Source organism: Panthera onca, chromosome A1 (genome assembly GCF_046562875.1).
Source record: "Panthera onca isolate mPanOnc1 chromosome A1, mPanOnc1 haplotype 2, whole genome shotgun sequence".
In the NCBI taxonomy this organism is placed as follows: Eukaryota; Metazoa; Chordata; class Mammalia; order Carnivora; family Felidae; genus Panthera; species Panthera onca.
In genome coordinates, this window is record NC_138339.1 from 84,319,957 (window position 1) to 84,387,343 (window position 67,387).

Consider the following 67,387-nt stretch of genomic DNA (forward strand, 5'->3'; position numbering starts at 1 on the left):
CAAAATTTGTTGAGCCTCTTACAATCTTTTTCCCTTTTTTCTGCTTGGCTCTTAGCCTAAGCTACATTCCTTTACCACAGCAGCACACATAATCTATTGTAATTGTGGATTTTCTTTTTTTTTTTTTTAATTTTTTTTTTAACGTTTATTTATTTTTGAGACAGAGAGAGACAGAGCATGAACGGGGGAGGGTCAGAGAGAGGGAGACACAGAATTGGAAGCAGGCTCCAGGCTCTGAGCCATCAGCCCAGAGCCCGACGCGGGGCTCGAACTTGCGGACCGCGAGATCCTGACCTGAGCTGAAGTCGGACGCTTAACCGACTGAGCCACCCAGGCGCCCCTAATTGTGGATTTTCTATCTTCCTTTGTAAACTGAGTTTCATTAAAACAGAGAGACTGTATTTCCTTTAATATTCCCGGTAATGAAAACACTCCCTTACACATAAAAAATGCAGTAAAAGTGAATACAAGGTAGAAAAAATGAGTGTTGTAATGAGAGGGCAAAGGGATAAATGATTTCCAGATAGAGAGAAAGAGGGGAGAATGCACACAGAATCTGAAGTTTTAATTGATCTTGTGGTATGTATAGGATTTGCACATGCAGAGATGGAGAGAAAACAATTGCAGGCAAAAAGTACAGCTGAAGAATATAAAAAGAATCTTGGACACAGTGAGAATTTGGTGTGGGTAGAGTGAATTAGAACAGGAAGTTGAGTGGTGAGGGATATTTGCAAGGTCCGGATCTAGATTTCCGATGTCAGTCTAAAGTTCAGGCTTTATTCTCTTAAGAATGGAAAATACTCTGAGTGTTTGAATAGGAATCATGCATCTATAGCTACACGTCGTCTGAAAACTATATGTGAGAAGGCTTCACAGAAGGAAAAGAAAACTAGTTAGGAAATCATTGCATAGGCTAGATGAACCATAAGTAGTGCTATTCTGGAGCCAGCTTGTATCTGCTAGTGAGGGCCAGTTGCTGTTTTCAGGAATTTTGTGAGGCAGTTTTTATATACAATCATTATATTCAAGGTTAAATTATGTAAACTTACAATTAAAATAATTTATATTAAAAGTAAAGTACTAAATACTCAAAATTATTCATTTCATGCTTAGTTTACTATTATCTATGCATTTGAGGTTTACACATATCTACATCGTGCACATGAGATAAAATTATGTACTATTGCATATCTCTTCCCAACTTAATTTTAGTGACATTACGGTAGTAGCTTGAAATTAGTCATGACAGAGCATTTACACTACAGTGATTGGCAAATGCTGCAATCATGACTTGAGTGTTTGGCGTGTTTATTGTCTAGATTTAAGAAAGTAATGAAGACGATTATCATAATGCAGATTAAACTTAAAATTATGTCTATAGTAGTTCCATTGTGAATACCACAAAAATTCATAGAACATTTTTTTCTTTTTTTTAAAGATTTATTTATTTTGAGAGAGAGAAAGCACAAGTGGGTGAGGGGCAGAGAGAGAGGGAGAGAGAGAGAATCCCAAGTAGGCTCCGCACTGTCAGTGCAGAACCCGATGGAGGACCTCATTCCATGAACCATGAGATCATGACCTGAGCCAAAATCAAGAGTCAGACACCTAAACAACCCAGGCACCCCCGTGGAATATTTTTTCCAATAAAATAGAATTATCCAAAGGTGCCCATGTGATTACTGAATGAGTAAAGTTTCAACTTACGCCTTTATTTTTTGTAGGATCTTTACATCAGAACTTCATGCGTTCATCAATTGCAACCATGGGTTGATTGACTGTAGGTATGAGAGTTTGGTGAAGATCAACAAATGCATCATGTGAGAATGAATTGGATCTGTGAAATTTACAGCAAAGAATAATATAGATTTTATGATAATTTTTAAATTGTGTGCTACACACCTTTTATATTAATAACATTTATATTAAATTTATGTATTTTTTCTTGCATCTGTCTAACTATATCTATATCTATATTTCTATCTATCTATATATACACACATTTTTCGGACGGGGTGAATGACATATTGTATACTGCTGGCAATATGACCTTAGCAGTAAAAATGAGGAGAAAAGAATGCTTTCAAAAAGTATTTGGAGGATACGTTACACAATGTGAAAGCTATAGGGAAGGGAATGAGCAGTGGTAAAGAGATGTATGAGGTTTTGAGGCTTGTTGAAATATATACTTAGGAGAAATATGAAGCACAAGTAGAAAAGATTTATGAGGAAGAACAGTTGAGTTTTTGACTGTTGTATAGATTTGAGAGTCATCTGCATTGAGGTGTCCCCAAAGTCACTGTAAAAACTATAAAAGGGAGAAAATAGCCTAGAGAGATCTATGAGAGGAAACCTAATCTTAGAGAAAAGGGAAAAAAAGGAAATGCAAAGAAAGAATCAAGAGTAATCAAAGAAGTGGGAAGAGATCAGGAGACTACGGATGGGGTGATAGGAACCTGGGAAAGAGAAAATGTCAAATAGGACATTGTCAATAGAGATGGAGAATTTGCAATCAAAATCTGTATTGTGTTTGAAACAAGTAACCTAAAGGGGAAAAATTAGTATTTAGATTAGAACAAATCGCCACAGAACACAGTAAAAGATAGAGCATATGACGTACATGTTCTCATAGAAGAATTGGGAACACACAAGTAATTTATCTTCCAGAATATCTGTAGGTTTGTTTAGAACCCTGATTAAACTCTAGGGGATTGCATTTAGACTGTCTTGACAAAAACCACAAATACAGGCTGTAGATTCTGAGTCCTTGAAAGAATTTTCCCAATACCTCAAAATCAAGTCCAGGAATGGTGATTGTAGTTGGCAAGTTCTGGTATTAGGAGATCTCAATTACTCACATGAGAGCAAAATCCAAGAGTTAATCCGAGTGATTACAAAGTGAAAGACATGTGGACGACATACCTAACACAGACACATACTCATAACTGAAGTGTGAGCTTTATTTGATAAGGGTTGTGACAGAAAATGGATTTGGAAGGAAACTGGACGGCAGGCTTCGTCAGCTTTCTCATCATTCAGGAGGTTATGCCATGCTGAGCAGCTAGAATCCACACTGCAGCAGCGGCATTAATAGGGCAACTCTGGCCTTTCTGTTTCCCACTAGGTGCAATGAAAAATTGACAAGGCAAAGTTATATTGAGAAGGTTGCTATGTCCCTTAATTACACATGAAAAACCAGAATTTACTAGAAACTGGAGAATTGGGCCAGGTGATTCTCCTGAGATTTGGGAACTTGTGTTCTACATATTCTGGATATATTACCTTGATAATCTACTTTGAAGAGATTTCCCCTACAAAATTGGGAGATCCCTAGAAGTGACTTGCATTTTATTAGTATTGTTGTCAATATTACAGTTTTATGATTTCTCTCTTACATGTAGCAAGGTCACTTGACATTTAATATACTTCTTTGGCCAAACTTAAAGTGGAATTACTATCAGAGTATGAACACACTGCATAGTAGTATTTTTTTTTAAATTCATAAAAATATTTCTCTGCGTGAGCTTAAAGGCAAGAAGAATGTTATGTAAGGGGGGAGGGAAAAACCAGGTATATATATGCCCCCTTTCCAAAGAAGGTCACATTCTGAGGCTCTGAATGGATATGAATTTGGGGGGTGGGTACTAGTCAACCCACAGAAGCTCATAATTGAGTTACAAATTTTAGAGAATATTAAAATAACTATAAAAATTACAGATTGAAGCTTTCTAAGTAATGAAGATTTTATTTGGATTTATTTTGTATCATATTCTCACTCATTTTTCATTTAGTTTAATTTCTCCTTCTCTAGTGGCTCCTGTCTCAGAAGGCTATGTCTTAACCAATGAGAAAGGATAAATTCGCCCCTGTGGTTGATATTTATGGGAATGCAAGGTGACAGGTAAGCTGATGCACTCTTTCTAAATATCTGACCCACAAATGTAGCCAGACGCTTAAAAATAAAATCTGTGTTTCCTAGCTGTGTGGTTATATTAATATCAGACTAAGTGACTTCAAGAGAAGGAGTATTGCCAGAAATAAAGAGGGCATTTCATAATGATAAAAGGGTCAGTTTATCAAGAAGACATCTTAAATGTGTATTCGTCTAATAAAAGAGTCTCAAAATCTGTGAAGCAAAGAAGATGCACTTAAATCCACAATCACAGCTGGACATTTTTAATACTCCACTCTCAGTAACTGATAGAACATATAGACAAAATATATCAGTAAAGATATAGAAAATTCGGACAGTTCTGTCAAAACTCTTGGCCCAAACAGTATTTTATAGAACATTCCACCCAACACGGCAGAATACACATTCTTTTCAAGTACATATGGGAAGTTGACCAAGAGAGACAATGGCACAGGTGAAAAAAATAAATGATTTATTTTTACAAAAAGGGAAATTGCACAGAGTATATTCTCTAACCACAACAGATTTATATTAGAAGTCAATAATATAGAGAAAAATCTCCAAATATTTGGAAATTTATAAAAGGGTATGCTTTATGAATATGATCTCAACCCTTAAAATGAGTGCCGGGAAAACATCTTATCCAACTCTCTGAATTCCAGGTAGGTAAAGAAAAGTATCCACTAAATTGATCAAGAAAATGACCACTCAAAAGCAAATAATCCTTTTTAAATGTGTAAGTAATAGGGCTCAGTAAGGTTGCCTTTGCCATTAACCCTAGGCTGGCTGCATCAAAAAAGATGTATTCAGCATTATGAACGAGCCTTTTAGCTATCTTAAGATTATTGAGATAGATGCTGTATGTTACTTTTCATGGTTCCATCTTCTTTTAAAACCTCTAGAATCTCAAAGACTTCCTGGAGCTGCAGAGGGTGTTGCCAATCATCGTGGAAATTTAAAGTAAATGCTTTTTCTACAGATGTTAATGTCATTGTTTATTGACTGTTTACTCAGCTCAGATGTAATTGGGGTCATTAGGGATCCGGTCAATACCTGACCTTTTCCAATAAAGAGTGCACGCTGTGTTACTGGGCCTCACACCAGCCAGCCCTTACGTGGCGCGCAGCTGTTCCCACAGCGCAAAGCAGAAGCAGAGGCGCCATCCATCGCTGAAACTTTTTTGGGAAAAAAAAAAAATCTTCTGCTGTAGACATGGTGTTTCAAAAATCAGACAAAATATATTTCATGGAAAATCTATTTTGAGATCGACATTCATTTGAAAAGCTAAAACTAGCATCCGGATAAAAAAAGGAAGGGATGAAACATCAAACTGAAAATATCTTTCTATATTGTGACATTTTCGCAAATGTAAATGAGACCACCTTTAAGGCTGTCACAAGCAAAGAAATTCAACTGGGGTCTTGATGACTGAAGGGATGTTAAAGAATCTCTCATCAACGGACCACAAAGAATAAAGCAAAAACTATCCGTAATGTGCAGATGTTATCAGGATGTGACTTCAGCACAACCCCACATCCTGATAAGGAGACAAAACTGCAGATGTTTAATATATTACAGGAACTAACCACAAATTCTGTTTTGCTTCTCCAACTTTATAATGTTTAATTTTTTTACGACGTGAATTGCACTTTAGAAGAACTTCCTCTCAACTTAATTACTTCGTAAGTCTAAATGCCCACTGCTAGGACGAGGCGAGTTCTGGGTGAAGTGGTCCAGAGATTCCCCCTCCCTGGGTGCGGGGCAGTGTGAAGGATGCCTGGAGGGATTTGTGTAAGTCCTCATATGCAGGCATGAGGAGAGAGTTCTCATTGTTGTGTGATAGTGGAACCCTAGGTGTGAGATAGAGACCTCGCACTGATTTCACAACAAACCTGCTTTAAATCTGCTGGAGTCCTGGCAAACCAAAAGAATTCATAGAAACTCACATTTGTTAAACAGAGCAGAAAATATTTGGAGATGCGTAGCAAATAGTTCTGCCCAGATGACTTCTTCTTCTGAAGTTAAAAATGATAGAGTAATGATTTAATAGATTATTTTACACTATTTTGAAAGAAATTATTTGCCTTGGTGTGAATTCTGTTTGGGGGAATGCTGGGTATTCTTTTTTTATATTCTCGAAACTAGCCAAATGTCAAGTCATGAAAAAGTTGTACCAAGACCTATATTTCTTTCATTTTGATTAGTTTAGATGTAGTCATTTTCCAGGAAAGTTTAAAAAAAAAAACCAGTCCATTTATTCTGTTCAGATGCTGTTTTTGACCCCATCTCTAAGTGAGTGTGGGCGGTTGGGGTGGAGTAGGGCAGGTTGGTACCCTGTTCTGCCACCCACTGGCAGTTTTTCTTCTCTTCCTCAGGGAGCCAACCTTGCCCTTCAGGGCCTTTATGCCAAACAAGCCTACATTGTCTGGATCAAAAGGACGGAAGATTACAGAATAAAAACACAGAAAAAGGAGAAAAAGGTAATTTTTTGAAAAAACAGGATGACATCTTTGAGATTAAAAACATAAACCATGCTTATTAGTTTTTTTGGGGATGGGCTTGCACTTAAAAAAAAAGTAATTTATAATCAAAAGAGTAAATGTAAGAAGCATACCCAAGATTTTATTTTTACTTTTAGTGGGAGTGATTAAGTCTGGTGTTTATAAAGATGAAAAATCAGGGACAGCTATCACCCAGAATCAGAACTGGCTTAAGAAATATTCTTGAAAAGAATTTTCTTTGAGATTCAGGAAGGACTAAAGGGGGTTAACGTATATACCGTACTTGATTCCAGAGGGTAGTGATAGAGGAGGAAAATAAAAAGTAGAGCCCTGCTTTACCTTAGAAGTTTCAAGAGAGCAAACTAATGGTATTCTGGTGATTAGAAACAAACCAAACCAAAGACAAAGCCATTCCTGGTTTTAAACCAAAGACAAAGCCACCCCTGGGTTTACAGCACATTTACATATTTATGTCCACATGGAACGGATGCAGCAGAAAGTGAACACGATTCATCTGTAAAGGTTGGCTTATTGTCGGTCTGTGTTCTCTGTATGTTTCTAGTCCCAGTGCTCGGCCCAGTGTTGGGCACATTAACACTGGCCGATGATGTGAGTTGAATTAAATCATTGAACAAGAGAAAAGAACCCCATTCTGGATATCAGACAAAGTAAAGGATTCAAATACTTGAAGACTTCCACACTCTCTGTCTAAAGGACCATCTCTACTTGTAAGAGAATTTCATGGAATTTTTCTGCCAGGGTAGGCGACTACAGAGGGGAATGAAAGAAATTCTTCAGTGTAAGGTGGTTCCACCTTCTGCTAAGATGTGACCGCCAAAAAAACTCAAAAATATTTTGAGATGCTATCTGCCAAAGGGATTACCACAATACATGTAGGATCAAAGAAAATTCCACATTTTACCCTGGTGATTAGCTGTAATTAAATAAAGTAAGTCTTTTTAAACTTCATTAGCAGCAAGACGTTTGCTACAGCAGAGTGGGCACAAATCATCCATTCTTAATTAAAAGATAATCCACAGGATGGCCATAATCTTCTTCTAAAAATACACCATTTCCCCCTGAAAGACTTTCTCATCAAATAAGGATAAATAACAGTTTCTATGAGTTTAAGCCATGAAGGAATGGATGCTCCTCCCGTTTGCTTGAGTGAGTGCTGAATGTGGCTGATAACATCACTTTGGCATGCTATTATCTAAAATGGTAGAATACCTCACTTCAGCAAAGTCTGACATAAATCTTTGAAAACAAAGACATTGCATATGTATGAGCTGAAATAGATATGACAGTGTTGGCACATTAATATTCCTGTCACTAGGGGGTTTCAAACTTTTAAGGAGAGAATGGGAATGAATTCAGTCTGTAGCTGGTAAAATAAGGCAGCATACAGTAGGACAATTAGGCATCACTAACCATAGTAAAATATGTACAGAAAAAGGGTTCCCCTGCTCCCTGACTTTGGTAAAAAATGACCATGGGATTATCTCTTGGGAATGCCAAGAATAATTAATTTGGTTTAGAGATTTGCATGGTTGTTCTAAGCATACTAATAAGAATGTTCCGTGAAGACCAGTCCCAATCAATAGAAAAGAGAACTGTTTTTCTCTTGTGTAGCCACTGTGGTGGTTCATGGTAACAGATGTTTCCACTTATTCCACAACAACCCTCATTAAAAGTAACCGTGAGGCCTAATTGAATAGTTCTCCTCCTAGTTGGATTTGTGCAGAAAATAGTCCTATTATTGTATATTCTACAATTATTTCGTTTCCTGTTTTTGCTTGCTGATATGAAAAGCTTTACCATAGCGTTGTTTTTTTGCTGAACTCCCCAGGATGAAGTAAATGGGTGAAAAAGAAACTTCTTTTTACTCCATCTGACTCTGTATGGACTTACTATGTGTTGGGAAGTATCTACTTACAAATGCGAAGTATTTTTAGAAAAGCCTTATAAATCATCAAATTCTCGAAAATCACCACTTACCAGGGAAGATGACATAACAGTTGCATTCGATTGCGTTCCTTCAGTAGGGGGGTGAGCAAGTTATTATTCAACACTAGGTCTTAATGAAAATTCAACACTACGTTACACTTACGGTGTTTGAAGCCGATGTGGAAATGTTAGAAGTTTTCTTTTGGTAAAACATATGCATTGGCCTGGTGAGTGGAAATGAGGGGCTGCTTAAAAGATTTTTTTACCCAAAGCTTTTTGGACACATTGCTGTAACCCTGGGAGGCTTGGTCTGAGCCCTGAACAGCAGTTGCCCAGATGCAGAAAAAAGGCTTCAAAACCTCTCCTTTGACAAAGAAACATGAAATAATATCTGACAAAGGCATCGCAAGCAAACATGATGGCAAATCAGCAATTATACAGGCGACAAAGGAGAGCACATCTCACTTCCAAATGTCTTTTTTCTTCTTCTTCACATTTTACTAATAACATCTCATAGAGGTGCTTAGGTCAGTATTTTTAAAAACAATTTAATATATGACCGTGCTTTGGGTTTGGTTTAACTCCTTTATTACACTAATGCTATTTGTCATTTCATGCATGTGTCAGCATTGTTTTTGAATGGCAAAAAAAGGTTGGGAAGAAACCAAGCACAAAGAAAGACACTTGCAGCTCACTATAGGTAACTTTGTTTTAGAAAGGAATAAATACTCCACCAAGATAGGCTAAACAGCACTTGCTGTCTCTTAAATGGAGTCGTATGTGGAAGGAAGAGGACCTACCATGAATCAAATAATATTGGTGAAGAAAAAATGGCAGCAAAATTGACCAGATCCAAACTGCATAGCTTCACTCTTTAATCTCGAACTCTCTTGCTCTTGAATTTGGAAAATAGGTAAGAGAAAGGCTTTTAAAAAGGAGTTATAAAGTTAAATTTAAATATGAAAATATTTACCTTTTTTACCAAATAACATACCATGAAAAATTTACATTTGCAAAATTAATTTTGAGCCCATCGTATAATAAATCATCATTAAAACCATATGTGCCCAACGAATTCAAGCCCAGGCTTCAACCGGGATGGATATGAAGGAAAACAATAATGATAATAAAAGTAATAATGATATCAATAATAATAAATGAGATGGAACATGTACTTCACAAATAACTGCAATACACAGTTCCTCAAAATCTCTGCCTTTTTATTGCATAATGATCAATCTGCTACTGATCAAAGGTATGCTGTACCTCAAATAAGCAAAATGCTCATGGTGTGAAATTAATGACATGAACTGTAAATGAAAACAAAGCTACTTAGGCCTTTAAAATTATTTTCTTTCATGTGGATTCATTGCAGAAAAATAATGAATTGCAGCCTCTTCTTTCCTGACATATTTGGGATAGTTCACATGACTTTGAAATGGCTTAAATATTTTACCACCCACTATAGAATGTTCTGAAGAGGGGAAGGAAAACGTGTATTTGTTTTGCCGGTGGTCATTTCTTACTGTCTCATTCAGTATGTAGGAGTACAAAAGGTATACTGTTAAAAGGAAATGAAGAGAAAACTTAGTCAAATGTATTTAAATGCAAGAATATAAGGGATATATTAGAAGATGATTGATAACTAGAAATCAATCCATTTACCACATGGTCTGTTAGTATAAAGATTCTGCAAGATCTCAGAGAATCTCGTGTACTAATCAAGTTAATTAGCTGTAGATAAGGATACTCTTAAAATTAGGTCTGTAAACACCAGATTTTATTTTATTTTTTTATTATTTATTTATTTTTAAAATTTTTATTACATTTATTTTTTAAATTTTTTTTAGCGTTTTATTTATTTTTGAGTCAGGGAGAGACAGAGCATGAACAGGGGAGGGTCAGAGAGAGGGAGACACAGAATCTGAAGCAGGCTCCAGGCTCTGAGCTGACAGCACAGAGCCCTTCTTGGGGCTCGAACTCACAAACCATGAGATCATGACCTGAGCCGAAGTTGGATGCTCAACCAACTGAGCCACTCAGGCACCCCAGTAAACACCAGACTTTTAAAAAGCACTAACAAGGTGTAGTTTTTTTCCCAATCCCATTCACATAAAGAAATTTTTTTTTCAATTTACACCCTCACAATTTGTTTAGGATAATCTCTTTTGTTCTATCAGATCACATAGATTGAATATTTTGTGGTATTATGTTTTCTGATAACAATGCGAGTCAGAATTTCAGCATACCACGGATAAAGCTATCATATTCTTTTATTCATTACTTATAACATACCTATTGTGATTTAGACCTTTGAAAAGCCAGCGTTCTATTAAAACATTTCAGACATATAAAGATATTTGACTTTAAAGATATAATATACCATGTCTTGCTTATTTGAATTAAACATTTGTCTCACATATTAGTACACCACACACTTTTCCTTGTTTGGATCGAACAAGAATGACCATGTGCTTGATTCTAAATGCGGTTGAAACGCAAGATCATACGATGATCATTTAACACGAAATGTAGTAAAGAAATATCTACACACAAGTATGCATTTGGTATTACCAATGAAGAATACACCTGAAGTCAATGGTACCGTTTAATCTTCCATGCTATGGCATTTCATTTTCTAGCAAAACAAGTCTTCTGTCTTCTGCTACCATTTTATATAAAATAAATAAAACACCAACTTCTTTCCTTATCCTTGCATTGCTTACTCCTCCAAAAAAGATATGTTTTATAAAAGAAGTCGTTATATTAAGATGTATGTCTGCTTTCCTTCAGAAGACAGATTAGAGCATTTCAGCTGCCACTAAAGTTGTCGCTCTTTGTAACAAAATGTAATGCTGCATATATAAAAATGCAAAGTGTAATGTAGAGTCAAATGTCTCTCAGCACAAGAGTTGTTCGTTTTAGCACCCATTTTGTTGGTATTTATCAACTTACTAATTATAGGCAAATTGCTTCCAACACGAAAACTGTGATGATTAGCAGTTTTTTCTGCTAACTCTAGTCTACTGTAGTTCCGGTAAAGAATGTCAATAATCCAGATTCCTTTCTTTTTCCTGGCTTAGAAAATGTAAAAATAAATTCATCAGGCTAGCATTTCTCAACTTTCGGGAAATGTGGCTTGGAAGGATGAGGGAGGAAAAAGGAAAAAGAGATGGATTAAATATATCAAATCAGGAAGGTCTACTTGCTACCTCCCATCATTTGGACAATCGTGAAGGCTCACTGGAGATTGGTCTATCACAAAATGGAATTAGGCAATCCCAATGTAATTAACAGAGTAGCTGCATTTGAGCATTTGCACAGGAAATGCATCAATCGCTAGAACCCAGCATGCAATCTCTATATTAAAGGGAGGAAGAAGATTCTTAAGCACTACCTCATATGCTAGCATGGATACCTAGCAAAAGGCTGGCATATATTGTTTTAAACCTCTCATCTAACTCTTCAGCAGAGATCTATGATATTACTCGGTTAGACATAAAACAGTTTGTAACCTTCAGACCTCCATTACAGTCCTTTAAAGTGTGCTCAAATGAAAATGGGAGTAACATGCCAATCTAGAAAATGTTTTCATAACACGCAATACTATAAAAGGTTGAATTTTCTATCACCATTGCTAATTTCAACCATTTGTTTCTCATTACAATAAGTAAACAAGATTAAATGGAAAACCTTACAGTTCACAGAGTACATTACACAGCAGAAATGTCTGTAGCGAATACGGACTTAGTGTCTTAACCAACTTATGTGCCTCTAAGTGACTATTTCTCCTTGCCATGAAGTTTTTACAATTTTAAAGTTATATTGGCAGGTTCCAGTCAACAATGATGTCTGCGATGGCCTTCTTTCTCTAATACATTGCTTTTAGTCTAATTGCTTATTTGCAGTCTCAGCAAGCAGAGAGAAGAATTTTATCCTCTTTGCCTTGTCTCTGAATACTAACTAGCTGGCCCAGCCGAGGCTCTCTAAAGAGAGAAAGAGCATGTGGGACACACTGCATTTGACACAGTCAAGAGGTAAAAGAAAGAGCAAAACAAAAGTCTATTCAGGACTGAATCCTCTGATATTTTCCCCCATCCCCCAACTCCTTTAAAAATAAAGCAAAAGGGGGCAAAACCCATAAATCCATGCCTGAATGCCTGAGGTTGTCAGAATAAAGGACAATGAATGACAGGTGACTGTCAGTATAATTCTCAGTCTCCAAGTTAACACTTTTTGGCATTGTTGAACAAAAAAAAGTGTATACATAACAAGGAAATATGTCATGTGTTCTCTGTGAATGTGCACAGTTCAGTATAGGAGAAGCAGCTAAGTATTTCCACATGGGCACATGGGTTTCTCTTCAGTTCCGTGTATTTCTTGCTGGAAAATGTTCTGAAATTATGAGATGTTTTTCTAGTGACAATAGTGCTAAGTAACTTTGGGGAAACTGCTGAAGGGTTATGAACCTGGCTTTCACTTAAATTTTTTTTTTTTTTATTTAAAGAATGGGAGATCTGACTTGATAAATAAAACCCCTTGCACATGTTGCTAAAATTCTAAAAAAGGAGCAGGAGCCCACTGATGAGAGTTTTTCTGTTTGATTTTTAAAAGGCTTCTCTCAAGCGATTTTCCCCCAAGATCTCTTTACACTTTCATCTTCAGAGACTGCCTTAATCCTCCGGTCTTTGTTGTTCCAATGTCTGATCAGTTTGTTTTAAAGTCGCATCTACCCCACATTTCCTAGAACTGAAACTTGACTTCAGGCACTTGCAGTTATAAATCCCTACAAACGTGCAGGCTTTCCAGAGAAAGGTGGAAAGTGCCGAAACAGAGAAGGTTTTGATGATTATTTAAATAATGTGTATTAAGTTGTCTGCTGCATGAACTACAGGTACAGAGAGATAACAAACGTGAAGTGACGGGGTAATTTGTAATTAAAATAAGCTTGGCCTCCTTCTCAGATTACTGGCACACTCCAGTCGGTTGACCATCTGTGGTGGAAGGACAAAGATTCTATTCTCAGTTCCGCTGGGCTACGGAAGGGACACCACTGCCCAGAGCCCCAAGTTTCGAGGTCTTGCCATGGTGGGCATGAAGACAGTTCATTGTGGCCAACCTTCTGATGCCAGGTGTAACCATGTGATGAGCGGAAGGAGTATGGAGACAGTGATCTGTGTCCCTCTAAGCACTCACAGAGCATTATTCAGGCAAAGCTCAACTGCTGTTACCGCCCCAGCAGGTGTTACTACACATTTCCAATCTTTAGAGAGAGATGAAGAGAGAAGGAAGAGAGTGCAAGTGAAATAAAACAAGAAAAACAGGAGAAAGTTAATTTCCTTGTTGCATCTTTTATCTTTTGCCTGCTATGAAGGAAAAAAAATCTTAAAAGGTTGAACATGAAAGAATGCTGTATATTTCACAATGAAATATGAACCATCTTTTGTTTTACTTTTAAGTTCAGAAATGCACAATACTTGACAGGAAACACTCGTCTTATGTAGACTTCAAGTCAGTCTTCAAGAAATCTATGTGTAGGCTATTTAACAAACTGATCATATGAGAGTTTTCCCCAGTTGCATATGAAATCTATTGCACAAATAAGTGAACAAGATTGTGGAATTCTGTTTTCATTTTTTACTTATAGCAGGTATACCTTAAACTGCAGCATTTGCATATTTATTTTGGAAGGTCGAGCAGAAATGATTATATCCAACACCTGAAGAGTATTTTTGTATGGTCTTTATTTATAGTGGCTATATTTCTACTGCCTTTGATAATGGTCTTCATGAAAAATCTCCTAAGGTAAACAATACATTTAAAAATCTTCCTGTCATAATTGATACCAATAGGTTTATAGCTATGAAACTTGAAAGTCACAGATAAGATTGTTTTAGAATACAAGATTAATCTAATATTGCTTTTGGTTATTAGGGCATGGAAGTTATGTGGGACACTGATATGAGCCAAAGATTGAATGTGAGAGGAAACAAGAGGCCAACTGTTAACTTTTAACACATGAAATTAAATATGTGCATGTTAAAAGAACAGATCTCTATCTTATTTGTTTATTATTTATTTATTTATTTAGTTAGTTAGTTAGTTAGTTTTTTCTCGGGGAGAGCTCAAATGACCCAAAATTAAAGATTACTCTTCAGTAACTGTGTGAAAAGTTTTTCTTAATGATAGTCAGAAAGTAGAAAGAATTATGTAGTGAATAGTAACTACTTCATACTAAAGCCTTTTCAAAATGAAGATATTTAATTCTTCATTTCATTTATATTTAATAAGGTACCCACTATACAGTTGAGGAATTCCAATTATTTTGAAAAATAGTGACCCATAGGTCAGCCCTATCTTGACAATTTCTGGTTAAGAGTTCAAGGAAAAAACTCAGGGTCTTGAAAATATAAAAATCTATGTAGATTATCATCATCATGAAAGAATGGTTCACTTATTTTATGAATATGATGATTATTTTCTGTGCTATTTATTCTTATGAAAACTGTTAGTTTCTTTGATGATGAAGAGAAAGGTGTTCAAGTGATAAAATACCCAGCTGACAGTCATTCTTAAATATTAGGTGATAAATGCTTTCCTTCTGAAATCTATTCAGCCTAAATGCATTACTCACTGTATTTTAGCCAATATTCATCCTGTAGCTTATAATGATGTAGTGTCAGGGCTGAGAATTTGAGCAAATAATTACTGAGAGCCAGGTGCCAGGGAAGTGGCATGGCAGACAAGGGGACTTGTACTCTGAAGGAAAGGAAGTTTAGAATAGGTCTGGGAAAGGAGAAAGGGCCTTTTCTGGAAGAGGAATGAAATGAGCAGACACAGATGTGAGGATGAGTATAGGTGGGAAATATCCAAACTCTGAATTTCCCTTTGCATAAATAGAAAAATGATGATGATGATAGATAAATAGATAGATAGATAGATAGATAGATAGTTGAATAGGTAGGTGTTGAATGGAGAAACTCACACTGGGAAGCGAAACTCTGTGGTGATATTTTAGTGAAGCTTATTAAATAGAAAAATGAAATAAAATATAAATCGAAAATTTATATCATTTAAAACTTATGAAGGAGATGTTTATCTTAATATAACAAATATTGAGAAATAAGGAAAGAGGGATTTGAAAACCTAGCAATTTAAACTTTATCACTTTTCTGTCTGAGGATGGAAACTCAGGTTAGATATTCATGCAACAACTGGAATGACGCAACCGTGTTCTTCCTCCACCTGTGCTCCAGGACTGCAGTTCGGAAGACAATGGAGCAGTGACTCGCACAGGGCTGGTTGAGTATAAATCGGTATAATTTCTCTGAAGGAAAAAAATTAAATGCCCTATAGGTCAAAAACCTTGACAATGTGTATATACTAACGATTCTACTGCTTGGAATTTATCCAAAATAAATGGTCAGATAATCCAGGTCATTAAAATAGAATCAACCTAAATGCGAACTGTACAAGATTGACTCAATAAATTATATTATATCCAGATGGCCATCACTGTGTAATTCCAGCCATGAAAAAACATCACTCTTGACAATTGTTTCAAGTTCGGGTGAAGTGGAGAAGTTTTCTTCATCAGCAACCCTTGGAATTATGCACAGGTAGTCTATGGTGGGTATTCCTACTTCGCACTAGATGAGATGATTAATCACGTGTATCTCCTCAACTGTGCCCTATAGGGAAGCTGTTCCACTACGGTACATATGGCTGTTTGCCACCCATGTTCCTCCAGTGGGAAGGTTCAGTTTGATTACCAAGTAGGAAGTTGCTCTTTACATTTAACGAAATTGTAAACACTGATTATTAGAGCAAAATATAGAAAGAAGGTATAAACTGTGTTCACAGTAGGATGGTCCATAGAAATCCCTTTTGCTTTACCTGGGTCCTGAAGGGAAAAAAAAATAATAAAAACTGGCTAATATCTGTCAGAAAGAAGCAGATGTATGAGTAAGGATTTTTCAGAAAACTATATAAAGCTATCACAATGGTAAAATTAAATTTTTCTTCACATATAGGTTATATATCTTTTTTATGAATGCTTTTACACTTACTTCAAGTGTTAAAGTGAAAACCAATTGAAGCTAGAAATTCTCACAATTTTCATGGAGTGCTACCCTTGAAGGTTGCAAACGTCTGCTCTTTACAGTTTTAAATGCATTTATTTAAATCTAGCATTTATTTCCCTTTTCCACCTGTAAATAATGCTTTGGTGACATCAAAGATTTACTTTGGAGAAGACACTACTTCCTCAGAGAACAGCTTTGGGACAGCAGTCAAAAATCTTTTATTAGCCCACTCCAAGAGTGTCCCTCTCTACTTGAAGAGAGACTGGACTTTGTGTAACTCAGGGGCAGGTACCTGACGTTAACACTGGGTTCCAGCAGCACCCACACTAGAAAATACTAAAGAAATGTTTGTGGCAGGAAGAATACTCTGAGATAATCCCCATTTCATGGAAGTTATCTATTGATTGTGCCTTAGGCACATTTTGCCGCTTCCCCCTGCCCACTGGTTATCATCCACCTGACCACACCTGCTGAAACCTTGCGTCACTATCTCTACTATCCGTTCCTGATTAGCTGATGCCACTGCCACTTTCCTGTCTTAAAACACATTGGGATTTTTGTCTATGCCATTCCCGAATATCACGTCTATTATCTTACTTTATAAACCGTCTTTCATGATTACATGCATTATATGTCAGTAATGGTTCTTCCTTGTAAGTAACAGACACCAACTCTGGTTAACAAAAGTGAAAGGGAACTAATTGGAAGAATATGAAGGTGAGGCTGGAGGCTCACACAATTAACAGGACACTTGCAGACCAGGCTTCAGCCCGTGATCCAAAAGAACTCAGGAAGGACAGGATTACCAAAGTAACTTTCCAACAGCTGAGATAAAGTGGTCACAGTGTCATCACGGGGACAGTTGTTCTTGAGTCATGCAAGTTCCTCCCAATGTCTTAGCAGTGAAGATCTAATTGACAGAATTAAGGTGTTAGATAGAACTTCCTGGTCTACTGGTGTTCCAGGAAAAAGAATGATTGGACTCCCCTCACTTTTGTAGAAGGGAGGGAGTGGCATGGAATTCACACACAAAGAAAGGGAGGAGACTTCCAAAACTGAGGGGTCACTAGGGAGCAGCCATCTCTTTACTAACCTCTGATTCAATGATTAGTTTTGGAAGCACAGGGGATTGCCTTTATACTGCATCATCTGTTAAAAGGACCACTAAAGCCTTGGCCAGTAGATGGCCAGGTATTTGCTTATAGGAAGGAAGAGACAGATGGAAGAAGAGATAATTTAATATTTATTAAAATTGTATGCCTGGGTTACATGTACGCATGAATGCAGTCATTATTCCGTAGATGAAACAAGTCAGAGCCAGGTAAGCAGGCCCATCCAGAAGGCTACCTTGTAAGACCTGTGTTCCATGTGCACTGAGGTTATACAAAAGCGGGAAAACCCACAGGTTAACAGAAAATTGATATAAGAATGCTATCAGTGCAGGATCTATTAAAGGTATTTATTAGTTGTTGTTGGTATTATTTTTAATAGTGGTTTATTATCAGAGTTAAGGCTTCTCCGCTAGTATAAGAGTTCCTACATTTACCTTTTTAAAATTACCCTTTACTGATTATCCAGCTTGTCCAAAAATTCCACTGAGGAAAGACAAAGCCCTATATTTATTTATTTATTTATCATTATTTTTTTTAATGTTTATTTATTTTTGAAGGAGAGAGAGAGACAGAGTGTGAGTGGGGGAGGGGCAGAGAGATAGAGGGAGACACAGAATCGGAAGCAGGCTCCGGGCTCCGGGCTCTGACCTGTCAGTGCAGAGCCCAATGCGGGGCTCAAACCCACGAACTGTGAGATCATGACCTGAGCCGAAGTCGACGCTCAACCAACTGAGCCACCCAGGCGCCCCACAAAGCTCTGTATTTAAATCTCTTTCCATTGGTATGGTGAGCCTCTGTGGTGATTTTTGGATGATCTAGCTGTCAAGTATTGTATTAGTATTAGTAACCATTCTTTTGAACAATTATACAATGAATAATCTTTCCCAGTGATAAGCTGATACAGTAAGTTATAAAAGAAACTAATAAGATGAGTTAACTGCAAAAACCCCCTGTCCTCCCCAATCTAGAAAATGTGATGGGAAGTAAGTGCATTCACCAGACTCATCTTGCGAAAGGGATATTTGCAGTGTGCTGGCTTTACTTAGTTACCTCCTCATTTCAGAGTTCAGCCACACAAGGGAAGATGAAAATGAGAATGCCAGGAAACTTGCATCCATCCCCCTTTTCTATGACTATGCCGGCTGCCAAAGTGCTGACCAAAGTTGAAAGGTCAGCAGTCATCTGTGGCAGATGTGCTTCATCCTGATAAACACTTGGTTGCTGGAAACAGTTCTGTTCGCAGATAGCTTATAATTCAGTTGAGGAATGGAAGTGTGAGGGAGCTTTACTGCTGGGAATCTTATTTCATATCTGAGAGCAATTAACCAGCTGATAAACAGGCTTTTGTTTTCCATCTGAATGGCCAATGTCCATTCATTTGGGACAGTATCTTGTCAAATGGGCAACAATAACAATAAAGTTTATGTATCTTGGCTCTTTTCTCCTCTAAAACCTGTAGTAACCTGCTGCGTTGGAATTAAGAACCTGAACTGAGCATGCAAAATAATTATCTTCCAGAATCCACCTGATGGTATGGAAGGTTACCTTCTTGTTTTGAACTGGAAATAGGGATGAAAAGTATCCTTTCATTTCAGTGGCTCTTTATTTTTGTATAATCAGAACGTGCCTCACAAGCTGTAGCATTCTATATTCCACATGTTTATATAGCTTAAACACAAAGTAAGATATACGCTACCACATTTCAGAAGATGTTCTAAATTTTAAGAAGCATATGACAGTGTCTTACTCTCTGAACTACCTTATAGCCATTTTCTAACCACTTACTGTTGGTTATGCTGAGTATTTTTGTAATGACTTAATATTTTACCACAAACTATAAATTTTGCATGTTCCTTTTTTTTTTTTAGTTTTGACCCACACATTTTCTAGTGTGTCACAGTCATCTCTTCTTTTTCTAAGTAATAAGGTCATTTGTTCCAGTTGGGCTTGATGTAATATTTTCATAAACGAAGGTGACTCATGATTGCATTGTTTTATCTTTTCCACAGCAGTGATTGAAAAGAAAAGCCACCTATATCCTCTTGCTAAATTTCCCTTGAGAAGAATGAGTAAAGTGAGCTGTGTAGCCTCAGAACCATGGAAGAGATTTCCTGTGTAATGTTCACAGCTTTGGCAAGGTAATTATTATGACCCCACAACTTCTGATAAAATTTCTGGAAAAATGGAAATTACAATGCTAGCTCTGATGTGCTGACTCAGATACAGCCAGATCAGTTTAAGAGGGCAAAACAATATAGATTTTCATTTATTCCTCAACTGATATTTCTTGAGCACTACTATGTGCTCTTTGCTCAAGGATGGAGATATGATTAATATGTGGCCTCAGTGCCCAAAGACTTAATAATCGAGCATCTTTGGTTGTGCTGGTTACAGTAGTGATAGGTAGTGGGTGATGACTGGTGATAATTTTGGTTTGTGCTGGGGAAGAATTATTGGGAAGAAAATATATCACCTGGGACCTGGATCCCAGGAAAATATATCACCTGGAAAATCTACACTAGTTCAATTTCTCACTCCATTTATTACCACAGATTTGCTTAAATGTGATATTGATAATTATTGATTCCTATCACTCTTAAATCTCATGTGCATTTTAATAAGCAGCAAAGTTCTCAAAAGATTTCAAAAGCCAGATATAGAACGGTGAAATCAAAGTTTAATCAAATGTAGGAGACTTTTCTCAGCTCCTACTCTTTCTGGGAAAGTGCTTCATGCTTTATAAGCAATGTGCTCATTAGCATAAATCATATAATTTTCTTGTGGGGATGGCACATGCATATATATATATATATATATATATATGCATGTATCTAAATAATATGCAATATACATATATACCCACAATGCTCTTGCATATTCCTAGACATATCGGTGTGAATCAATGTGGTATAGACCATACATAAAAGGTGATACTTCAATTCTAAAAGGTCACTGTGGAGTAGGGTTAGTCATAGAGAAAGGTCAGTATTAAATTGAACATAAAAGGAAGTATTGTACCTGTTGTAGTAAAAAAGGAAGAAGAAGATGTGCATGCTCTCAATAATGAAAATAGAGAAAGGGAAGAGAAATAATAGAGGACTTCATTTGGTGAATAATTTTAGGAAATGTAGTATCAGCCCAGCCCTTTCATTTCAGTCAGAGAATTGGTGTATGGCACTATTTTCTTTAGGCTGAAATCTCTATGATGAAGAATGACTGCTCTGACTATGAATTTATTTTCCAGTAACAATTACCTTTATAGTATCAGTGACTCTTGACTTCTTGTTTAGCAGTTCTACAGTTTTCCTGTTAACTGTATTTGTTGTATTTGGTAAATAGCTGTTATGTACCAAGAAGTATTTGTGGACTTTTATGTGACTAGCCCTGGGCCAGGTTTTACAGAGCAGAGCAGAAATATAAGACATGACTGTTTCCAGGAAGGCTATTCTAATGTTATCGGGTAGCCTACTCTCTGGCAATATGTTTGAAAATACAATGATTAGTAAGATGAAAAGGGATATGCTATCGGAAGACCCAGCTTGTATCTAAGGGTTTTTTTAAAAACTGGAGGAAAATATAGTACCAGCAAGTATGAGCCCCTGCTTTTCTAACCTGTGTCTTTGGTTGCTCTGCACTTTAAAATGCCTTCTACCAAATTTTAAAGATCATCTCTAGAGGGGCGCCTGGGTGGCTCAGTTGGTCAAGCGGCCAACTTTGGCTCAGGTCATGATCTCATGGTTCATGAATTTGAGTTCCCCATTGGGTTCGTTGTCAGTGCAGAGCCACTTTGGATCCTCTATCCGCCCCCCTCTCTGTCCCTCCCCTGCTCAAAATCTGTCTCTCTCCCTCTTAAAAATAAATAAACATTAAAAAAAAAGGTAGAATAGAGGCTAGGACCTACAGGATCCAGGAGTGTCATTCAGGCCAGGTACCCTGAGTTCAGATCACAATATTTCTTTCATGGGATCACATGAGATTGAACAACAGAACAGTGCTGACCTATAGGTTTTGGGTGAATCTTACTCACTTTGGACATAGGATGAGTTCAGGGCTCTAGGCTCCTGATAGTCCATCTGTGACCCTTAGATCTGAGCTGTATATGTGGGCCACAGAGTCAGTTCTCACCTGTCCACGTTTAGAACAGGTGTCTCCTCTGATCTGCAGCACCAGATGGTGTCTGGGTGGCAGCAAGCACCCTTTACTTTGTTGTAGTCCAGGAAAGTTACCCTACTCCTTTTGCCTCAGGCTTTGTACTGGGTGTCAGACACATCTCTGGGACTGGCTGTGCCTGTCTCCTTGGAGAGTTTTCCAGAACATTGTTTCTCACTGCCAAATAGCCCTTCTGATCAAAGTTCACTCTTGCCTGTGATTGATGCGGTGACATATTTCCTGGGTTAGCCGTAAGCCTTGTTGGAAACGGGGGGGACACTTCTTAGATGAATAGGACCATTCTTCTTGCTCAGCTCATGGGGCTCTTACCAATTCTCCCCACTGGTGGCAGCATGTGGAGGGCAACAATGGAAGGTATTACATTCTACAAATGCAATGATTTTGGTTAGAGATTTTGAAGGAAGACACATTTAGAAGATGTGTTATCCTATGTTTAAAGTATAAAATTCTGTCTGGTAAGATTAAAATGATAGACGAATGATAACTCATGCTTTGCTGCATACGAGGGATAAGACTTGCATTTATGTGTGGTCATCGTTAATGAAGTGCAGCTAAAACCTTTGATGGCACAGTGAAGCCATTAGGTGATGCAGTGTCATGAGTGATGATATAACCAAATAAATGCAGCGAGGGAACTTCAGTAGCAGAAAGATCTATCTTGTTTCGATACAAGTACATTCTGAAGAGCTATGGCTTTATGTATAATAATGGCATTACTACTTTTTTCATGTAGTGTGAGGCATGAAATTATTTAAAAAATGACCTATTAGACGATAAATAACATGAAGAGATCGTTCCTTAACGTGCATAGGAAGAAATGATACCTGGAAACTAAGATGAATCTTCATATCTATTGATTGGACAACAAATGTGTAACTACTTCTTCTTTACCCATTATTCTAAGTCTTTATTTCTACCTCATACAGACCCATACATTTGGTAACACTTTTTAAATCTAATTGTTTATATAGACAGAGACCCTACAAAAGTATTTGTCCAGAGCACCTCACAACTAGGAATGGACTTGGATACACATATCAAAGGAAAACATAGACTTTGTCAAAAATAGTGTTTTTTTCTTAAGTTTTTGATTTATTTTGAGAGAGAGAGAGAGAGGGAGGGAGAGAGCAAGTGAGGTAGGGGCAGAGAGAAGGAGAGAGAGAGAGTCTGAAGCAGGACAGCACTGACAGTGCAGAGCCCTATGCAGAGCTCAAACTCACAAACTGTGAGATCAGAACCTGAGCCTAAATCAAGAGTCAGATGTCTAACTGCGCCCAGGTGCCCCAAGAATAGTTTTGAAGAAGTTCTCAACTTCGTCGTTCTTAGTTTCCTCAGAAGAGAGTCACTGTTTTCCTAACACTGCACTTTTGTTTCTTATACCAACTGACTCTTGGCTTAGAATGGCATTTTCTGCCAGATGAACACCCATACTAATAGTCTTCTTTTAAAAAACAACAAACACGCAAAAGTCAGTGTTTTACCATACCATCTACAATGAATACAAAGTCAGCCCTGTTGAACAACCCAAATTTATGGGGAAGTTAGTGAGGCCTGTTCTGGTTCAGTCTCCATTGTTTATTTCATATTTAGGATCCCATAAAATCCACATCCTGCAAAGAAAAATTTGGGTGAACTAGAGCATTCCAGTAAGCATATTTGGTATAATTTTCCCCAGTTTATGAGTAAAAAAAGAGATAGGAAAATAGATGCCATATACCTCAAATTCTCAGCATGATTTTAATTCAGTAGTATATATTGCACAACTACATCTGTAGCATAGTCAGTGATAAATGTTGTTAACGGTGCTCTGGACTGTTGGGCCACGAAACATCAAGGAATAATGATATTGTTTATATTATATGTTTAATATAAGAGAGCATATGAATAGAGTTTTAAAAAATTTAGAAAGAGACTTAAACTTCAAGGGAGTCATTCAAACCTTGAATACCTATACCATTGTTCTTTGGCTAATCAAAGTTGTCCTTAGGGGAGGAGCTACTGTTGCCAACATAGGGTAACCTGCAAACATATCCATATAACCACAAGGTAGAAGACATATTTCAGAAATTCAGAATAGTCCTTGGTAACTCACTGGGTGCTCCCTGCTATATATTTAGATATATTTTTAAATTGTTCACACTTGTGGAGTATACACATTGATCGTGTCCCTGTGACAGAATTTACTGTAGAAAGTGCAACTTTTCTTTGACTATCACATCTATTGCTTTAATTAATGCTTTATTTCTTACAAACATTAGGTTTTAATTTTTTATTATGGAAATATAATTGACATACAATGTTATATTAGTTTTAGGTGCACAACAGACTGATTTGACAGTGAATACATTACTTAGTGCTCACCATTGTAAGAGTAGTCACAGTCTGCTATCAAACAGTATGTTAGAATGTTTTTGACTATATTCTCTATGTTGTACTTTTTGTCTCCCTGACTTATTTGTTTTATAACTGGAAGTTTGTACCTCTTAATCCCCTTTCATCTATTCTGTCCACCCCTCTCCACCTCCTCTCTGGCAACCACCAGTTTCTTCTCTGTATTCAAGAGTATGTTTTTTGATTGTTTTTTAAGATTTCACATATAAGTGAAATCATATGATATTGGTCTTTCTCTGTCTTACTTATTTCACTTAGCACAATACCCTCTAGGTCCATGATGTTGTTGCAAATGGCAAGATTTCATTCTTTTTGTGGCTGAGTAATATTTCATGGTGTGTATATGTATATATACATACATATATGTACACACATGTACATATATATATATATATATATATGTATCTTCTTTATTCATTCATCTATCGATGGACATTTAGGTTACTTTCTTATCTTGGCTATTATAAATAATGCTGCAATAAATATAGGAGTGCATATATCTTTTCGAATTACTGTTTTTAGATTCTTCGGGTAAATAACCAGGAATGGAATTACTGGATCACACGGTATTTCTGTTTTTAGTTTCTTGAGGAACTTCCATAGTGTTTTCCACTGTGATTACTCCAATTTACATTCTCACCAACAGTGAGCAAGAGTTTCCTTTTCTCCATCTCCTCATCAACACTCATTATTTCTTGCCTGTTTGATATTAGCCATTCTGACTGGTGTGAGGTGGTATCTTACTGTGGTTTTGATTTACATTTGCCTGATGATGAGTGATGCTGAGCATCTTTTCATGTTTCTGTTGGCTATCTGTATGTTTTCTTTGGAAAAATGTCTATTCATGTCTTCTGCCCATTTTTCAATCAGATTGTTTATTTTTTGGTGTTGAGTTGTGTAAGTTCTTTATATATTTTGGATATTAATCCCTTATCAGATATATCATTCACAAATATCCTCTTCCACTCACTAGGTTGCCTTTTTGTTTTGTTGATGGATCCCCTTGTTGTGTATAAGCTTTTATTTTGTTACAGTCTCAGTAGTTCATTTTTATTTTTATTTCCCTTGCCTGAAGAGACATATCTATAAATATGTTGCTAAGGCTAATGTCCAAGGGATTACTATTTTCTCTTTTAGGAGTTTTACAGTTTCAGGTCTCATATTGAGGTCTTTAATCCATTTTGCGTTTGTGTATGTGTATGGTGTAAGAAAGTGGTCCAGTTTCATTCTTTTGCCTATAGCTGTCCAATTTTCCCAGCACCATTTATTGGAAAGACTGTCTTTTCCTTATTGTATATTTTTGCCTCTTTTTCATGGATTAATTGACCATGTAGGCATGGGTTGATTTCTTGGCTCTCCATCTTGTTTCATTCATCTACATGTGTCTATTTTGGTGCCAGTACCATACCGTTGTTGTGTTGTGTTTGTTTGCTATAGCTTTCTAGTATATTTTGAAATTTGGGATTGTGATGCTTCCAGCTTTGCTATTTTTTCTCAAGATTGCTTTGACTATTTGGGGTCTGGTGGTTCCATACAAATTTTAGTATTATGTGTTCCAATTCTGTGAAAAATGCTATTGGTATTTTGATAGGGATTGCATTGAATGTGTAGATTGCATTGAATCTGGAGGGGGTAGGGACTCCAGCCCTACCCAGACAAGGTTGGGGACAGACGAGACCCAGGAATGCCAACTGATTGTCCTTCAGGCTGTCCTCTGCCCTGGGAACCACCGGGACGAGGCTGCTTGGGGGTGCTGCTGCCCTTCTTGGAGGTGGTGGGCTTCTTGCTCTGCCAGAGGTGGCCCTGGATGGTGAAGGCGTCTACACTCATGGACATGGTCTTGGCAGAGATCTGGGTAAAGCGCTTGCGGTCCGAGTTGTACTTGTAGATGCCCTCGACCATGGCGGGCGTGACTGTGCGGGGGCCATAGCCGGCCAGCCTCGTCAGCTCCTCTGTCTCCCCGGACAGCGTGTAGAGGGCCCGGAACTGGCAGTTCGAGTCACGGAAGAGGATCAGGAAGTGATTGGCCTTGCTCTTCTCAGGAACAAGGGGCTACAGATTTGGGGAGTATGGGCATTTTAATAATATTAAAATCTACAGATTTGGGGAGTATGGGCATTTTAATAATATTATTTCTTCCAATGACATGACCTAAGTATATCTTTCCAGGGTTTGCTGTGTCATCTTCATTTCTTTCATCAGTGTCTTATAACTTTTAGAGTATAGGTTTTTCACCTCCTTGGTTAAATTTATTCCTAGGTATTTTATTCTTTTTGGTACAACTGTCAATGGGATTTTCTTAATTTTTCTTTCTGCTATTTTGGTAAGTACACGAAATACAACAAATTTCTGAATATTAATTTTGTATTCTGCAACTTAACTGAATTTATTTATTAGTTCTAGTAGTTTTTGGTGGAGTCTTTTGGGTTTTCTATATATAGTGTCAGGTCATCTGCAAATAGTGACAGTTTTCCTACTTCCTTACCAATTTTGGTGACTTTGTTTCTTTTTCTTAATGATTACTGCAGCTAGGACTTTTAATACTGTAGTGAAAAAAAAATCCTTATCATTTTTCCTGACCTTAGAGGAAAAGCTTTTAGTCTTTCACCATTGTGTATGATATTAACTGTGGTATTTCATATATAGCCCTTATTATGTTGAGGTATGTTCCCACTTACTTTGTTGAGAGTTTTTATCATGAATGGATGTTATGTTTTGTCAAATACTTTTTGTGCATATGTTGAGATGATCATATGATTTTTATTCTTTCTCTTGTTAATGTGATGCATCAGATCGATTGATTTGCCAGAGGCAACTACCCTTGCATCCTTGCAATCAATCCCCGTTGATTGTAGTAAATGATCCTTTTAATGTTTTTAATGTATTGTTGAATGTGGTTTACTAGTATTTTGTTGATGATTTTTGCTGATTTTTGCATCTATCTTTATCAAGGATTATTGGCCTGTAGTTTTCTTTTCTTTTCTTTTCTTTTCTTTTCTTTTCTTTTCTTTCTTTGTGTGTGTGTGTGTGTGTGTGTGTGTGTGTGTCTTTGTAAGTTTGGTTTCATGATGATGAATTCTTTTAACTTTTGTCTGTCAGGGAAATTTTATATTTGCTTCAATTCTGAATAATAACCTTGTCAGGTAAAGTATTCTTTGTTGTAAGTTTTTTCTATTTAATGCTTTGAACATGTCATGCCACTCCCTTCTGGCCTGCGAAGTTTCTGCTGAAAAATCCGCTGATAGCCTCAGGGGTTTCCCTTGTATGTAACTATTTTATTTTCCCTTGCTGCTTTTAAAATTCTCTTTTTATTGGGGCCTCTGGGTGGCTCAGTTGGTTAAGTATCTGACTTCGGCTCAGGTCATGATCTCGTGGTTTGTGAGTTCAAGCCCTGTGTCGGGCTCTGTGCTGACAGCCTAGAGCCTGGAACTTACTTTGGATTCTGTGTTTCCCTCTCCCTCTGTTCCTCCCCTGCTCGCAATCTGTCTCTCTCTCTCTCAAAAATAAAGATTTAAAAAATTAAAATTCTCTTTTTATCATTGCATTTTACCATTTTAGTTATTATATTTATTGATATGGACCTCCTTGGATTCTTGTTAGAGGCTCTTTGTACTTCCTGGACCTGGATGTGTGTTCCTTTCCAAAGATTAGGGAAGTTTTCAGCTACTATTTCTTCAAATACACTTTCTGTCCCTTATCTCTCTTTTCTATGTCCAGGATCCCTAAAATGTGAATGTTATTATGGTTGATAATGTCACAGAGTTCCCTTAACCTATTCCTGTTTTTGTTTTTTTTTTAATTCTTTTTTCTTTGCGCTGCTCAGCTTTTGCTTTTTATTTTTCTGTCTTCTAGCTCACTGATCTATTCTGCCCCCTCAAATATGTTGTTTATTCCCTTTGGTATATTTTTCATTTCAGATGACTTCTTAAGCTCTGATTTTTTTTTTAAGTAGGCTCCATGCCCAGTGCAGAGCCCAAAGTGGGGCCTGAACTCACAACACTGAGATCATGACCTGAACTGAGATCAAAAGTCAGATGCTAAACTGACTAAGCCACCCAGGCACCCCTGACTTGTTCTTTTTTATATTTCTGTTTCTTTTTGAAGTTCTTACTGAGTTCATCCATTCTTTTCTAAAATCAAGTGAATATCTTTATGACCATTACTTTGAATTTTTTTATCAAGCATATTATTTATGTTTGCTTCATTTAACTCTTTCTCTTCTTTCATTTTTAACTCTTGGCTTCCACAAGTGTCTGGCTATCTAGGCTGGGGGAAGACAAGAGAAATGGTGCCCCACCAGCACTTTCATTCCTGGAGGAATCTCCTGTATATCCTTGCCCCTTTGGCACATTTTCTAAGATTAGTTAATAAATCTTCGGGTATACCCCAGGTGCTTTCCACACTGTTGCTTCTGTGCTATGTCTCAGGCCATTATTTAGTATTCTGGCTCTTTAAGGGCAGGGATTTGGTATCCTATCACCCTCTGACTCTCTGAGTTTAGCTTCCTGCTTCTTAAATGATTTTCTTCTTTTTTTAAAAAAAAGTATTTATTTTTGAGAGAGAGAGTACAAGTGGGGAGGGGTAGAGAGAGAGAGAGAAGGAAACACAGAATCTGAAGCAGGCTCCAGGCTCTCATCAGCACCGAGTTCGATGCGGGGCTCAAATCCATGAACTGTGAGATCATGACCTAAGCCGAAGTTAGAGGTTTAATTGACTGAGACACCCAGGCGCCCCTAAATGATTTTCAATGCCAAATGTTATGGGAACTTGTTTTCCCAAGGTGGGTCCCTAGTGCCAGTGTTGCCCTGTCAGGTCTGATCCTCTCACTTCTTCATGCTTGTGATGTCCCTCCCATTTGTAGTTAATCATGCTGGGGTTTGGTTCCCAATGGTGTTTCTGCACATCCTTTCCTTTTCAGTGTGGTCTTCTCTCTATTATTGGCTGTGAAGGATCTGTTCTGCCAGTCTTCAGGTTGTTTTCAGAGTTAGTTATATACATGTAATTGTTTCTCTGTGTCCAGGGGGCAAGGTGAGCTCAGGATATTCCCACTGCATCATCTTCCTGCTTTGCCCAGATTTTAAATTTTATTGTCCTAAGTATTTAAAAGAGTCTTTTCCCCCAAATTATTTAGACACAATTAAAACTCTGCCACGAGGAGCAATCATAATCTAGGATATTACTGACCTACACATTTAAAACTGTATGTTTTCTCCATGTTTTATGATCATGGCTTAATAGTCAACAAATGAACACCATAATAGTGGGAAGAAACCAAAAACTTCCTAGTAATAACTCTAAATTTAAGATTAATTTCTTATGATAATTATTTTTTCAATTTGCTCAGGAAATCTTATAAAGCTTCCTTTATAAATCTTATAAAGCTTCCTTGCTTTCCTTTACTTCCTATTTGTAACTTTTCTTATTTGAAAAATAAAACTATAAATTATTTGTGATGATTTCAGTTGAGTACATTTCACATGTCTTAATGGTAATTTAAATAATTTAAAATAAAACCGTGGATAAAATAAATGTTTCAGTCTAATGTATCTTCCATCATAATGTAAAGAATTTTATAGGCACCCAACTGTCCCACTGATTATTTATAATTTTTAAAGGACCACTTTATACATTTTAATTTTTGTGTCATAAGCTACATAAAGATGGGTAGACTATTGTAATATGAACAAGAAAAATTCTCCAATTATACTTGATTCTTACAGTCATCAAAAAGTGTTTGCTTTCAAAAGAATTCTACTTCCAGCTTGCTTGCCTTGGGGAATGTCAATTAAATCCAAATTATTTTATGATAGAGATTTTGCCATTTTTAGAGACAGGGTAAGTGAACTAGAAATGACAAAAATCAAATGAGAAATGAAAAAATACAGTTTGATATTTACCTGTAAATTGCTTATCTTACAATTAAGCATTGGTTTACCCTTGCCAAATGTCCCCATTTGCGGGTGCCTATTAAAAAATAAGCTATTTTCGGGAGAGTGCCGGAAGATGGCGGCGTAGGAGGACGCTGGGCTCACAGCGCGTCCTGCCGATCACTTAGATTCCACCTACACCTGCCTAAAGAACCCAGAAAACCGCCAGAGGATTAGCAGAACGGAGTCTCCGGAGCCAAGCGCAGACGAGAGGCCCACAGAAGAGGGTAGGAAGGGCGGAGAGGCGGTGCGCGCTCCACGGACCGGCGGGAGGGAGCCGGGGCGGAGGGGCGGCTCGCCGGCCAAGCGGAGCCCCCGAGTCTGGCTGGCAAAAGCGGAGGGGCCGGACAGACTGTGTTCCGACAGCAAACGCGACTTAGCGTCTGGGAGGTCATAAGTTAACAGCTCTGCGCGGAAAGCGGGAAGGCTGGAGGACAAAGGGAGGGAGAGCGGCTGAGCCCCCGGACGGCAGAGCTCAGCTTGGCGGGGAACAAAGGCGCCAGCGCCATCTCCCCCGCCCATCCCCCAGCCAAAATCCCAAAGGGAACCAGTTCCTGCCAGGGAACTTGCTCGCTCCGCGCAAACACCCAACTCTGTGCTTCTGCGGAGCCAAACCTCCGGCAGCGGATCTGACTCCCTCCCGCTGCCACAGGGCCCCTCCTGAAGTGGATCACCTAAGGAGAAGCGAGCTAAGCCTGCCCCTCCAGCCCCCGTGCACCTTGCCTACCCACCCCAGCTAATACGCCAGATCCCCAGCAACACAAGCCTGGCAGTGTGCAAGTAGCCCAGACGGGACACGCCACCCCACAGTGAATCCCGCCCCTAGGAGAGGGGAAGAGAAGGCACACACCAGTCTGACTCTGGCCCCAGCAGTGGGCTGGGGGCAGACATCGGGTCAGACTGCGGCCCCGCCCACTAACTCCAGTTATACACCACAGCACAGGGGAAGTGCACTGCAGGTCCTCACCACGCCAGGGACTCTCCAAAATGACCAAACGGAAGAATTCCCCTCAGAAGAATCTCCAGGAAATAACAACAGCTAATGAACTGATCAAAAAGGATTTAAATAATATAACAGAAAGTGAATTTAGAATAATAGTCATAAAATTAATCGCTGGGCTTGAAAACAGTATACAGGACAGCAGAGAATCTCTTGCCACAAAGATCGAGGGACTAAGGAACAGTCACGAGGAGTTGAAAAACGCTTTAAACGAAATGCAAAACAAAATGGAATCCACGATGGCTCGGCTTGAAGAGGCAGAGGAGAGAATAGGTGAACTAGAAGATAAAGTTATGGAGAAAGAGGAAGCTGAAAGAAAGAGAGATAAAAAAATCCAGGAGTATGAGGGGAAAATTAGAGAACTAAGTGATACACTAAAAAAAAATAATATACGCATAATTGGTATCCCAGAGGAGGAAGAGAGAGGGAAGGGTGCTGAAGGGGTACTTGAACAAATTATAGCTGAGAACTTCCCTGAACTGGGGAAGGAAAAAGGCATTGAAATCCAAGAGGCACAGAGAACTCCCTTCAGACGTAACTTGAATCGATCTTCTGCACGACATATCATAGTGAAACTGGCAATATACAAGGATAAAGAGAAAATTCTGAAAGCAGCAAGGGATAAACGTGCCCTCACATATAAAGGGAGACCTATAAGACTCGTGACTGATCTCTCCTTTGAAACTTGGCAGGCCAGAAAGGCTTGGCACGATATCTACAGTGTGCTAAACAGAAAAAATATGCAGCCGAGAATCCTTTATCCAGCAAGTCTGTCATTTAGAATAGAAGGAGAGATAAAGGTCTTCCCAAACAAACAAAAACTGAAGGAATTTGTCACCACGAAACCAGCCCTACAAGAGATCCTAAGGGGGATCCTGTGAGACAAAGTACCAGAGACATCACTACAAGCATAAAACATACAGACATCACAATGACTCTAAACCCATATCTTTCTATAATAACACTGAATGTAAATGGATTAAATGCGCCAACTAAAAGACATAGGGTATCAGAATGGATAAAAAAACAAGACCCATCTATTTGCTGTCTACAAGAGACTCATTTTAGATCTGAGGACACCTTTAGATTGAGAGTGAGGGGATGGAGAACTATTTATCATGCTCCTGGAAGCCAAAAGAAAGCTGGAGTAGCCATACTTATATCAGACAAACTAGACTTTAAATTAAAGGCTGTAACAAGAGATGAAGAAGGGCATTATATAATAATCACAGGGTCTATCCACCAGGAAGAGCTAACTATTATAAATGTCTATGCGCCAAATACCCGAGCCCCCAGATATATAAAACAATTACTCATAAACATAAGCAACCTCATTGATAAGAATGTGGTCATTGCAGGGGACTTTAACACCCCACTTACAGAAATGGATAGATCATCTAGACACACAGTCAATAAAGAAACAAGGGCCCTGAATGATACATTGGATCAGATGGACTTGACAGATATATTTAGAACTCTGCATCCCAAAGCAACAGAATATACTTTCTTCTCGAGTGCACATGGAACATTCTCCAAGATAGATCATATACTGGGTCACAAAACAGCCCTTCATAAGTTTACAAGAATTGAAATTATACCATGCATACTTTCAGACCACAATGCTATGAAGCTTGAAATCAACCACAGGAAAAAGTCTGGAAAACCTCCAAAAGCATGGAGGTTAAAGAACACCCTACTAACGAATGAGTGGGTCAACCAGGCAATTAGAGAAGAAATTAAAACATATATGGAAACAAACGAAAATGAAAATACAACAATCCAAACGCTTTGGGATGCAGCGAAGGCAGTCCTGAGAGGAAAATACATTGCAATCCAGGCCTATCTCAAGAAACAAGAAAAATCCCAACTACAAAATCTAACAGCACACCTAAAGGAAATAGAAGCAGAACAGCAAAGGCAGCCTAAACCCAGCAGAAGAAGAGAAATAATAAAGATCAGAGCAGAAATAAACAATATAGAATCTAAAAAAACTGTAGAGCAGATCAACGAAACCAAGAGTTGGTTTTTTGAAAAAATAAACAAAATTGACAAACCTCTAGCCAGGCTTCTCAAAAAGAAAAGGGAGATGACCCAAATAGATAAAATCATGAATGAAAATGGAATGATTACAACCAATCCCTCAGAGATACAAACAATTATCAGGGAATACTATGAAAAATTATATGCCAGCAAATTGGACAACCTGGAAGAAATGGACAAATTCCTAAACACCCACACTCTTCCAAAACTCAATCAGGAGGAAATAGAAAGCTTGAACAGACCCATAACCAGCGAAGAAATTGAATCGGTTATCAAAAATCTCCCAACAAATAAGAGTCCAGGACCAGACGGCTTCCCAGGGGAGTTCTACCAGACATTTAAAGCAGAGATAATACCTATCCTTCTCAAGCTATTCCAAGAAATAGAAAGGGAAGGAAAACTTCCAGACTCATTCTATGAAGCCAGTATTACTTTGATTCCTAAACCAGACAGAGACCCAGTAAAAAAAGAGAACTACAGGCCAATATCCCTGATGAATATGGATGCAAAAATTCTTAATAAGATACTAGCAAATCGAATTCAACAGCATATAAAAAGAATTATTCACCATGATCAAGTGGGATTCATTCCTGGGATGCAGGGCTGGTTCAACATTCGCAAATCGATCAACGTGATACATCACATTAACAAAAAAAAAGAGAAGAACCATATGATCCTGTCAATCGATGCAGAAAAGGCCTTTGACAAAATCCAGCACCCTTTCTTAATAAAAACCCTTGAGAAAGTCGGGATAGAAGGAACATACTTAAAGATCATAAAGGCCATTTATGAAAAGCCCACAGCTAACATCATCCTCAACGGGGAAAAACTGAGAGCTTTTTCCCTGAGATCAGGAACACGACAGGGATGCCCACTGTCACCGCTGCTGTTTAATATAGTGCTGGAAGTTCTAGCATCAGCAATCAGACAACAAAAGGAAATCAAAGGCATCAAAATTGGCAAAGATGAAGTCAAGCTTTCGCTTTTTGCAGATGACATGATATTATACATGGAAAATCCGATAGACTCCACCAAAAGTCTGCTAGAACTGATACATGAATTCAGCAAAGTTGCAGGATACAAAATCAACGTGCAGAAATCAGTTGCATTCTTATACACTAACAATGAAGCAACAGAAAGACAAATGAAGAAACTGATCCCATTCACAATTGCACCAAGAAGCATAAAATACCTAGGAATAAATCTAACCAAAGATGTAAAAGATCTGTATGCTGAAAACTATAGAAAGCTTATGCAGGTAATTGAAGAAGATATAAAGAAATGGAAAGACATTCCCTGCTCATGGATTGGAAGAATAAATATTGTCAAAATGTCAATACTACCCAAAGCTATCTACACATTCAATGCAATCCCAATCAAAATTGCACCAGCATTCTTCTCGAAACTAGAACAAGCAATCCTAAAATTCATATGGAACCACAAAAGGCCCCGAATAGCCAAAGTAATTTTGAAGAAGAAAAAATAAGCTATTTTCATTTCCTGCTAGTACACAATTTAGTTTCTTTTAAATGCATGCTTATGCTCCGTGCTTTCAGAAGAGCTTTCTGTTATCTCTGGTATCTCATATTTAAAAAGAATCACTTTCAGTGTGTGTGGCCTGGTTCCTAACAGTCTATCGATTCATTGAATTTCCTGAATTTCAGAAAGTCACCAATTGATTCTTTATGCTGCCTGGCAGAGCAATTCTTAATTTTTGTCTGTTTCTTTCCAACATCAGTCTTAAGAAGAAAAGGTTTTCCTTATATCGCCTTGAAGGGTTTACTGAATCATATATCACCAAGAACATTTTAAAGCTTTATTTTGTCTGTTATTTAAAGTGGAAAATGCTGTCCCTTAAGACACTGGCACTCTGCCATTTGCCTCCAGAATATTTCATGGTTCACTGTCAGGACTGTTGCTTTTTCTAGAAGAACATATGGGCCATTTTGGAGAAGTTTTCTGTAACATTCAGATGCTGAACATATATCTATTTACGTTTGGTCTCCAACAAATAATTTTTCTGGAATTTTTATACCTTATGGATTCTTTGGAACTCACTGAAAAGTATATCAGAGGCTGATGACGCCAAAGAAGGCTTGTGAGTTGGAAGTAGAAGGGACTAAATTTAATTGAAGCAAAGTTTAGCATCATTGGAATGATTCCTGTAATTTCATTATTTTTCACTGGAATATTTCACCTTCCTCCTCTGCCTCCCCCTCTTTCTCTTCCTTTTTCTCCTCCTCTTACTTCTTCTTTTTTAGTGATTTCAAATAGTCAATATTAAATATTTAAAGTGAGGGAAATGTATCCTCCTGCGCTCTGTGATGTTGATAAATAAGTCACTGGAATGTAGTAAGAGTTAGCACACACTTGAGGATGATTGTGTCATTAAAATTGCATCCAGTCAATCTGGAGATACCTCACCTGAATTGTTCTGTAAACACTCTTCTCACTAAAACACCTGTTTAGTCTGATTGTGTATGTTTTGAGTCAAAGGAATCCAACAAATTACATTTAAAACAAGCAATTAAAACTAAAGTATGACTACAATCTGAATGGAGGCTCTAATTGCAATTCTAAGGAAGAATAGTCTCCTCTTTTGTACAATATATTGTATTGATGACTAAAACCAGGTGGATTTTAGTGGAAAGAGACTAATTCTTCATAGTACCGTCCTACCAGATTGTCTCTTTTTTGGTGATTTGGCGAACAAGTTATTGATTTGTTAAGTTATGGAGCTAGTTGGCTATAGCCAATCTGCAAATGGTACTCTGGCAATGAAGGAAGAATGAAGAAGTCAAAGAAAATAAAACAAAAGAATAATAATCATGTTCTAAATCTGGAAACCATTAATGGCTCCATAGTCAGGGACCTCAGCATAGAAAGTCTTTCACCTAAGCAAACATGGGGTCTTTCTAGACTGCAAGAATTGAGGAATTGAGGAACTGAAAAGAACAGGGGCAGTGGTGGTCAGAGCAAGATAAAAAGGGAAAATAAAAGCACATGAAAGAACCTCTGTGTCACCACAGAAGGCATGAAATCAGAGATAGACCTCAGAGACTGTACCCTTCGAGGAAACTCAAAGTAGGTGTGGCTGTGTGTTTTACCACTTCAATTATTTGAATCTCCCTCATGTTGCAAATATATGCATTGCATCTGGTTGTCAACTGGTTCTTATTCAATGTGTCTCATTTTGCCACTTGGCCACAACAACCAGCTTAAGAGGAAGAAGGCACAATCATCTCGGGACTCATTGTGTGGTTAATGGCATCCACTTGCTCCCTGAAGATTCCTTTAAAGGACAGGGAAAAGGGAAGCCTGGGAAGGATACCTTTAGGTAAGCATCTAGAGAATTAGCAGAATCTTTAATCACCCAGGCCACACAAGATGAGGAAGACAACCATACAGATTCATTTACTCTGTTGCAGCATAGCCAACAAAGGGAGAAAAACAAAGGAAGAAATGACTTGCTTACCCTCACCTTCAGGAAGCAAAGTCAAGAGAAAAAAAGCAAAATTTGTTGACAGAGTTTCAAAGTAGTTGTTTCATTGTCTGATTAGTATATTCCATTTTTCCATTGACCACAATGTAATTATTTATGTATGACTCACATTATATTGAAATGGTATTTGTCTTTCAGATCAGTGTGTACTTAATAATATTGGTAAATGAAAGCATAAATGTGTTTTTATGAAATCTCCATATAGATATATCCTAAAAAGGAACTTTGAACTAGAGAAATATACTATAAACTTTTAAATACATCTACCGTTATTGACCTCCCTAAGCATCACCTTCCCAGTCCTGCTTTCTCTGAGATATTTGATCCTTTAATTTTTATTTAAGCTCAGACATTACACTTTGGAGTTAGAACTTAGAGTAAAACAAATGATAGTGTCTCACTAGGGTGCTTACCAGATACAAATATTTCTATTCTGGATAACACATATATAAATACAGAATTATACTTTGAATTCTGTATTTGGATGTGTATTATAAGCAACATGTTCAACATTTATCCAAGAATTCCCAAATCCTGAAATGTATTAAATAGGGGAACTGAACCGATTTTAAATCCTACTACCCCAGGAAGCTCAAGATATTCATATCTATGCCTATAATGTACACACATATCTGCACCCCCACACCCAGAGGCAGGATGATGCTCAACATGTGTCTTCAGAGAGAGAGAGAGAGAGAGAGAGAGAGAGAGAATTAGAGGGTGGGGATAACAGATTCTGTGGCATTCAACTCAGTAAAGCGTGTTATATCTTAGATTTTCTGAAAGGGAGTTTAGTTTCCAAAAATACTGTGAAGACCTTAATGTAGTGAAGTCTCACCTATGACATGATCCTTTGGTATTTCCTACGTTTTTACCTTTCTGATTTGAAAGTCGTGCTCCTGATGGTGTCAGGTGTTCGTCAGATCTCTGTCCATCAATAGGCCTCATGCCTGGCTTGTTTACACAAGTCCTGACTTTCAGGGAACATTGGCAGCCAAAGAACACAGGGGGAAGGCCATGATAACTGTAGAGAGAGAATGTCACTGTGCCTTCTATCACGCCCAGGATGTATGCCCTATGTCCTCACAGGGAGAGGCATCACATGAGGATAATTACATTCCTAAAATCTTTTATAGGCATGAAGTAAAAAATTTTTTAAAAAATTAAAAACTTCATCAGCTTGTCTTTATTCTTAAGAGTACAAACGATGATTCTTGTTTTTATCTCTAGGGGGTATGGGCATTTGACCCTAGGTAGTCCTCAAAGTTCCTTTTTATGCAGTTTATTTTGAAGTCATCTATTTTTTCACCTTCATTTCAAGCGAGAAAGGCACAACTAGTGACCCTCCATTCACCTAGGATTTGTGGAAGAAAAGTTGAATCTCATCTTGACCCCGGGCCTGAGACTTTTTCTTTCTGTGACATGCACAATCTTGGGGTACTGGGTCATAGAAGAGCATGCCATATAGTACTTTATTGCCAACAAGCTTGCTTTCTTGTGACTTGTGAAAATATCATGAGCTCTAGATCATTGGCAGAGAATAAACAAAGACCAACCATATAGATTATTTGTTAATGTACTTTGATATATGGAATAAGTCTTCTATCTTCATATAACAGTTTTGTCAGTTTTTTGCATTAGTTAGCAATTTAATAGGGCCCATGTACTTCGGTATGAATGCTGACCATGTTAGAGCCAAGCTTTATGTTAATGCAACAGCTTCCCACGGGAACCTCCAATCTAAAGGTTCCGTAGTAAATCTTGGTTGGATTGAAGTAAATGGTCCAAGTGCCATGGTATGTACCTGCCACCTTCTTTTATCCACTTAGTCCTGTCATACTATTTCTTTTTTGCTACTAAAAGAGAAATGTTTGGTTTTGTCTAATTGGTGGTAATTAAAAACATTAGTTCTGTCTTTAGTACCCCGTTAGGCATATAATTTCTATACATCCACTCAAATATTTCATCATCTACTTGAATATTTCAAATGTTTAAACCAGTTTCCTCTTTGACACACTTAGAAGAGACCCTAGATTTGACTTTTTATGCTTTCAAATGCGCTATGAATCATTCTGCCAAACTCCTGCCCTTCATGTGAATGATATATTTTATTTACACTCTTAGAAAAAAATCTATGCATGGCCATTATTAATCACTCACACCTTTAAGAATGATCTTACCTTTTAGCTATTCATCAAAATCGGTATCCTTCCTGTTAGAAAGAGACACATCATAACTGATGTACAATCAAAGTGTAGATGGGACCAAATACACAGCTATTAGCAGAATAGATGTCTCTTCATTTTGGGATTATATACACATGCATGAGCACGCATGCACACACACACACACACACACACACACACACACACACACATTCACATCTCTGTATGCTATATCTATTCCGGCAACTCTCTTTATAATGCTGAACTGCTAAAACCATGTTGCTTTTATATAATACACCACTGTGATTGAGGAGCAGCATATAATTTTCAAAAGCCACTCCCACCCGGAGCAAGGCCAGTAAGACATTGGATGACTGGAATTAGCCAAGGTTCAAAGACCATAGTCTATGATTTTTATCAAAAGCAAGAGAGGGGAAAATTGATAAATGAATCAATTCCCCATCATTATATACTAATCTCAAGAGACGAATACTTTATAATTAGATCATATCTTCATTTAAAAAAGAAAATAGGGGAGCCTGAGTGGCTCAGTCAGCTAAGTGTCTGGTTTCGGCTCAGGCCATGATCTCACAGTTTGTGAGTTTGAGCCCCAAATGAAGCTCTGTGCTCTCAGCACAGAGCCTACTTGGGATTCTCTCTCCGCCCCCTCCCTCTGTTCCTCCCTTTCTCACTCTGCCTCTCTCAAAATAAATAAGTAGACTTAAAAAAACGAAGAAAAAAATTTTTTATGGCTTTGACCATAGCTAATGCATGCTTTCATTGGTGAAGAAATATTAAATGGTTCACACAATGTGTTTGAAATATCTCATTTTTTGATAGACATTCCCCTGCACCTCTAAAATTTTGGCTGGAAATTGGAAAGATGATGTTTATCTTAGCCTCAGGGAAAAAAATAAACAGGCTTGACATATTTTCAATTCTCCCTTTTTCTTTGGTTACTACTATGATATCATATTGAGATGAGAATTATAATAGGCCAAAAGTTTGCATAGCTTCTCGAAAGTATTAGATCATGCAACAAAATGAGATGGAAAGTGATTGAGAGTAAGATTCTGATTACACAACATCTACACAAATATATTTAACCTTAGAAATACTGTAAAATATATACATCATGAAAGACACATTTAACTATACAGGCGGCACTTTAAAAACTTCAAGATCAAAAAAAAAAAAGTGCGGGAAGGCTTTGAATCTTAGGAGATGCTAAGAACTCTCTTTTCAACAGAATTTTAACTCCCTGGGCATTAAGGAATTACTTAATAGAAAAGAAAATAACCCACGGGGAAAATGTAGCCAGCAGAAAAGCTGCTTACAATTTTTGATAGGCCCTAGTATAGGATAGTAGAAACGCAAATGATTCTATGCTCACTCCAGAACTCTATATCTTAAAAGTTCCTCATTCGTTAATTTTTCTTTGCTGGCGTTAAAAGCTGCCAAAGAGAAAGGCTGCGTTATTGAGCTTGTTATGGATATCCTTCGTATTGATTTTTTCATTTTGTGGAAAGCAGGTCTGCAAGACACGTGATCTAATCCCAATGTAGAATTTTATAAACCCTAATGCAAAAAACAAAAATAATAATAATAAGGCAGTCCCACGGAAGAGGTTACTGAAGGTAACAAGGCTGGTTTGCTCACCATGAAGTGTCTTAAACACAGGGAAGTAGTCAACCTTTCTTATGGTGGGTTTAGTGAATGCTCACAATGTGCCTGGAGTTGAGTGGGAGGCTGATAGGCATATCAATATGGCAAGTAAATATTTCTTTTTTCAAGGAGATCACAGTCTAGCATATCAGACGCAGGCGAAAAGAAAAATTTTATAATGTGACATGGGCCCCAGAACAGGTGGACTAGAATTCCATAGAAACACATACTCTTCAGAATTACACTTGATGCGGGCTTTAAATGCATTGCGGAAAAGCTATCCTACAGTTTTTAAAAATGTTTGTGATTTTATGTATTATGTTGCTTTAAAAAGAGCACCCCACTTTTTCTCATGTCGAACCAGCAGCCTTATTCAACGAGGATGTTACCGTAAGGCGTGATGAATTCAGGGTAGCCACCTTCATTATTTCCATGTTTCAGGAAGGCGAACGCAAAGACAAAGAGATCTGGATCACTTTAGCGTGTTACGTCTCAACCATCAAACCTGCACAAGATGCATCCAGATTAGTCAACAAGCAGATGATTAGAGATAAAACCTCTCATCTTGGGATAAATTTAATCCAGGCAGCATGTGCTCTTTGGTCATTTGATAAATATAGCATTTTAGAACAGCATTCTCAGAGATCCAGCAGTGCATATCCAGCATTGTAGCTAAAATATTCAAATAGAAATAAAAATAACTCCCCAGAAAGTTGCTGGCATTCATGTTTCCGTTGGAGAATAATTACAGAAGTCAGTTTAAAAGCTAACATAAGAGATGTTGAAAACCACCTCTCACCCCCACAGAAATGCTAATGACTAGTTGTATTATAGTCTTAAAGCAAAGGTTCCAGAACCTTCTCTGTCTCAGATTTATGGTGTCACGATTACTGGCCATGACTAGACACTCTGGAAGGAAGCAGAGATTCCCTGGGTGGTGAAGAGATCCAACCAGCGATCTCCCGGGGAAGTAGAATTTAGCCCCGAAAGTCTCATTTCTAATCCTGTTATTTTCTAATCCTATTACTATAATGTGGAGGTGAATTGAATATATTTCCTTCTTTATCTCTGTGCAATCTCACAGATTTCCTTCAATAATGATTTTTGGCTGCCCCTTCCAAACAGTTTTGCTTCTTTAATTCTTAACAAGAGTAGAGAGACAGTCGGAGTGAAATCTGCTTGTGGTAACATGCAGTGCCCTGTCTCCTTCCGATGCCTCACGGGAACACTGGTGATATGCTGGCTACGCATCCAGCCCGTGATTTCTTGCCTTTTGTTAAACCAACTCATTATTACATCAAAAATCATGGTTTCCATCGACGACAGATTCAGCACACCCATATTCACACTAATGTGTGTGTTTATGTGTGTGCGAAATAGCTACACAATGAGTTATTGAGTTGTATGTAGAAAAAAATGCTAGGCAACCGCAAATTACAAGGATATAAGGCCATCAGGGGGTTTAATGGTGACATCATAAATCACAAGGGCAAGGTATAAATGGACTGTGCTTCCCCACAACTCGAAGGTGCCACTGGAGCTGTGATTTTAAAGGTTGTCTCCTCTCCCCAACCACCCTTCCCTTACATGTGGATAATTTGTGTTGTAATTTCCATCTTCTCCAGTTCTCTCTACTTTTCCTCATCCACTTCAAATCTTTTTTCTAACCCCAGAGAGAATCTGTTTTCCGCCTTGTGCTATTAGAGCATCTATATTTAAATGTTAACCCTGGCTTGGCCCAATTTGAAATATAACAATTCTAAAAACCTTGCCGTTCTGGGCTAGGTGTCACGCTCAGGCAGTATGACAGACAGGTGACAACAGACCCAAGAATGAAGAGATTTTTCTCTTCTTGGATGACTGTGCTCCATGCACCTATTCTCATTTCCTCTGAGAGGAGGGAAGCTAATTACATATAGTGCCCCTGTTATGACTGCAAACATAGAAGTGATTTTATAGTTTTGCTTTTTTTCACTTCTGAAGTCCTGCGAATCCAAGTAATATTCTAATTTATTTTTATGTCCTAAATGATTCCCTTTCCTCTCTGATTCTGTCTTACGGAAGAATATATTAACATAAAATAATAACCGGCCCAAAGTTTGGTTCAAATTTAAATATGTCCTAGCAAAGCCAGCCCCATTCTAATTGCTTTTATGTGTCACTTTACAGTAGGAGAACCAACCTCCTGGCAGCTTTGCTTTGGGTCTTAATTAGCCACTTAACTGCAAATTGGTTGGCACCCTAGTCCTTTCATCAGTTATTACCCAAATAGCATCACCAACTTAGGATAAAGAAAAGAAAGATCCCACATGTAGCAGGTCTTTCCATCATTATTGCCCTTTAATACAAAGAGGGGGGTTCCCAACTACTAATTAAGGCAACGTTTTTAATAGGCAATTGGCATCTTATTTAATTCACTCTCAGTGCGATGTCTTAAAGGAAAAACAATCGCGGTAATGTGTGTACAGTGCTAAAGAATTTACAAAATATTTTCATCTACTCTATTACTCTCACATAGTATCTGCTTTAGCCATGTATCCATCAATATGTTTTTTATCGGTTGCCATGCTTTAAGATGTGGATTTTATCTCAGTCCTTGGCGCATTTGCCTGTGTATCCACTAAGCTATCTAATAAAATTAACCAAGCCAATCTCCAATATATACAAGGGGGTTGGCATTTTTATTTCTTGTTGCATTTCTAGGAAACAGGCACACTGTTAAACATACTACATAGATAGGTACTTCCTTACAAAGCAAACGTAAGTGGTTAGTGGGCAGAAAACTCAGCACCTTTAAAGGCTACTTGAGTTAGTGATGAGAGGAAGGAAAGCATTCAGAAAGAGCAGGGGAGCCTTGGTTCTGAGAATACAGAAATAAGTAAGAGAAAAAGAGACTGCTGATATAGATGAGATCCAAAAACGTGCCAAAGAGGATGAGAATTCAGAAACAAATGTGACAGTTTGTTTAGTGTTTTAGCAGAAGATCCTCAATCGATGCTTTGCATGCAATATGATATCATAGCCTTTGTTCATGCTAGAGAAGAAAACAAGTAATCATGGTGACTTTACTAATGAACACACTTCCCCCCCCCCCCCCCCTGAACTGTCCTGCCAGCTGGTCCTCTTATTTCATGTTATAACACTTTTTATACGTTTTAAATGCAGGTACCCTCTTCTGTTCTGTTAAGTCCCTAGGAATTGGATTTGGGTATGTAAGTACAAACTCTCTCTGTCTTTCTGAAAGACGGATCAGTTGAGATTTCGCACGTCCCAAATGTCTTCTGCCCAGTGCAACTACTGGGAATTCAGAGTCCAATCCACAGGCTGACCTCGAGCAAGATTGTCCCAGGCTGTGTGTTTTGGAAAACTCGGAATTAGTGAATTATGTTTATGAGCTTCATTTCTAAACTGTACCAGAGCTTATAAAATATTAGTATTTACAATATCCTGGAACAACAAACACAGCATGGAAGCAGCTGCCTCATCAGAGACTGAGCCACAGTGATCTCAGACATTTGTCTGTTTATCATGGGCTGGATTTCCTTGGCAAACAATTCAGTAAGGAAGATGAGCACCCCAGTCTCACACAATGCTCGACACTGTGAGGAAATTTTCTCCTCACCATCACCCCAAACGCTAGTGCTTGTACTTTGTAAGCCCAGTGCCTTTAAGTTGGAGTGTGAAGAATAGCTGTATGGGACTGAGATCAAGTGAAGTCAGGCCTTTGATTAAATGTGAAATGAGAGGTGTTTTGAAAAGAGCACAGATCTTTTTCTTTTTGGCCGGCATAGGCCGTATCTACAATTAAATCTCAAAAGCAGCAGATGTATGCTTACAGGAAAGATTTGAAAGAAAAATCATTAGGAATTATTGCACTTTAGCCACCTAAAAAACAAACTTGTTCCTGTGAAATCTATGAGTTATTAACCCTGGCAACACTCGAGTGTTTTTCCTGTCATTTGTGATTATGGAGTCCCCCGTTTTTAAGTATATTATGCATTTGAATTTATCCAACAAATTCTCTTCCCTAAATAAAAATTCAGTAATCTCCTGGAAGAAGCTTGATGATAATGCAATCGCTGTGAATTACTCAGCTAGCAAAGGATTTCACGTTCCAATATTAAACAAACAAATGAAGCACTTTACCTAGTATCTTTCAAATAGTAGGTATTGAATAAAATGTCCCAATAAACAGTATCGATGAGAAGAAAGAACGAGGTCTAATAAGAGTATATTTCTATCCAGTGCTACATGGCTCCATCTTTGATATCTAAAGAACTTACTTTAATCACTTCAAAAGAAGAAAAAATCTTATTCTTGTTTAGTTACCAGAATAATTCCATAGTGCAGCTGCTGGCCCACAAAGAACATTGAATGAAGGAGTGTCCACCAGAATTAGTGTGCAGCCAAAAATGGAGGAAAAAAAATATATCTGAGTGTTCATTAGGACTTCCATGTGATAGACATTACCCTGGAAAATAAAATGGACAGTGTCTTTCCCTCCCTCTAGAATGAGTTTATTCTGGCCACGAAACGCATTCCAGATTTTTTCTAATTTCCTCATTGGTGGGTTCATTTGTGAGCAGCCACAACAGTTGGCCGAGGTCAGCAAGTCAGGACTACAATGCCTCAAGTCTCTTGAGAGTTGTAATTTTTCTATCAAAATGGAGGTTATTTAGGGTGGTTTGTCTCCGCAGCTGTTTTTAAGCAAGCAGTGCACTGACCACCCAGTGGAGGAGACCAGGGTGGAAGTGGAAGAGACTATCTGATGTGACTCAAAAGAAAAAAATGCAAGATTTCTGGGGAAAATTCTACTATGGCAGGCGGCCATGAAATATGTTTCTTAAACAACTTATCTTATTTTGTGCTCTAGATGATAAACCTAGCTCCTATGAGCAGTCCTCAAAAATCAAGACAAAATGGGAGACGGCACTGCGAGTTCTTTAAGAAAGGGAAGGCTTGTAGTAAGGTTATGTCAAGTTCATAGAATAAAGACAATGGAGGAATCTAAAATCTTAGACATTTTTTATTTGTTTTGTGTTCATCCTGTTTTTAGCAGTATTGAAAATTCAATGAATAATTTAACATTAATTTAATAAACCTTATGTAAGCTATTCTATCTTCATAACTTTATAAAACTGGATTTATAGAACTGACTTGTATAAATGAACTATCAAGTAGCATTGCTATCTCTAAATATAGGAAGTAATAAGAGAATGAAAGAATATTGCGATTTTATGGTTTTCTTTTGTTCATGGATGAATCAGTAGCTTTTCTGATTAAATGGTTAATTTAAACCTTGATTTATCCTTGTCTAATACAATAAACAGAATTTGGTTTATCATGTTGCCATTAGGAGTAGAGACATACCCGTTTTTATTATGTTACATAGAATGTAAGCTTCATGAGATTAGGATAACAGACTTATTCACTACTATATTCCTAGCATCTGGAACAGTCCCTGACAAATATTTAACCTTAGATAAATTATTTGCTGAACAAATTTACCTAAATTAGTGATTTCCCTGACCAAAAAGAGACAGATAAATTACAAAGCCAAGGCAAACCAAGACAACCATGTTAAAATAAGAAACTTAGGTAGATCCCAGAAATTCGAAACCTATTAGGTTTTAATAGGTTGCCCAATGATTTTGATGATCACCTAATTTTGGTTACCACCACCTGTCTACAGCTTGGTACCATGTATCAGAAACCACAAATGAACCCACAGACACAGAGCTCAATTAAGAACAAAATTGGGGCATCTGGTTAAGTTGGGGCACTCATCTGGTTAAAATTGGGGCACTCATCTGGTTAAGTGTCTGACTCTTGGTTTCAGCTTAGGTCATGATCTCACAGTTCATGAGTTCAAGCCCCACATTGGGCTCTGTACTGGCAGCATGGAGCCTGCTTGGGATTCTCTCTCTCTTCTCTCTCTCTCTCTCTCTCTCTCTCTCTCTGTGCCCCTCCCCTGCTTATGCTCTCTCTCTCTCAAAATAAATAAACTTACGAAAACAAAAATAAAAATGTCTTTAAAAGAGGCACACTCAATCTGGTTAACTCAGATTTGTATGTCATTCTCTACTGTTGTATACTAGTTCCATTTTACTAATGTCCTTTACCTGTCTGGCAACTGAAGACATCAGATTTCCAATCCCTCAATGATGGATGCTTATAACTCAATTTTGGCAGATTCTCAATATATATGAAGGCTTCAATTTGGTATTTTTTCAATTTGGTATTTTTCTTTATTTTACTTTTACATTTCTTATAAGAAGAGGAGTGTATTTTTGATATTAAAAAATAAGAAAACCAAGAAGAAACTTGAACTAGATGGCTTTTAAAATACCTCCTTACTTTGAAATTCATAGAGTGGCTTCATGAAGGCCACTTATGATAAAAATCTCAAGTATTTAGTATATTCTTCAGGTCTCTAGTATTGCCTGTATGTAGAGAGGTAGGCAGAAAATACCAGCAAAAGAGCCTTGTGGGCTGAAAACAGATCAGCCTTCAAATGCAGGAATCTCATTAGGTATCTTAAAATGTAATGTTATTTTAATAAAAAGGCACACTGAAAACTAAGATTTACCTCTTTCAGGTTACCAATAAGACAATAAACTCAAAAATTCCTTTGTAGTGCAGAAGTGTTTAAGACTTCTTCGTGTGGCCCTGTTTTGCTTCAGTCTCATCTATTGCCACCTTTCTGGTAAATATTCACCTAAATATTTTCAATTACTGGAACAGACCTTAAAGCTTTCTCTCTTATTGGTATAACCACCTGGAATATTTCTCACACCTTCTTCTCTTGGCTAATTCCCCTCTTAGATTCTGGTAAGAAATCATTGTTTATCCCTAAAGAGAAAAGAGGTCTGATGTAATGCACCTGCCACCAAGGGGCTAGTTGTTCAAGAAATGGTGCTTTATCACAGACTTAGGTTCAGTCTTAGCTGCTGGTAAACATTAAGATGTGGCAGTAATTAGACTAGCCTTGGTGAAAAGGAGCCCACACACAGCTTCCGCTCATCCTGGCCACTCTTTTCATAGTCCCGTTGCACAAGGACACTCAGGCACTGTGGCAGCAGAGGAAGTAAACTGGCTGATTGTTTACAAGACAAGTCATCCTATCCATATTCTTATTTAACTCCTCCTCTATGCTGAGCACTCTTTGGCCCATAACTGAGCAGCCAAGGCATTTCCCACTATTCACAAGTTCATGTATAACCACACTTCCGATCACTTCTCCTTCCACATTAGGTGAATGACCCAGTATACTGCTCTTATCTCTTCCTGCTAGTGAGATTTCCTTTAATTCTGTCCTTTAGGTAAATTGAAGTGGGGGTATAAGGGGATGAATATTAATCTTGTTTTAACTACCACCAACAGAGAGCTCCAAGTTTCTTTTTTCATTATGTATTTGTAAAAAATCCTCCCTTCCCAAAGGCCATAGTTAGTTGAAGGAGATGTGATGTCTGAGATGAAATAAAATTCGGTTAGGCATGGAGTTGATCAGAGTCTATTCAGAGCCAGTCATGTAGTAGGCACTAGGACAAGAGACAGGAGAGGCAGAGAGGACATGAGGTGTACATTTGAGGTACCTGATGCATATCCTCCATGTGTCCACAGTGGCTAACTCATAGCAGACACTAACAGTATTTGTGGTTTTTATCATCAGAAGCATGATCCTATCTGTCAACAGCAATGCAGAAGGTAACTATTCTGAGAAGTTAAGGGAAGTGAATCTTAGAAACTTTTTAAATGGAGGAAGATGAAATTAAAATGGCGGTAGTAGACTGGAAGAGAATGATTAAGAGGCAAATGCAGATTCAAGAGATGTAATAAAAGTGATCAAGTATGCCTGAGAAAATAAGGAGGGATAATGAGGTAAAGAATGAGGCAGAGAATTCTGAAAAGTTATGAAGCATAGTGTAAATATCTACATGGCTTGGGATCCACTGGAAGACCTGAGCAGTTGTGATACTTAATTTTATACCAATTTGACTCGGCTAAGGGATGACCAGATAGCTAATAAAACACTATTTCTGGGTGTGTTCATGAGAGTGTGCATTTGAATCAGCAGACTGAATAAAGAAAGTCCCCTCACCAATGTTGATAGGCATCATCCAATTGGTTATAGGACCAAAAGGAATAAAAAGGCAGAGGGAGGGCAAATAGTCTCTCTCCTCGAGACTGGAATGTCCATCTTCTGCCCTTGGACATTGGAACTTTTGGGTCTTGGGCTTTCTGACTCTGGGACTTACAGCAGTGCACCCTCTTCAGAGTGGGAGTTACATCATCAGCTGCCCTGATTCTTGGCCCTTGTGACTCAAACTGAAATATTCCACTGGCTTTCCTGGTTCTTCACTTTACAGACAGCAGATCATGGGACATCTCAGCTTCTATAATCATGTGAGCTAATTCATATAATAAATCACCTGGTACTTCTGTCTGTATATATCCTAGTGATTCTGTTTCTCTGGAGAACCCTGATTAATCCAGTAGTGTAGAGAGAGTACTAACATTTTTAAGACTGCTAATTTGCATGGGCCACCTGGATGGCTCAGTCAGTTAAATGTTCAACTTCGGCTCAGGTCATGATCTCACAGCTTGTGAGTTTGAGCCCCACATTGGGCTCTGTGCTGACAGCTCAGAGCCTGGAGCCTGCCTTTGGATTCTGTGTCTTCCTCTCTCTCTCTGCCCCTCCCCTGCTCTCTCTCTCTCTCTCTGTCTCTCTGTCTCTCAAAAATAAATAAATAAATGTTTTAAAAAATTTAAAATAAAAAAAGACTGCTAATTTGCTGAGGACTAACTTACAGCAGTTCTTATGGGTTGTAAATGCAGGCTGTTGCAGCAAGAGCTGTGAACTTGAAATCTACTCACTGGTGTTTTAATCCTGTCTTTGCCACCTAGAGTGTTTTCCTTAGTTGCAAATGTGAGAGATGGAATAGAAGGTCTTGAGCCTCTTTGAGGCCTGATCATTATACAAGTATGATTGCAAATGAGAACCTTAGGATTCTGTGAATATCCCAGTGGGGCTTCCTCAAAGTTTGACAAAAGTAGATTCACAAGGTGTGCAGGTGTGGGAAGTGCTATATAAAATACAAAATAAATGATTAGATGTGCAAATGATTAGATAGCTAAATGATCAGCTCACAGAAATGTGATAGAGCATATGATCTTATAGGGCATAGGGAAGAACTATAAGAAATTGCCTTTTTAAATTTTTTTTCTTTTTTTCGTCTTTATTTTTGAGAGAAAGAGAGAGAGAGAGCACAAGCAGGAGAGGAACAGAGAGGGAAGGAGACACAGAATCCAAAGCAGGCTCTAGGCTCTGAGCTGTTAGCACAAAGCCTGACACGAGGCTTGAACTCACGAACTGTGAGATCATGACCTGAACCAAAGTCGAACGCTTAACTGACTGAGCCACCCAGGTGCCTGAGAAGTTGCCTGAATGAGAGAGATAGTGAGGAACGGCAGGTAGATTTTTTTTTTTTTTGATATCTGCATGTACATGTATATGGTAGATAAATTCATGTGAGCAGATAAAGCTGTTTAAAATCTTAATTTAAGCATCTTACATTGGAATCACATGAAGCTTTACAAACGAGTTGTATGATGTGAAGTTAAAGGAAATTCTGGAAGAGTGGCTTAGTAATAAAAGGTAAACAACCACAACCAAAAGCCTGAGCCCCCAGCCTTTGAGTGAATGAGGGAATTATAGTAGGTAATTGAAGAAAGAATGTAAGTAATAGTTTCGTCTAAGGCTGAAGTGACATGACAAAACCATTGTTTCGTGTAGAGATTTACATTAGTGACATATGACAGAGGGGAGCACTTAGCTTTTAATTCAACATTTCAATATGCAAATTAAAAATAACACAACTAAGACGTTGCTTTAACTGCTTCCAAAACTGCTATTAGCTTGATTCAGGAGAAATTCTAACTTCTGTATCATGGAGAGGACCGAATTACAACCAGACTGGTATTTACCTTGTGTGTTAAAGAATGACTAGCTGGCTGTTTTCTGACACTATCTAGCTTTTTCGTATTTTTCCTTTTTCATATTTTTGATGCAATACTATGTGCAAAATGTGGTATTTGTGTATGACTTCAGGTTAGACAGGATTAAATCACATTAAATCAGAAGATAAGTGTCCAAGATGGGATGGCTGATGCCTTCAGTATGCAAATATTTTGGTTTTCATGGAGATAGGATATATTCCAGCACAAACTATTTCCACCTGCAGAATTTTCCTAGTGAAAATACAGTCATGTTGTCTTTGGTCCACTTTCTTTGTAAAGATGCTCAATTTTCTTCATGTAACTGTAATGGCCCTAAGAAGCATTCTCCATGACTAAGGTTAAGGTGGAAGATACAGACATAATGCCGTACTATACAACTGTAGGTTTATCCATCTGGATCAACTTTCATGTTACTATTATCCATATGGGAAATTGTAAAGAGAGCAGAAATATGCCTTTCATTAGATTTGTAAAATAGACTGAAATAAAACAGAATAGGTTGTCTATCAATTTATTTGTCATTCTGGACAAAGGAATGTGCCAATCATCCAGCTACATGTATTTCCATATACGACTGATTAGTCCTAGATATTTACATCTGTGTATGTTGTCCTAGGAAATAATCATTAGAAGTGGTGTATTGTTTTTATCTGGCTCTTTCTTCCCACAACTATGGCATGTTGTAAATTGTCTCAAAGAGTCTAGTTACAATGTTTAGTTCTTTAATCTCATGTCAAACTGAAGGTTAGTTTGACCCATATTAAATAAGGGTAGAAAAATAGAAAAGAAGACATTGGTGATAAACAGTGTTTAATTCCATTTTGGAGAAAACAATCAACTCTCTTTCTGTAGGATAAAGCTGAAAATGGCAAAAGCTCACACAAATATACAGTGCTGTATCATTCTCAGGTTAATAAAAACAATTTATATGCAGGGTAGTGAACAAGAGGAAAGTTATGGAAAACATTTCTCACCCAAGGACAGTGTACCAGATGTGTTAAGACTTATGGGAGCAATCAGAGGTGACCAAGTCTCAGTGGCGGGCCTTATTAAGTTAGACGGTGACCCAGCACCTTCAACTTATTAAGCTGTCGAGAACTTCAGTGATTAAAACCAAAGAAAGGTCAGATACAAACCTTCAGAATGTCCCTGCGCTGATATTTTCTTATAGGCACTGGACCCTCATGGAAATACTTCTCTTGACTTTAAAAAATTAGATATCTGAGCTGGATTCATCCGCAGCTTGAGAGAAATTTTAGTAGATGATGCTTCCTCAAGATTTCTCATACCAGTTTTGTAACTTTAATCAGTGTCTAAAGATGTATCCTTAAAAAGTGGTATTGCACTTCATCAGAACTGAGACCAGAGGAACAGATTCATGGGGTTGTTAACATCTTCAGATTGGTCCTAGATGATGAGTGAGAGTTGTAGCTACAGATAGAGATACTAGGAATAAACTTTCAAAACCTTATACTTAATTTATGCAAAAGTTAAAATTGAGGATTTAATTCCATCCCAAGTTGTATCCTAGGCTTTAAATACTGTAGGGGTTTAGTTAGACAACTTTTCTCTGTCCTTTTCATCTGTCACACTCTCCAAATGTATCTGTTTTGATACAATACCAAACTCTGAATATGTTCATACGTAAATGTAGAGGTACAGGAGTATCATATACATATAAATAAATACTATTCATGTATCTAGGATAATGTTAAATGTTATGCTTTCTGTTGTCTCGGAATCTAAGCAGACGTCTCAATTCCATATGCACCAAAACCTTTCATAACCCATCAAAAGTTGCTATGCTATATCTGTAGCGCATGCCAAAAGATTATGAAACTGGTTCTGCAAGCTTTAGCCCATTGCACATCTCTAGGACATGAAAGAGAAAAAATAAAAAGGACTGTTTGCTCCTACAATCCACCCCCCACCGACCCCACTGCTTTATGGTATTTTCTCTTACCTCCTTTCAAGTGAAGTTTGCCTTCCAGAGAAGTGTTTGAAGACTTTTACAGTTGCCTGGAATCTGAGGGCCATAGGGCCTGGCCACTGCCCTCCTTAGGGAGCACTCTGCAAACAGCACAGCAATGGAGAGGGGTCCAGCAGACAGTCAGCTGCAGCTGCATGTGGTGCAAAGGGTCAGTGGGAGCCTTGAGGAAGGAAGCCTTCCCTGAGTCTTCTCACAAGGGATTCCGCCATTTAACAGAACCACTTATGGGGCACAGGGTTACTGCAGAGGCTGAACTACCACTAACAGAGGTGCTGAAGGGAGGGTTGTAGGGCAGCTAACTGGAAGAGGCTTCTAGAAAGCCACAACACTGCCCATGAAAGGGAGAGCCAGAAATCTTTCAGTTCAGTCTTCCTTCTCTTCCCAGGATTTTAGTGGATTGGGGAAAAACTTAAATTTGCCTGGAAATTTAGAGTTAGGTGATATTTCATTAACTGGACTTTTATTCTGTAAGTGCCACAGGAAAATTTGTGGGACCTGCCTTTTCACTGAGGCATATTCATACAGTGCTGATAGGAGTTCAAATCCAAAAAATATTTCTGGGAAAAAGCATGGCAACGTAGATTAATAAATCTCTCAGAATGAATTTTCTTTGGCTTTTTATCTTTCTACGAGTTGATCTCTAGAAAATAATCAAAATTCAGACAGTAGTGTGCATTATAATATTAGTTCTAATAATAAAAACAGGAAAAAATTTGTATCTAATAAGAGAATGCCTCAGAACATTATGAATATCAGTATAATGGAGAGAGATTATGTAGCCCTTTAAATTTTTATTTTCAGAGATGAATATATGAGCAAATTCTTAGCATGTAATATAATATATAACATATAATGATAAGTGAAAAAGAAAGATGCAAAATTACACGTGGATTTTAATACCAACTTAAATATTACGATTATGTAAAATATGTATGCCTAAATAAAAAGATTGAAATGAAATATTAACAAGTTTTAATTGGTTAGAGTATGGATTAATGACTATATTGCTTTATTTATACATTCTAAAATGTCCAAATTCTATTAAATTAACATTGTATTGCTATTACAATTGACAGGCACAACATAGAAAGTGATTTATTTTATTGATACGATACAATGATTTTTCCTGATTACTACTTATGGTATTAATAAAGGTGACATAACAGAGCACATCAATAATTCCAATTTCAATATATTTATTTTATAAATTTCAAATCTCACTTTAAAATTATATTTTGACATGAACAATATAATTTTAGGTAAAAGGATTCATAGAAATTTATGGATTCTCTATAGTTTCTTTAAAAAGTATTTTTGAACACTTGTATTTTTCTATTCAAAAATGAAAATATTATTGTTTACTGATATAATTTATTTATTTTTTAGATATGGGATTTGATTAAGATATTAACTATTACTCAATTAAGATATTTGATTTATATTCCATTTCCTATCAATATTAAATTCCTTTATTTCTAATATAGTTAACACAAAGAATAATTCAGTTTTGGAATGCAAATGCTTAAACATGAAATCTTAGAGTTTGTGCATGTCAGAAAATTAGAGGTGACACTGTCTTTGGAGGCACAAATCTCAGATCACTTTTCAGATTGCTACATGTTCCTTCTTTTTCCTTATTAATGAGTTTTTCCTGTGTTGTTTTCTCCTCCACTTTCTGACTTAGATGAAAATCCTCACTACATGGCTTCCCGTGTGGTCACCAGAAGGTTATAAGATGCAACCTGGAATCTGAGGAGTTGGCTATTTGTGATGTGACCTTTGACCGAAAGGAAAGGGAGACTGGAAGGTGTTGAGCACATAAATTCCTTTCCCTGTCTTTGTCTTCTCCAGTGACTCCTCAAAGGCTTGCTTTCTTCTTGCAAATCTTACAAACAAGTTTTGAGTGCCAAATAACACAAAGTTCAGTCAATCTGTCATCTCTGTGGCTCATCGTTTAGCAGAAACCAGTGTGGGAACACATCATAGTGCCCTGATTCCACCTTGCTTTGCTTTGCTTTGCTTCACTTTTCCTGTTACCTTCACCACCAGGGCTAGCACCTCCCAAAACGTGTTAGCATCTTAATCCTTGCCTTATGCTTCACTCTCTAGAAGAACCAGTTTGGGACACTGTACACTTGGGATGACTTCCACCATCAGTAGGCTTTGTATAACTTGGGCCACCAGCATTCTAGAGAAAAGTTTCGCTAATGAATCTGCCTTTGTTATTATTTTGATGAACTGAAAAGAAAAAATATATATAAATCCATGGAATAGGAGTTTATTTCTTCAGACACCAGGCACTGTGACTGAAAAGATGACTCTGTTGAAGTCAATTTTAAGGTTGTTGTGGTAATCCTAGGATTCTGGCAGGAAGAGAAAGTGAGTTATCTCAATATGGTCCAGAGAAAAATTGCTGCCTTCAAATTCATTGTGTTTAAATTTGTATAGCACAGTTCAAATTATCTCAGAATTATGGTTTCCAACCAGTGGATGATCTTACATATGTTATCTGAGACTTAGTGAACAACATAAGCCCTGTGTGATTAGAAGTGGATTTAACCTGGGTTCTACTAGATGGGGTTGTTTTATGTTTAAAAATCTTAGTTTATCCCAGCAGCTGCCACAGATGGATTGGAGAAGACCATCGTGATCCAAGCATGGCTATGTAGAATGAAGTGAATGTGGCAAGAACTGTGCCTTTTATACTGAATTCAGATGAGAATCGGCATTGACATTGACATTTGGAACGAAGTCTATAATTTGGTGGTTGAAAGTGTCTGTGAGGTATTAAAACAGGATAAGTAAATTTTCTATTGATGTGTGACTTATCTAATTGAATCCACATTTAAAACAGTATCTAGGTTGGTCTAGTAAGAGTGATAAAAAAAAAAAAACTGTCTATGGCATGAGAAATAAATTCTTCTGAGCTTTTTTTGTGTTCTAGGTGCTCAAGGATGATGCTTTTGTTATCATCAAGAACCTGAGAGTGGATATATTTTACATCAAGAAAGATGGTATCTGGATTCTGTGCTGAGGAAATGTAACACCTCTAATGTGACTAATCAAGCATTCAGTTACCATCCATGTTCATGGATCATAGCTTACTGTTTCCTTCAAAAGCAAGAATTTGGGCCCATAGTAAGAAAGCATACTAATAAAATACTTGAATTTTAACCTATGAAAAAATTAAATTGGCTACCATAATGTTCCAAAAAAAGGAAAAGAAAGAAAACAAATAAAAAAATTATGTTTCAACCTAAAAGGTAGGTAGAAATATGAGAATTTTCTCTAATGGAACAATTATACTACACTTATCAGACAACATTCCATTTTATATGTCATCTGTAGTCTTAATAGCTAAAGTTCTGGGTTGTATTTTTAAATAAGCCAGTTGGCAATTAAAAAATAACTTTACTTGACTTTTAAAATTAATGTCATTTTTACTGTAGACCTTAAGAACTATAAAGAAAAGCATATGAAGGGAAACAAAATTTAAAGCACCCTTGAAAGTCATTGCTAATTTGTGTGTTTGTGCCCCCCCCAATTTTTTATATATATTTTTTTACACAGGTACATACTTCCAAATTAAGATAATACTATATAGACAGTAGTGCATTCTGTTTGGGGGGTTTTTCTGTCATCAATCTTCTGTATATTTTCCAAAGCTTTTCATATTCTTTGAAAACAATGTTTAAATGCTTCATATTTTTACTTGACATGGCCATAGCATGACTTATTTACCCATTAGCCCATTTGTGGTTATGTAAGTGGTTTTTCCATTTTAGCATCAGAAAGAATTCTGTATTGGAGATCCTTATACATACTCTTCTTTTGGTAAATCTCCTATTCTTTCCTAAGAAGTAGAATTAGTGGCTCAAGGGAAATACAAAATTAAAATCCATTTGATATGTGTTACCAAATTATTCATAAAAACTGGAGGTCAAAATGCTATTCCATGCATTTTCAATTTATACTTTGACTATTTACTGAAGTTTAACTGTTTTCACTTCTTAGCAATTTTATTTATTATTTATATCTTAATGCTTTTAATTATTTTTCTGCACAAGAGTTCATCCTATGTATTGGGTTAATAAAAACTCTTTACATATTAAAGATTCTTAGGAGTGTGCCAGACGTGAGTACACATGAGAGACAAATTATTTGCTTTCACAAGCTTATTTTAGTATCCAATACATAAAAGACATAAGCAAACAAAGAAACAAGACAGTTTATTGTTTCAGACAAAGATTTTTTCTTGCATTTGATCTTTTACATAGAAATAGGGGTAGTAGTATAGAGAAGGATGATGCCTTAGCTAATGTGCCCAGAGGATGATAAGGTTCTTTGGTTCTCAAATCTTTATTTAAAAAAAAAAAAAATATATATATATATATATATATATTTAATATATATATACTTAATATATAAATATATATTTAATGCATATAAGTATATATTTCAAACATTTAATGAAAATGTATATATTGCAAATATATAAATATATATTATATATATTTTAAGGCGTATATATACAAATACATATATTTATTAATGCATATATCTTATACATATCATATATATATGCCATTTTATAGTTTTTCTTATTTAGGTCTTGCCCACTTCTTGCCAAATTTCTTCCTTTGTATTTTATATTTTTGTTATTATGGATGGGATTTCTCTTTGCATTATGTTTCTTTATTGGCTGTGGCAGGTCGCTGACTATTTTAATTATGATACCTATAATTTGAGCTATGGTCCCAAAGTTAGTTTAAGGGTGAGGCAATTACCACAGGGTGTGACTCAAAATTTCCTGTGATTGAGCAACCAGGATTCTATCTCCCTAAGTTCCCAAGCTCACACTTAGTGTAGAAGTGTCAGAGTTTGAGACCTGATGGTGACCAAAAAGCTGAGCCTCACTAAAAGTACTTATGTCTTCTGGTAGTTTATGTCTTGAAGTTGTATTTTGAAACCTGCTATTTTAACAAACACTTTGAGTTTTGCATCTTGCCGAGTGTAAGAAATTTTTAAAGGGTATCTATACATTCTAAAAATCCACTTAGTTCTACTCAAGTAGTATTACAGTTTTTGAACTTCCTTTCTTACAGATTTTCATTTGAAGAAGAGAACTGATTCATCATGATTGGACAATATATTGAATGAGACCAGGAAGTCATCTCTGCTTCCTTGCTTCTCACTTGACCAGGGAGGATATAAATGGCTGTATGAAGGGGTTTGAGTGACTTGTTCCCGTGAGAACAGTTCTCAAGAATGAGCTATCTTCCTATCTTGCTGAAACACTTGTGTATTTCTGTGGCACTAATTAATACATGGGGCCCTGACAGATCACATTAGTTCAGGGAGAACATAAGAACCAAGGAAAACATTCTCATATCATTGTCCCAAAGGTCTGCCTATGGTGTGCCGGTAAAGTTTTACGATTTTTTCCCCCTAAACATTCAAAATATTAACTACAATGTTGCATTAATATAATGAACTAATATTCCTTGGTATAATTAATTTTTCCTACTAAATTTGAAGACTTTGAAAGCTCTGTATCTTGGGATCAAGCCTATATGCTTGTTATTATATTTTTTTTTCCTCAGGCTTGACTGAAAAACGTTTAAGTGTAAGAATGAAAGAATATTGAAGTCATGAGTTTCTAATTTCTCTATGAACAGATATCCCACTTAAGGGTAGGGACGAATGTTTGCTTTCCAGCAGCCAACCCCAAAGCATCACCATACACCCCTCATATACAAATCACTTCTTTCTGTATGTTCCCATATCATTGCGTCCTTGACTATCATTGTGCTCAGTAGTGTGATTTTAAAATTATTTATCTATCTAACATTTTTTTTTACTGGATTCTAACTCCAAAAAGGTAGGAAACTGGTCTTATTTTGTGTGTGTGTCTTCTTCAAACCTTGGTACAGGGTAAGGCATATGGTAATTGCTTATTGAATGAATCAATACTCCATTGAATAGTCATTTTATTTTGTTCTCACATAACTTCTGAACTTGATCAACATGAGAGTCTGCCAAATGCTTTTTTTAGAAGCTATTTTAATCCTATATCAAGTTACGAAAACTTAAACAATTTTCTGTTAAAAAATAAAATGTTTGTTTTCATTGTGCTTCCTTTCAACTTACGGAGTAAATTCATGTTTGGTTTGATGAGTAAGTGTATTTAGACATTTATCTGGCACACTTGAATGAGCTCCTCTGAGACGATGGATCAGTGTACTGTTGTTAAAGTACTAATATGGCGTGTGGAATTTACTCTGACAGCTTCTAGAAGCAATAGTAGCTAACACTTTTACGTATAGCATTTACTATGTGCCAGCCTAGGAGCGAACTCAAAACTATTTGCCAGACATGATTTAAGACCTTTAGCTATATTAATGTGTTTAATCTTATTCATAGTCCCGTGAAGTTGGTGTTATTATTCCCATTTCATATATGAGCAAACTAGAGCAGGAAGAAGTTAAATGGTATGTCCAAGGTTATATGGCTGGTAAGTGGTAGAGTATTAGACAGCCATCTGGCTTCACAGCCCATGTCCCAACCACCGTGCCAGAGACTCTGCTATTTTTGATCACGTTTTGAACATGATCCTGAAGAAGAAAAAATAGGAAGTGATAAAGGTAGAATTGCAGAAGTGTCACTTACCTGGGTTTCAAAAACATCGATATTAGTCTCAGAGAATTTTACTGATGTAACAAGCTCCTAGATTCTGAATCATATGCTCCCATTCCGAACAAAAATGCTGAGATGAAAAAGTGGCAAACATAGTGCCCACTGCAGCGTAATGGCCAAATCTAATCCAAGATCTTTGAACAAACAACACTGCATGATTTGCAGTGTTCTTTTATGTCAAAGTGGGAATTTTTCAGCCAAGACTAATTAATTAGTGCTAGTTAAGAAAGACTGTCCACCTGGGTTTTCACTCCTCTTCACACCCCCAAATCTCCCTGAATCTTGGCTAAGGGAAAGGGGTACCTGAGGCTGCCAGCCCATCCTTTGTGCCTCTCAGTTTGTCCCCTGCCATCTGTCTGACAGCATTGCCACCTCTCACCCAAAACCCACCCCTCCGGCTTTCAGGCAACCTGACTGCCATAGCTGTTCTTTCAAAGTTGCTTCCACTCCTGATTTCACGAGGTTAGAAAAATGACATTTTGAATCTTTTTCATAAACAGATTTGAAAACAACAAGCTATCAGTTTTGTCCTGGGCATGATAAAGATGGAGGCAAAATAGGAGTTTTTCAAAAGGCTGGTAGGGGGGTGCCTGGGTGGCTTAGTTGGTAAAGCGTCCAACTGTGGCTCATGTCATGATCTCGTGGTTTGTGAGTTCGAGCCTCAAGTTGGACCCTGTGCTGACAGCTTAGAGCCTGGAGCCTGCTTCAGATTCTGCGTCTCCCTCTCTCTCAGCCCCACCCCTGCTCATGCTCACTCACTCTCTCTCTCTCTCAAAAATAAATAAACATTAAAAAAAAATTTAGAAGTGTGGTAGGAAGAACCTTCTTACCCGACAACTGGGTTCACTAGAAACACACCTTCACTCAGGTATTGTCTGAAAGACCATATTGTTGCTTCACAAAGGGCACCATAAATTAGTACCAGACATTATATTACATGAATATATCAGCTTGAGTGTTTATGTGGTAGGTGCCTTACACATTTTACTGCATTTGATCCTCGGTAATAGGTGAGGTTGGTGTTACTTACCTACCTCAGGTAGGTGTCATCATCCTTTTTCACAGATTGCAAAATAAAACCAAATGAACAAACAAACACCCAAACAGAAATATTACATATTATTTCTCCAAAGTCTCAGAGTCAGTAGTTTGCAAAGGTGGAATTTTATATTAATGCGTTTTGGCTCAAAATCTCAAACTCGTTCTATGATACCATGATGCAAAAAGAAAAAAGAAAAAGAAAAGGACTTTTAACTTAATTAAAAAAGGACTAGAGAAGCAGCCAGGGACAGTGCATGGAGAGGGCAGTCCTGGTGCTGAGATTCTGGGAAGCCAGGGGGTAACATAAAATCTAAGAGAGTCTCTGAATATTGATGAAAAGGTAAAGAACAAAAAGGTCCTAGGAATCTCAAGAATGTTCTCTGCTTTGCAATACTTCCCAAAGTTTGCTGTTTATGGTGGCTGGAGTCAGAAACTGGAAGGGAGTTCCAAGTAGATGTTGGAGTGAGGAAACCCCCGTTTTGAAAATTTATCCACCCTACGTCCATTCATAGGATTCCAAACTTATAAATTTGCATTCCAACTTTTAAAGGTATTCTTTAAAAACTATTGTCTGCTACCAGATGAAAGATAGAAGAGTGCTGAGAGAAACAGAGGTGATTGTCTGAGATTTCAGGGAGGTGGAATTTGTAGGATTTCATACCTACTCCAAAGTGAGGAAGAGGGGCTATGCATCCAAGAGGCCCAGAGTGTTGACCTTGGTGAGGCAAGAAGGGTGCGTAGTCTGTGTGTGTCGTTTGTACGATGTCTTGGTGGAGATGATCTGAGGGGAGTTTTGAAATGACAGAAAGCTTATGAGGGAGGTAATGGTGAACATATAGATTTGCTTAGAAATGATAGCAAAAGCCAGGGAAAGAACATAGACTCGGTCAAGGGACCAAGGACGGAAACTTTGGAAACAATTTCTGTTTAGGGAGCAGAATACAAAATAACAAGCCCAAAAGCAGTCCCCTAAGGAAGGAGCAATCTGAGAACAGCATCATGGAAGGCACTGGAGGAGGGCGATGATGCAAAAGATTCCACAGAGCAGTTAAGGGTGAGGAAAGAAGAGAAATTTCTTCGATTTGGCAGATTATTATTACACATCTGAGAGAGCAGTTCAGTGGATCAGTGGAGCAAATGGCAAAAGGAAAAGTGAGGAAATGGAGGCTCCTCTTCCAAGAAAGAGCTTGTGAGAAACCTAGCAGTCAACGAGCACACGGGCAGGGTGGTAGTGTGATGGGAGCATACATGTTAGCACGTCTGCAGTCTTAAAGTCTGAGGACCTAGGGCGGGGGGAGAGAGAGGGAGAGCGAGAGTGAGAGAGCAAGGGAGAGAAGAGAAAAGGTATGTGCTTTGGGGACAAGCTCTCAGAGGATCTGGAAGGGATGGAAGGAGGTTACAACTGCAGGAGTCCTGAATTTATTGCTTTACTTGCATTGGGAGGGAGAGAGGAGAAGATGGAGGGAGAAGCTGAGGTTTGTGACGAGAAACGAGAGGAACTGAGGAAGCTCGTTGCCACTAGTTTTTCATCTCGCTTAGGTAGAAGGTGAAATTATTTGCAGAAAATAACTGTGGGTGGGGGCTCTGCTCTTTAGGGAATGAAACACCCTTATGCAAATTCAGTCAATTTAGAGACAAATTAGAGCATTGAACAGTGGCAGTGAGTGGCTGGTTTCTGCTGAGCCTGTGACAGAACCGGCTGTTTTGTTACAGAGCTCTCTCTGGCATGACTTGAGAATCCAAGAGCAGAAAAACTGGCCTTTGAGGTTTACCTGGGTTAGGTAATTAGCATCCTCCTTGCTTCCTATTGCTGCTTACAGACTTCTTTTCAGCGCCTTCAAAGACCCAGCAAACTGTTGTTTGTTTGTTTGTTTTTGATCTTCATTGCTCTTCTCTACCAACTCCAATGACCCTTATCTGCTTTGGTGACTTCAATACCTGGGTCATAATCTTTTTCTCCTCACATTTGACGTCATCCTCCCACTGTTTCAGGATCCACGTTAATAACATCATTGTGTCAAAGTCCTTTCTTGACTTCCTCAGCTCTGTTTCACTGAATCTCCTTCCACCTTAGCATCCCAAGAGCACACCTATATTTCTCATGGCATAGTCATTTCTTCCAGCTGCTTCTCTAACCGTAGTCTTGAGCTGTGGCTTCAGATTTAAGAATCTCAACTAGAGAGTAAAAGTATGATTTAATTTGAAGGTAAATTGACATCTATTTTAAGATAAAAAAAATTATTCTCTAAGACTGATCCTCCTACATCCAGAATTCTAATACATTCTTTTTCTCTGAAGGACAATATGTGAGTACGCTGATTAATAAATATAAGTGAATGCATCTACTTTTTAAAACGGCCCCTTGAGTTTTAATGTGAAGATTACACAATCCAGAAAAGGATGGCCACCACTTAATGAATATCTACACTGACACAGGTATTCGGTGCACTTTCTGTCAACTCACAGCAGTATTTCAGGAATATGAAAGCCATCGAGCTAATTAGTACCATAATTATTATCTGACTCCAAGGCCGTGATTTTATTCCATAGTTGTTACATATGTAACATTCCACATATTACTTTGAAAGTGTGTTTAAAAGAGTGTCCACATTTCTAGAATTGAAGTGATATTTGGGAAGTTAAAGTTGATATATATCAAATGCTGTAGAAAGACTTTTTATCAAAACATAGGATCTGTAGTTTTCAGTTAGAACTCCACTGCTTCCACTTACAAACTATAGGATCCTGACAATTTAAGTCAAATTTTCTTAAGTCTCAGTTTCTTCATTTGTAAAATAGGGGAAAAAAATCACACATATAAACTCAGGTTGTTGGTAAAACAATTAAATGAAGTCATACATACATGGAACATAGCAACTACTCAATATGTAACAGGTAATACTAATATTACTATTATAATTGCTACTGTATTCCACTAATCTTTTTAAAAACTATTCCTAAGCACTAGTTAATTTCACCAGCCTTCAGCATGCTCCTGTGAGCTGACACATAAGGACATCCTGCCTAAATATGTTTAATAAGATCTGATATATTTTATTGGTGGCTCAATTATCACTAGAGGAAGCTAATTCTTTGATAGTATAGATTCTATATTCCTGCAATTAAAAAAAAAATTCCACACATATTTTTCTTCTGTCTAGATGATAAAAAGGAGACAGATTCTGATGTTCTGATATTGACGTCACACAGTTCTAATTCCCATCCTGGATATTTCGTCAGTGAACAGGTTTGCAGAGCCACGGTTGGGAGGCTGGCCATCTCAGTTCTCACACATGCGGCCCACCCTAAGTGCTTTCCTCCTCCTCTCCCACCACCTCATAACGAGTCCCCAGGGGTGCTCCGTTAAGGGCCGGGCTGTCATCCTCAAGTTGGCACTTGCTGCTTTCGGTAACATTGCTTCTCATGATGTGTTTGTTAGGGAGGCCACTTGCCAATATCTGATGAAATATCACCAACATTAAGCTTCCTGAAAATGAGCTTGCTTTGCTAGTCTAAGGGCTGTGGGGCCTCTGGGATTAGGGTGCATAGTAATGACTAAGTTTGGTTCCAGACCACCTGTTTGTGACAAAGGGCTGGGGAGTTGAGACATCCTGAGACACACTCTGGGCAGGAAGAGAAGAAGCAAAGAAAGACACCTCTCCAGCGCAGATTTCTTTCTGATTTCAGTGACAGTTTACCCCAAGGGGCTCAGTGCCTGGAAGTTTTTGCATTGAGCGTTTTGCTTGTCTCACATTATCTCCAGATCCAAGTTAACACTTTAACTAAAGGGTGGAGTTTATCAAGAAGGTTAAAACCAGTATAAATTGATAAACTGGAGAAAATTGCCTGCCATTTTCTGAAGTTTATAACTCTAAAAAGCTAAAGATCAGTGCTTCTCAAAATAAAACAAAACAATAGAGAGAGATTCATCAGAGTTACTTGGGGAGGTTGTTAATAACTTCTAGGTCTTATAGAGATTCTGATTCAGTAGGCCTGATATAGTGTCTACAGCTCTGATGTAGCATGTAATCCAGTCAATTCTGATGCAAGTGGTCTTCTTTTTAATGTTTATTTATTTATTTTGAGAGAGAAAGAGAGCATGAGCAGGGGAGGGACAGAGAGAGAGGATGAGAGAGAATCCCAAGCAGGCTCCGCGCTGTCGGTCTGGAGCCTGATGCCGGACTTGAACTCATGAACCACGAGATCATGACCTGAGAAGAAATCAAGAGTCAGATGCTTAACTGACTGAGTCACCCAGGTGCCCCATCTGGTGCAGGTGGTCTCCAGAAAACACTTCATGAGGAACTGACACAGACTTTCCAGAGACTTGGAATTTAATCTTTAGCTGCCATTGTAGCCCTGGTGCAGTCAGACAGTAAAATCCACATGCAAACTCCCTGTAGGTTTCTCTTCTCTGTCCACGTATGGATTCATGTTTCCACTTGTCGATTCAATCACTCATTCTCTTCCCATGGACTGAACTGCTGGGGGCTCTTTCACTCTCCAGGTCCACTGTCCAACTGTCCAATCCTCCTTGTGTCCTGGAGGCCAGCCTCGAAAGAGTGTGTCTACCGCTGTTCCTTGCCTTCATAAGGCCAGGGGAGAGTGAAGCCAGCATTTATGTTTCTGTGCTCCCTTTCAAAAGAAGTTTGTCGGTGGCTGCATTCTTCTACTACAGTATTTACTAGGAGGCCTTGTAGTTATAGCTCATGCTGGCTTCTGGCAACTGCTCACTTCTCGTGCCCCTTCAGGCCTAGAAGACTAATAGCTTCTTAAGATTGTCTAATGGTGCTTCCCTAGCCCTTGTTGGTTTTATGTAACTCTATTCATACCTCATAAGAGTCCTGTGGTTAAACCTTTTTCAATTACTCCTTTTGTGTGTGACATGCATTTCCCAAGGGGACCCTGACCAACATATTAAGTCGCTTTATACCGGTTTGTGAGAAGGTCATGGAAAATAGAGCATGGTCAGAAGTGATTATTCTGAGCTGAGGTAGGTACTGTATAGAGACATAGAGAGAGTAAGTGAGCCTAGTGGAAAACAAAAAGGATTCTGTCTTGGCAATTGGGAAAAAAAAAACAAACAAACAAACTTACAAATGAAATGACGCTGCTATAGGGTCTGAATATTATTTAGGAAGTCCATAGGTGGAAACATGGAAGGGGAGAGCAGCCTGTGTATTGATATTACCTGAAGTTATCTCTCACAAGGGTTAATGCCATGGTTTTCTTTTATTCTTTCTTAGTCCCCTTCAATTAATTCCCCCAAACAGCAGAGGAATGATCTTAATGAGAATAATACTAATACATACATGTTAATAAATGAAAGAAAAATATTTCTAAGTTCTTTGTAGATAAAACTTCGAAGGCATAGGAGGTAGAGAGGTGATCGTGGGAAATAATGATGCACATACTCTAAGGCCTTAAATACTGCACAGTCATGGAAGGCTTTAGAATAGAGGAGTGACATGATCAAATCTTTACTTCTGAAACTCTGGAAACAATATGAAAAATGAACTATAGGAAGAAGAGACTAGAGGAAGGAAAAATGCATTAGGAGCCTCTTCTCACATGATAGGATACTCACTGATCTTGTAGAAGTGATTCTGTTATCCATTGGAAATAGTCTTTGAAACTGATCATTTTCCACAACATTATCTTCCGGTAAAGAGTATGAAAATCCCTAGTGACATTTCATACCTAAGATTTCACAATTGCCTAGGCCTATTGTCCCAAGATAATGTAAAATTCTAAATTGCTTTAATGCTCCATTATAGAAAAAAATTGTCATAAAAGAATATTCAAACTTCAAAATTTTCTCAACAATCTTATAATTATACCTCATCTACTTTTTAAAAATATTTTCTTTTTCTTCAAATATACGTTACTAAATTACATTTTATATTTTTCCAATAAATTCTGGCATAGATATTGAATATATATTGTGATCATGGAAATTTAGGTCATTATTTTCTGATGGAAAGGCCTGAATGTAAAATATTGAGCATGACTTATTTTTGAGCACATTTGATTATTTCCTTAAAAACTTAATAGGGAGAAGAATGGTCCTATAAATTTACTTTCAATATAGTGGAAAATAATATCACATTCACTGTCAAATTTCCTTAGGAAATTTGATTTTATACAATTAACACCTCAAGTGCAAATTATAGGAAGAGGTGAAGGGTAAAACAAATTTAAAAAAAATTTTTTAATGTTTATTTTATTTTTGAGACAGAAGCAGTGTGAGCAGGGGAGGGGCAGAGAGAAAAGGAGACACAGAATCTGAAGCTGGTTCCAGGCTCTGAGTAGTCAGTACAGAGCTTGACGTGGAACTCGAACTCTTGAACCATGAGATCATGACCTGAACTGAAGTAGGATGCTTAATCAACTGAGCCACCCAGGCACCCCAGGGCGAAACAAATTTAACTGTTCCTACTCTGTGCTAGAAAATCTTCTCATGTGAAACTGTTTCTTTCATTCTTTTTATGTGTATGTGGTTTTTAGAAGCAGTTTTATTAATATATAACTGACATACAATAAGCTGCATATATTTAGGTAAACAACTTGGAGTTACCACACGTGTATATACTCATGAAACTACCATCATAATCAAGATGGTGAGCATATCCATCAGTGCTACAAGTTGTCTCCTGGATCTTGGTAATCTCTTCTTCCCAACCCATCTTAACCTCCACACTGAACCCAGAAAACCAAATCTGTGTTTGGTCAGTATAGATTAGTTTGTATTTCCCAGAATTTAGCATAACTAGCATCATGCAGCATTTTTGTCTAACTTCTCTCATTAACACAATTATTTTGAAATTCACCCATCTTGTTGAGGAAAGGAATACTTCATCCTCTTTTATGGATGAGTAGTATTCCATATTGATATACTAGGGTTTCTTTATCCTTTCACATATTGATGAAAATTTGAATTATTTCCATTTTGGAGTTATTAAAAATAAAACTTCTATAAATGATTGTGTACAAGTCTTTGCATGGACATATAGTTTCACTTTCTCAGATGAACTCAGGAATGGAATGGTTGGATCATATGGAAGGTATTTTTTAACTTTTTATCACATTATAAAATTGTCTTCCAATGTGATTGTACTATTAAAATTAAAAAAAAAATGTTTACTTGTTTTTCTTTGAGAGAGAGAGAGACAGAGACAGAGAGACAGAGCACAAGCAGGGCAGAGGCAGAGAGAGAGGAAGACACA

At 37.6% G+C, this 67,387-nt stretch overlaps 1 long non-coding RNA gene across 2 annotated transcripts; it reads left to right on the forward strand.

Annotated features, from left to right (window-relative positions):
* Positions 1-19,566: 19,566 nt before the first annotated feature.
* Positions 19,567-55,556, forward strand: LOC144615641 (uncharacterized). 2 transcript variants are annotated; one of them, XR_013554009.2, is made up of 3 exons: positions 19,567-19,692; positions 54,109-54,231; positions 55,039-55,556. It is a non-coding gene; the product is annotated as an uncharacterized LOC144615641 (long non-coding RNA). The 2 variants fall into 2 exon arrangements; XR_013554010.2 differs by having other exon boundaries at positions 55,042-55,556.
* The last annotated feature ends 11,831 nt before the right edge of the window (positions 55,557-67,387 follow it).